General features: G+C 37.1%; 8 protein-coding genes and 3 pseudogenes across 12 annotated transcripts; 6 read left to right on the forward strand and 5 right to left on the reverse strand.

The window, feature by feature from the left end:
- The first annotated feature begins 10,675 nt into the window (after positions 1–10,675).
- Positions 10,676–14,804, forward strand: LOC104757306 (uncharacterized). Of its 2 annotated transcripts, none has more exons than XM_087456547.1 (4): positions 10,676–11,481; positions 13,735–13,834; positions 13,908–14,298; positions 14,391–14,804. In XM_087456547.1, the coding sequence occupies exons 2-4, from the start codon at positions 13,736–13,738 to the stop codon at positions 14,714–14,716; spliced, it is 816 nt and encodes a 271-aa protein (XP_087312673.1). In that variant the 5' UTR covers positions 10,676–11,481; position 13,735; the 3' UTR covers positions 14,717–14,804. The 2 variants fall into 2 exon arrangements, with proteins under 2 accessions (XP_087312673.1, XP_087312672.1); XM_087456546.1 differs by lacking the exon at positions 10,676–11,481 and adding an exon at positions 13,514–13,647 and having other exon boundaries at positions 14,391–14,731.
- LOC147940946 (uncharacterized) lies at positions 12,169–13,539 on the forward strand. The gene is made up of 2 exons (XM_087456545.1): positions 12,169–12,963; positions 13,056–13,539. The coding sequence occupies exons 1-2, from the start codon at positions 12,192–12,194 to the stop codon at positions 13,406–13,408; spliced, it is 1,125 nt and encodes a 374-aa protein (XP_087312671.1). The 5' UTR covers positions 12,169–12,191; the 3' UTR covers positions 13,409–13,539.
- Positions 14,805–14,814: 10 nt separating the features above from the next.
- Positions 14,815–17,582, forward strand: LOC104793748 (uncharacterized). Its single transcript, XM_087456544.1, has 5 exons — positions 14,815–15,882; positions 16,095–16,227; positions 16,317–16,604; positions 16,688–16,894; positions 16,982–17,582. The coding sequence occupies exons 1-5, from the start codon at positions 15,335–15,337 to the stop codon at positions 17,327–17,329; spliced, it is 1,524 nt and encodes a 507-aa protein (XP_087312670.1). The 5' UTR covers positions 14,815–15,334; the 3' UTR covers positions 17,330–17,582.
- Positions 17,583–18,454: 872 nt separating this feature from the next.
- Positions 18,455–20,236, reverse strand: LOC104704375 (UDP-glycosyltransferase 71D1 pseudogene; annotated as a pseudogene). Its single transcript, XR_015561028.1, has one exon. The product of XR_015561028.1 is annotated as a UDP-glycosyltransferase 71D1 pseudogene (transcript).
- A 4,379-nt stretch (positions 20,237–24,615) lies between these two features.
- On the reverse strand, positions 24,616–25,884 carry LOC147940947 (UDP-glycosyltransferase 71D2-like). Of its 2 annotated transcripts, XR_015562206.1 has the most exons (4): positions 25,704–25,884; positions 25,127–25,550; positions 24,788–24,936; positions 24,616–24,722 (listed from the first exon to the last, which is right to left on the reverse strand). XR_015562206.1 is itself a non-coding variant. In XM_087459115.1 (2 exons), exons 1-2 carry the CDS (start codon positions 25,882–25,884, stop codon positions 25,363–25,365), a joined length of 369 nt encoding a protein of 122 aa, XP_087315241.1. In that variant the 3' UTR covers positions 24,616–25,362. The 2 variants fall into 2 exon arrangements, 1 of the variants encoding a protein (XP_087315241.1); XM_087459115.1 differs by having other exon boundaries at positions 24,616–25,550.
- A 235-nt stretch (positions 25,885–26,119) lies between these two features.
- On the reverse strand, positions 26,120–26,909 carry LOC104700519 (pleckstrin homology domain-containing protein 1). Its single transcript, XM_010416041.3, has one exon. It carries the CDS (start codon positions 26,728–26,730, stop codon positions 26,293–26,295), a length of 438 nt encoding a protein of 145 aa, XP_010414343.1. The 5' UTR covers positions 26,731–26,909; the 3' UTR covers positions 26,120–26,292.
- Positions 26,910–31,100: 4,191 nt separating this feature from the next.
- LOC147940948 (uncharacterized) lies at positions 31,101–32,986 on the forward strand. Its single transcript, XM_087458327.1, has 4 exons — positions 31,101–31,443; positions 31,727–31,822; positions 31,965–32,471; positions 32,658–32,986. Exons 1-4 carry the CDS (start codon positions 31,101–31,103, stop codon positions 32,984–32,986), a joined length of 1,275 nt encoding a protein of 424 aa, XP_087314453.1.
- Positions 32,987–34,493: 1,507 nt separating this feature from the next.
- Positions 34,494–35,176, forward strand: LOC104700520 (pectinesterase inhibitor 12 pseudogene; annotated as a pseudogene).
- A 4,378-nt stretch (positions 35,177–39,554) lies between these two features.
- On the reverse strand, positions 39,555–41,117 carry LOC147940949 (uncharacterized). The gene is made up of 2 exons (XM_087458328.1): positions 40,343–41,117; positions 39,555–40,225 (listed from the first exon to the last, which is right to left on the reverse strand). The coding sequence occupies exons 1-2, from the start codon at positions 41,115–41,117 to the stop codon at positions 39,555–39,557; spliced, it is 1,446 nt and encodes a 481-aa protein (XP_087314454.1).
- A 1,636-nt stretch (positions 41,118–42,753) lies between these two features.
- On the reverse strand, positions 42,754–46,067 carry LOC104700521 (anthranilate synthase alpha subunit 2, chloroplastic). Of its 2 annotated transcripts, XM_087459170.1 has the most exons (11): positions 45,779–46,067; positions 45,504–45,697; positions 45,218–45,407; positions 44,926–45,077; positions 44,676–44,791; positions 44,350–44,596; positions 44,224–44,280; positions 43,961–44,113; positions 43,771–43,851; positions 43,423–43,509; positions 42,754–43,353 (listed from the first exon to the last, which is right to left on the reverse strand). In XM_087459170.1, the coding sequence occupies exons 1-11, from the start codon at positions 46,008–46,010 to the stop codon at positions 42,985–42,987; spliced, it is 1,878 nt and encodes a 625-aa protein (XP_087315296.1). In that variant the 5' UTR covers positions 46,011–46,067; the 3' UTR covers positions 42,754–42,984. The 2 variants fall into 2 exon arrangements, with proteins under 2 accessions (XP_087315296.1, XP_087315295.1); XM_087459169.1 differs by having other exon boundaries at positions 44,224–44,596; positions 45,779–46,055.
- Positions 46,068–51,117: 5,050 nt separating this feature from the next.
- On the forward strand, positions 51,118–51,924 carry LOC147940950 (secreted RxLR effector protein 161 pseudogene; annotated as a pseudogene).
- The last annotated feature ends 11,256 nt before the right edge of the window (positions 51,925–63,180 follow it).

Raw genomic sequence — 63,180 nt, forward strand, 5'->3', positions numbered from 1 at the left:
GTGCTACTCACCACATGACCTCTGATTTGGCGAATCTTTCTGTTCATGAGCCTTACACTGGTGGTGAGGATGTTATTGTCGCTAATGGCTCTTCGTTATCCATTTCCCATACTGGTTCTAAACTTCTTCCCTCTCGCTTACGTGATCTTCGCCTAAACAAAATTTTGTGTGTTCCTGACATCCACAAGAACTTGATCTCTGTTTACCGCTTATGCAATGCTAATAGTGTCTCCGTCACGTTTTATCTTGCCTTCTTTCATGTGAAGGATCTCAGTACGGGGGTTCTACTTCTTCAAGACCGAACCAAGGATGAATTGTATGAGTGGCCGATTTCGCCGCATCAAGTGACTACCTTGTCTACCTCTACTAGTTCTAAAGCTTCTCTTCCGGTGTGGCACTCTCGTCTTGGACATCCGTCTTCTTCTGTTTTAAACACTATGCTTTCAACTTTTGCAATTTCTGTTTTGGGTTCTCAAAAACATTTATCTTGCTCAGATTGTTCTCTTAATAAAAGTCATAAAATTCCCTTTTCCCAAAACACAATCCACACAACTCGACCCATTGAATGTTTATATTCAGATGTCTGGACGTCTCCTGTTTTGTCTACTGATAATTTCAAATATTACCTCCTCATCGTTGATCATTTTACACGCTACTCTTGGCTCTATCCGCTCAAACGCAAGTCTGATGTGAAGGATGTTTTCGTTGCGTTCAAATCACTGGTGGAAAATCGTTTTCAATAAAAGATTGGTACGTTATTTTCTGACAATGGAGGAGAATTTATTGGCTTGCGAGATGTTATACGTGCTCATGGTATCTCTCACCTCACGTCCCCGCCGCATACACCGGAACACAACGGTCTTGCTGAGCGGAAGCATCATCATGTGGTTGAGACCGGTCTCACGCTTCTCTCCACTGCCTCCATACCTCCCACGTACTGGCCGTATGCTTTCGCCACAACGATCTATCTTATTAATCACCTCTCTACGCCAGTTCTTGTGCACCGGTCGCCGTATCTCATGCTGTTTCAAACACAGCCCAATATTCACAAGTTAAAGGTTTTGGCTCTCTTTGCTTCCCGTGGTTGAAGCCGTGCACAACACACAAACTTCAAAGTCGGTCACTGCCGTGTGTGTTCCTTGGTTACTCTCTCACACAAAGTGCTTATCATTGTCTTCATGTTCCTACTGGTCGCATCTACACCTCGAGACATGTTCAATTTGATGAGACTCGGTTTTCGTTTGCGAATGGTTCACTACCGTCGTTGGTTCCTGCTACTACTCCATCGCCGCCTCACTTGTCGTCAGTAGTCACTCCGGTTCCATTTGTGTCTTCCTTGTCTTCACCGTCTAGTAAAACCCCCGGCTCCGTCCTTCACCCGGCTCCTCCACAACCGTCATCACACACAACTCCGCTGCCATCCCAGGTATCTCCTTCTCCTTCGCTATCTATGACTATTTCTTCTCCTACTGAGCCCACTGCTCCACTAAATGAGCCTCGACCCCAGGCTCGACAAGAAACTACTTCCCATGAGCCCACTGCTCCCACCAAAAATGAATCGAACCCCACGATTCAGCCACAAACTTCTTCTTCTACCTCCGCCACTCTTGCTCTTCTACTGAAAATTCCCCACAAGCTCAACCCCAACAACCACAAAATCCACAACCCGTTGAACCACCACAAAATGTCCACAATATGCGAACCCGAGCCAAAATTAACATAACCAAACCAAAAAACAAATTGAATCTACATGTTACAGGTCCACGCAAATACCGGGAACCGCGTACGGTGGCTCAAGCGTTAAAAGATGACTGATGGCGTCCTTCCATGTCCGATGAGTACAATGCTCAAATGGTCAACCATACATGGGATTTGGTTCCTCCAAATCCATCTCAGCATGTTATCGATTCTCGGTGGATTTTCACAACCAAATATCACCCAATGGTCAGCTCAATTGATACAAGTCTCGCTTGGTTGCGAAGGGATATCATCAACGTCATGGCATCAACTACGCTGATACCTTTAGTCCAGTTATCAAGACAACCACCATTCGATTGGTTTTAGATGTTGTTGTTGCTCATTCATGGCCGCTTAAACAACTGGATGTGAACAATGCTTTCTTGCAAGGTGAGTTAACTGAGGAGGTCTACATGGAGCAACCTCAAGGTTTTGTTGATCCCAATCGACCAGACTATGTGTGTCGTTTACGTAAGCCGATCTATGGTCTTAAACAGGCTCCCCTCGCTTGGTATCTGTCCCTTCAGCAACATCTTCTCCAAACCGGGTTTAGAAATTCACTTGCCGAAACATCTTTATTTATAAAGAAGAGTGGCTCGGTGTATGTTTATGTCTTGGTCTATGTCGATGATATTTTGGTCACTGGTAACAGCTCTGCACACATTGCTCAAACTCTAGATTCATTCGCTGCTCGTTTCTCCATCAAGGATCCAACCGACCTGAGCTACTTCCTTGGTGTCGAAGCAACTCGTACCAAATCTGGTCTCCACTTAATGCAACGTAAGTATATCGTCGATCTCTTGGCTAGACACAATATGCATGATGCGAAACCGGTTGCCACGCCTATGGCTACTTCTCCCAAGCTCACAAAGTCGGCTGGGTCTCTTCTTCCTGATCCCTCGCCATATTGCTCAGTGGTTGGTAGCCTTCAATATCTTGCCTTCACTCGACCGTATATATCTTATGCTGTTAATCGACTTTCATAGTTTATGCATCAGCCTACTGACCTGCATTAGCAAGCTGCTAAGAGGGTTTTACGTTATCTTGCGGAAACTCAAACCCATGGTATTTTTCTTCGTGCTCCTTCACCTCTCACACTTCGTGCCTTCTCGAATGCTGATTGGGCTGGTGATGTTGATGATTATGTCTCTACCAATGCTTATGTTATATATCTTGGTACAAATCCTATCTCTTGGAGTTCAAAGAAGCAACGGGGGGTTACACGGTCTTCTACTGAGGCAGAGTACCGGGAGGTTGCAAACACAGCCTCGAAGGTTCGTTGGCTTTGTTCGTTGCTCACCGAACTAGGTGTCACTCTTCGCTCACCGCCGATCATTTATTGTGACAATACTGGTATCACCTATCTTTGTGCAAATCCAGTTTTCCATTCAGGAATGAAACATATAACCCTAGACTATCATTTCACCAGGAACCATATTCAAGACGGTATGTTCCAAGTCTCTCATGTTTCGACGAAGGATCAATTAGCAGATGCGCTCATCAAGCCACTCTCTCGTCCGCAGTTTCAGATGGCGTGTTCCAAGATTGGTGTCACAGGAGCTCCTCCATCTTGCGGGGGTGTATAAAAGTTAGTAAATATAGGCCTCTCAATATAATTACTTTGTACTAGGTTTAAGTTGTGTCTTAGTATAAATATGTAAACTCTTACAATCAATAATATTACATTCCATTTTCTACAACAAGAATCTTCTAATGTTTGAGGTAACCAGGGACGTGGGAACGGTGGACGTGGCTAGTTGTCCTCTCATGCTGAGCTAATTGTCATATTGTCGGTGACCATGTGCTTTCTCGCTTTAAAAACTGTATTACTGATTTTGTATCAGTTTTCTATGAATAAAAATGTTTTAGAAACAAAAATAATAAAAATAAAAAACATAGGAATATTTTGGTTTTCCACATCGAATATATATATATATATATATATTTTTATTATTATTATAATTTCATTTTCACCAAGCGATCGACGATGATGGACCACCAAAACCCTAGATTCTCAAGAAGGATAAACATTACGGCGACCATCGTCTCCTCTGCTGAAACTGAGTGATCTGTCCAATGTCAAGAATCCAACCGTCATAGTTGTTATCCGCCGGAACATCCAAGCCACCGAACAACTGTTCTCTAGGAAAAATCTGGTGGTGGTGATAGTGGTAGTCTCTCACGGTGGCGGTGGCTGTTCCATTGGCTGTTTCGGGGAGTAAGTGGATGCCTAGACTCTGATGAGTGGCGGCGAGGATGCCGAGGCTTTAATACTTAGAGAGCTCTGACTTACCGCTTTCTATTAAATTTAGGGTTTTTGAATTTATTTTTTTGAAGAAGTTACAATGAAAAAAAGAATATTATGAAATCAAATTCTGAAATGATGTGATTTTGGAGATTTTTTTTTTTTTTTCTGTTTTTATAATCAAGTATGTATGAAATAAGTGTCTAGATAAAGAAAGAAATATAAATTAGAGAAGAGGTTTCAATCTCTAAATTCTAAAACAAGGAAAGCTTACCTGCGACAAAAAGTAAAGAAGACTTCTTTGAAGATATGGTTTCTGTTTCTCTGAAGAGAAATAAAAGGAGATCCTCTCTGCTTTTTCTTTAAGCCGCTATTTAGGGTTGCATACAAAAAGCTGTAAAATAAGAGGAACTTTGCAATTAGTATAGTATTAGTATTAGACCCGTACTATGTACAGGAAATTATTTTTCTAACTTGATTAAAATGTTTTATTTTTAACAACTAAATATATTTTAAATGTTATTATTGTCTTATCAAATACCTAAACAAATAAAATAATAAATGTTGTTCTCTAAAAAATCATCATAAATTGGAGGGGAAAAAACAAAAACCATTAATACGTGATGATGCATCTACTCATGTTTTAGTTTAGTGAGTTTTGTTAAATTATTTTAATTATTTGGAAAATAAGTAATTATCACGTGCATTAAAGAATCCCATATATATACACAATATTGTGCTCCTATAAATTTTAAAATTGGTAAATATTATTCAAAAGTTGATAAATATTATCTCCTACATATTTTTAAAATTAAATTAGTTTCACTATGTATTGTAATATAATAATATAAATATATTATGAGATATAAAAAATATATATATTTAAAATTATATCTTCAGAAACACTATAACTATATAGGGGATGTTATCTTTCTAATAATTTTATAAAGCTCTAATGGTGAAAAAATCAAATATTATTTGAAACTGGCTCAATGTTTATTCTTTTGTTAAAAACAATAATTATATTTACACAAAAAAACATATGATCACCAATTAAAATGACATGAATATATACTTTAATTTGGATAACTATATAGTTATTCATTATAAATGAATATGTAGTTATAGTGTTTTTACATAAATCATAAAATTTAGAAAATCCACTCCAATAAAAATGAAAACAAGTAATAATATTATACCAATAGCTGAGATATATAGGGATCTAATGACCAATTAAAATTTATAAAATCCAGTGATATAAAATCATAACTAAGACCAATTATATAAGAAATCTAATGACCAATTATAGTCTTCCTCCTAACGAAACAATTTTGTAATATTTTTTTCTCCAACAATTACGGACACATGTATTACTTAAAAAAACTAATAATATCCAAATTAATAGAATTCTCCTTAATAAAATATATTCTGGTATCTCCTATATCAAATACTCACGCTTTATATCCCATTTTATTATTTGTCCTTCTCTTACTATATTATTTACATTAAATTGTCATTAGTATAACTAAGAAATATTTCATTCAATAGTTGAAGGAAATCTATACTATTAATTGGAGAACACACTTAAGGGTTAAAAAAACAAATCATATCAAATATCCATGTTTCCAAACTGACCCAATTTACATATTAAGAAAAAAAAAATTAAACAACAGATTTATTATATTTTAGGAAATCGTTCAAATTAGTTTCATAGTAATCAGGTTATGAGAATTTTTGTGTTGGTATATTCATGTATGACAAAATATGGGACAAGAATTTTGGGAACAAGAATTCAAGCAGAACATATGCGGACATACTATTTACTCATATGAATTACGAGGAATGAGGTTATTTCAGGTCAAAAAATATTTGAACGTTGCAATCAGACATATTTGACTGGTTTGATCGCTTGACAATTATATATTTAAAAAAATTATGCAAAAATAACTCCGCACGGACGTGCGGGTCCGAACCTAGTATATATAGAAAAGGTTTGCATTAGTAACGTAGCCTTGTTTCACTTTTCCGTTCAAGGTATTGAACCTGTGAATCATCAAATCAGAGTCATCAAATGGTAAATAGAGGAAAAATCTAACCAAAGAATCAACGAAAGAGATGATTATGTTTAAGCAGTAGACCAGTAGTGCTTACCCCATTATTACGATTTAAGGCTTCAACGCAGCTGATACTAGGCTTTTTGTATGTCCTAGCAGATTCAGTTAACCTTATTCAGTTGTGATATTTAAGGTGTCAATCTAGTTGGACAACTTTACTAACAATTGAGATGCAATCAACGAATCAAAAGTCAAGCCAAGTCAAAGAGTGGTTTTATGTCTAACAATCCTAGAATGATCAGAATGCAAAACGGAAATGAGTTACAAAACTAGAAACAAAAATGTATGACAAGGAGTAAACGTGAGTAAAAACGAAATTGAGTCTAAACAAGAACTAAATAGCAAGATGAAAAACGGTCTCAGGAATGCAATATCAATCAAAAGATAGAAGTCCTAAGGATGATAGTCTACATAGTGTTTAACATGCCACAAGCAAACTATCCTTAAACAATGAACATCACGACTTAGATAATCCAATCTCTTGACAGAAGCTACTCAGACTCAACCACTTCCAAACCTAGCTCTCGCTAGAGAAACATGATCAAGTAGGCATGACAAACAAGTTCATTCACGTCAACAAACATCCTAGACAACTAATCTCTTAGGCTAGAAATATAAGTCTCTAGCACTAGTTGGTAAGACATTTCATCAAACACCTTTTGGGTGTGGAAAAGTCAGATTTGACAGCGGATATTAAAACGGCCGACATCCTCGTGAGCTCGTTGATTTTGAAGTGTTCCGATAACAGTTTCAATTTGAAGTGTGGGACTGTGGGAGAAGAATATACATAAGCAATGTTTCTAAACCGGAAAAGACCGGCGATCGGACCGACTTAGACCGTAAACCAAAGCATTTGTAGATTTGTTTGCCAAAAACCCGGTCAAGGATGGTTGAAAACACTATTTTTCTTCACTGCTTGAGATGCATGTCTGTTTTTTTTTTATAATTCGAATCACAACCAATGTTAAAAAAATTCAGAATTTAAATAATTTTATGTATTATATGATAATTCAATGTAACTAAAATAAATATTAAACAAAAATGATAGAAGAAGCATAAGTTCTGTCTTAACAAAATATTTTAAATATCTATAATATTAATGATGGAATATTATTTTTATTTGGATATTTTAGATTTTATTTAAAATTATATTGTGTTTAGTTATATGGATAATATCTTACAAAACAAAGGTTTTTCTCTAAAATGTACTTCAAAAATAGTTAATCATAACTAAAAGACCTTTAGGTTAAATATTTAACTATATATGTATAATAAACCTTTAGGTTAAATATAATTAGTATTGTAACAATTATTTTGATATATATATATATATATATATTAAAATATATATATTATGAGTAGCGACAATAGCTCATATTTTGATAGAAAGACCACTTTTAAGGTGGAGACTAGGTAACAACCCGGACATAGTGAGGTATAAAATAATTATTAAATATTTTTATTTACAAAATCTATTATATTTATCGGTAATTGAAATATCTAAAATTCGATTATGTAGTATACATCTATAAAAAAAATTATATAATAATTAAAATTTAACCCATGAGAATTATTATAATATCAATCTTATATTATTATATCATATGAACAAAGAGTTCTTAAAATTCATTTTAAATATTTTATGAAAATATAATTAAAGGATATAATTAAGTTTGAAAGATAATATAAGAATTTAATTTTGGGTGTTAATTGTATTTTTGGAAAAATACAATGGTAAATAAAGGTAAATATTATTTAAAGTTGATGACAGATAAAGAAAATAGTGTTCAGAGCTCTATGAATGCGACAAATCATCATTTTCTGTGGGAATGCTTCTCTTTTAATATATAAATAATTTAATCAGTTTCCTATTTTAATATGGCTACATCACTATACCAACATTAAAGATTTTTTGTTCCTAAAACACACACAAAGAAAAAAAAACTTCATCATCAAATTTGTTTAGACCTTTTCCAATTTCGTCAAAATTATATCATCATTGTTGTCTCCGTCGATAAAGTTGTTATAATTAATTAGAGTTTTTAAATTTTAAATAATTTTTGAAGGATTCCATAAAACTTAAGTTTTGAGAAGTTGTCACACATATCTCCCCAAAATTTGTGTTTCTGTGATTCTCTTTCAAATGTAATGTTTAAAATTAATTACCTTCATGTATACATTAATATTGTTCTTAATATACTAAAATTATTGAATGTAATAAACATATTGATTAGATTTTCTTTCTTCAATAATTTAGTAAACATATTGATTTATCTTTTGCATGAGGAAAATTTGAAAGTTTCAACTGATGCTTTAAAAACATTGTTCACAATCCATTATCCATATGATGGTGTTTGTTGATACAATATATGCTTATAAATATTTTTCGTGATGTTAAGTTAGATTTTTCACAATAATATAACTAATATATATATATATATATGTTGAATAATCAATTAATTAATTTCACTTACTATGCTGTTTTTATTTCTCAAATTATCTTTGTGTACATATTTTTCACATAATTCAACAATTACATGTCAAGGTTAGATTTTCACTTATAAAACTTGCATAGACATTTACGAGAGGATATTCACCAAATATTGGTTTCCAAAGTCCTAAATATGTAAGATTTGAACTTAGAATATGTTATCTTTTACACATTATGGCTGATTTGCATCAATTTGGACATGGTTAAGATCATGATGCTTGAATAAAAAAAAAATAGTATCTATCATGAATAAAGGATATTCTAGAAGCTAATGAGCTCATCTCTTGTTTGTTGAAATCAGAAAAAAAAAATCAATTTCTAATATCCTATTATTTTAGTAGTTTGTGTATAATAGTGTTTGAATAAATTGGTTTCTGGAGTGTCGTACTCATGGAAGTCTAAGATAGGCCAATATCTCCAAAGAAAGCCTGATAGTGAGAAGAACATTGACAAGTCCCATAAGGATTACAACTTCACAAGTGTTCGTGACTTACTAAGATTAGTCAGAAACTGTGTGAATCACTACAAAGAATTTCCCTATGATATAGGTTTTTCCTCTTCCGCATAAACAAGGCTTTGAAGTTGTGATTTAGTTGTTATATCTGACTCTTTTGAAATTTAAATAACTAAGTTTTATTGGTGATTTCTTGTCATGATGAGTACACTGCCGGTGTTGTGGTGACGAATTTGGATTTGGACAATTATGTGAAAAGTAATATAGTTAAATTGGTGCTTTGGACAGTTTTTAGAAATTTATTAAACTTAATAAAGTAATAGAAGTGGTCTAATAATCTTATTATATTAAACTTAGTTTTTAAAATTAATAATTCATATAATCACGACATTTGTCAAGTCTATTGATAATATTTTGACATGTGTGAAAAAAATTATTTAATAATTCTTAACAATTAAAAAATCCTAAAAATAATAGGATTACATTTAATATTTTTGAAAAGTATATAAAAGCAAAAGTAATCTATTATATCACTAATTCTAATATGAAAGTTATCAATTAAATTACTAATTTCAATAGGAAAATATGTGCAATTAATAAAGATAATATTTGCAATTTAATTGTAATTATTATTTATTATACTCATATTGTAAAAAAAATTATACGGAAACATTATTAAAGTATGCAAAGATTTAATGTATTAAAATTGGTGATTAACATAATAAGAAAAATAAGATAATTAAAATAATATAATTAAAATAATAAATTAATGTAAAATTATCTGTTTATGGCTTTGAATATGTATTTCTTAATATGTTTATGTCCTTTTGCCCAAAACGGTAGTGGTGAAAAATGACCGCTTACTTGCAACTGTAACGGTATGGTTAGTGATTTATATTCCATTTGACAAAATAATTCTATTATCCTTCCTTTTTTAATTTTATTCAAACAGAGAACAAAATTTTTAAAAGGAAATTTTGATGAATATCATTATTCTCTTTTTTTTTGTTAACGATGAATATTATTTCAATTTATTAAAATATATCCATCTATGCGAAGGAAGATTTATAATTTTACAAATACTCATGTAAGGTAATATATATATATATATATATATATATATATATATATATATAATTTTTAAAGGGGAAGATTTGGTAGACGGACGACATCTCCTACAAATCTTCCTTATCTATGTATAAATGTATATACCTCATTATTTCATCTTCCGTTTTTTTCTTCCTACGTTACTATTTTACAAATCTTCCTCATTTATTATGTACAGCAAAGTCTTTTATTTCACATATTCATTATTTCCTTTTCTTTCGTACATTGCTCTAGTATAAATATAAACCACATAAGAAATCATCACTTCACTATACCAAACAGCTTATAGATTTATTTTATTTTTTTAAGAGATGGCAAACATTTCGCCGTTGTTGTCGCTCATCGCAATCCTCCTATCATCCATCATGATCAACCACCTTCCCGTGGCAAGCTCAAAACAGTGGTGTGTGTCAAAGCAGACGGCAAGGATGATCAGCTAGAAGATAACATCAATTTTGCATGTAGTAATGGGATTGATCGTAGACCAATCCTACCGAGTGGAGCATGTTTTAAACCCAATACTCACTACAAGAAAACAGGCAATTTACGACTACGATTGGCGACTAAACTCGTAGTCGCCAAATTTAGTGACTATATACCGACTGTTTAACTACTACTTTACAACTGCTAAAACTTAGTCGTAAATTAGTCGTTTTTTACCGACTGAAATGAATAGTTGGTTCAGTAGTCGTTAATTAGCGACTATTTTACGACTGAAAGACAAGAAAGTAATTTTGTCAGCAAACAGTAGCTAAATTGGCGACTACATGGTGACTACTGCGGCGAGTCGTTAATTTGGCTACTAAAATACGACTAAATTAGTTAGTCGGATATTTGGCGACTACTAAGCGACTATTGAGGTGAGTCGCAAACATGTCGGCCAAAAAGAAACACGTTTTTTTCGTTTGTGGGGTTGGTAAGCTTTGTTTTGTTGCGACTGTTAGTTTGAGTCACATCAGAGTCGTTTTACAGTCGTTTTTCAGTCGCCAAATTTCTCTATATATACCACACCTTCCTTTCTTATTTCATTCACACCACAAGCAAGAGCATTAGCAAGAAAGAAATCGAGAGTAACAAAAAAAATTTTGAGAGTGAGAAAAAAAATAGAGTGAGAAAAAAAAAACAAGAGTGAGAAAAAAAATCAAAAGAGAAAAAAAAAACAAGAGTGAGAGATCTTTAATAATGGCGGGAAGTTCTAATTATAGTCATTTTCGGGAGTGGATGTATAAGAGGCTTGATGAAGTGACGGGAAATTTCACGGAAGAGTTCAGCACCGGGGTAGAGGAGTTCATGGCTTTTGCAAATAGTCAGCGTTTAGCACAAAATAATGGTGGTAAGTTTCACTGCCCTTGTGATAAGTGCAAAAACGGTAGGCGTCTTCCAGGGGGTACAATTTGGAATCATATTTTTTGCTATGGGTTTATGCCAGATTATTATGTTTGGTATAAACATGGGGAAGAAATTAATATGGGCATAGGAAAGAGTTATGTAGATCCGACGTTTGTAAGTGGGAATGAAGAAGTGGGTAATGTGGTAGGAGATAGATATGTGGATATGGTGAATGATGCATTTCGTTATAACATAAGTTTAGATGATAATTATCATCAAGATAATTATCATCAAGATAATTATCATCAAGATGGTAGTTATCAGAATGTCGAGGAACCGGTACTTAACCATTCCAAGAAATTCTACGACTTGTTAGAAGGTGCAAAAAATCCATTATATGATGGTTGCCATGAAGGTCACTCACAATTATCCCTAGCTGCTAGAGTCATGCAAAATAAGGCAGATTATAATATGAGTGAAAAGTTAGTGGATTCGGTTTGTGAAATATTGACTGATTATTTACCAGAAGGAAACCAAGCTACTGGTTCACATTATGAGACCGAAAAATTGATGCGCAATTTAGGCCTCCCATATCATACAATTGATGTTTGTATTAACAATTGTATGATATATTGGAAAGATGACGAAAAGGAAGATAAATGTCTGTTTTGTGGTGCACAAAGATGGACGATCAGCGATTTCCCGGCATATGGCATGTTATCTGGATGGACAACACATGGTAAGTTGTCTTGTCCAGTTTGCATGGACGATACAAAGTCTTTTTATCTACCTAATGGAAGGAAGACATGTTGGTTTGATTGTCACCGGAGATTTCTTCCCCATGGTCATCCTCTTAGGCGGAATAAAAAAGACTTCTTAAAAGGTAAAGACGCTATGAGAGAGTATCCACCTGAGTCTTTGACCGGTGAGCAAATTTACTCTGAGCGATTGAGTGGTGTGAATCCACCAAAAACGAAGGACGTCGGTGGAAATGGTCATGAAAAGAAGATGCCGGGATATGGGAAGCAACACAACTGGCACAAAGAAAGCATATTGTGGCAGCTGCCATACTGGAGGGACCTCAATCTACGACATAATATTGACGTGATGCATACAGAGAAGAATTTTTTGGACAACATCATGTATACTCTTATGCGTGTGAAGGGTAAATCAAAAGATACCATCATGTCAAGATTGGATTTAGTGAAGTTCTGTTCTCGGCCACACTTACATCTTGATAGTAGGGGTAAAGCACCTTTCCCGGCATATGCATTGACAGACGAAGCCAGAACAAGCTTATTGGAATGTGTGAAACACTCAATTAAATTCCCAGATGGTTATTCGTCAGACTTAGCTAATTGTGTTGATATGGAAAATGGAAAGTTTTCAGGCATGAAGAGCCATGATTGCCATGTTTTTATGGAACGGTTACTTCCATTTATTTTTGCAGAACTGCTTCACAAGAATGTCCACCTTGCTTTATCAGGTACTCGTTAATTAATAAATCAAAATTTTATTTGTTTATTAAGTACTTATATAATTCTTAATGTGATATTGAAGTTTGAATATATCTTGTAGGGGTTGGAGCATTTTTTCGGGACTTATGTTCTAGGACTTTGCATACAAGTCGCCTTCAAATTCTAAAACAGAATATAGTTCTCATCCTATGCAACTTGGAAAAGATCTTTCCACCATCCTTTTTTGATGTGATGGAGCACCTGCCTATACATCTCCCTTACGAAGCTGAATTAGGAGGTCCTGTCCAATATAGGTGGATGTATCCTTTTGAAAGATTTTTTAAAAAATTGAAAGGAAAAGCAAAGAACAAAAGGTATGCAGCAGGATCAATTGTTGAATCATATATCAATGACGAGATTGCATACTTCTCAGAGCACTATTTTGCCGAGAACATACAAACAAAATCAAGGTAAATGATCAAGATTTGAATTTATTGTGTGAATATATATTTAATTTTCAATCATTTGGTCAGGTTAACAAGATTTGATGAAGGTGAAAACCCTGTATATCATGTGCCTGGAGTGCCTTCTATATTTACTCACGTTGGCCGTCCAAGTGGGGAAATGCATGAAACATGGCTCTCAAGCCGAGACTATCAATGCGCCCACGCATATGTTTTAAGAAATTGTGACTATTTCAAGCCAATTGAGAGGTATATATATAATTAAGTAGGGATCACTCAAATTATATATAATTTGCTATGATCTCTCATATATTTTTGTTTGTCTTGTATACATAGTATGTTCGAGGATTTTCTTTCAGCAAAATATCCAGGACTTCCCGAGAAGGAACTCTCCGCCAAAAGAGCAGACGAATATCATTTATGGGTTAAAGAATATGTGTGTGACATTAATATTCCATATATAAATACTTATTAAAATTATTGAAAGTAACTTATACATATATATGCAGGTTACTTACTGGAACGCCACAAATCCATTTCCTACTTGGGTTCAAGAGATAGTGCATGGACCTTTGAACAAGGTCAAAACATGGCCAATGTATTTTACAAGAGGCTATTTGTTTCATACAGAGAATCACGGCGCTGGACGTAACACATGTAACTATGGGGTATGTGCTAAGGGTGAAAATTACACGGATGAATCTGATGCAGCGGATTTCTACGGAACCATAACTGATATCATAGAGCTTCAATATGAGGGGATGGTTAATTTGAGAATCACTCTTTTTAAGTGCAAGTGGTATGACCCTGTTATCGGTAGAGGCACTCGGATCAGCAATGGTGGTGTCGTAGACGTACTTTCAACAAGAAAGTACAATAAATACGAACCATTTATTCTAGGTAAGTATATATATATATATGTGTATTTATTTATCTATAAATAAAACATTATGTTGATATGCTAATGTAACTTTCATAATTTGCAAATGCAGCCTCTCAAGCAGAACAAGTGTGTTATATTCCGTATCCATACGTTAAAAAACCGAAGCAAATATGGTTCAATGTTCTAAAGGTGAATCCGAGGGGAAACATTTCTGGAGAATATGTCAACAGTTCAGAGACAACTCTTTTGCAAACCGAAAATGATGATGCTGTATTGATGACTACAATTGAAGATATTGTACTTGACAATTTGGAAGAGGAAGTTAACCCAATAAATCTAGATTACGGCGTTGAGGATGTGGAACCTGAAGATGAATTCTTGTGTAATTTATCATCTTCGGATGATGAAGAACCAGATGATGAAGAATCCTCCTAATTATGTCTATGTCAAATTTGTGGAATAAATAATATGTAATATATCTTGAATTGTGTTCTAAATAATACGTAATATATATTAAATGTTATGTTTAAAAATATATAAGCTAAGCCAAATATATAAATTAAGCCAAATATATTTAATGTTATGTTTAAAAATATATAAATTAAGCCAAATATATAAATTAAGCCAAATATATTAAATGTTATGTTTAAAAATATATAAATTAAATTATATGAATTTAAAAGGATTAAGTTAAGCCACTGATTAGCGACTATTAAGTGACTAAGTTCAAAATACTTGGGTTTAATTACCTCAATCCGTTAATGGACCTGATTATAGACTTCTTAAACAAGCCCAGCCTTATAAAAAAATTAGTCTTTACAAATACCAACTACTTAGAGACTGATAGGCGACTAATTTGAAGCTTATTGGGTTAATTAAACACGAAGTCCATTAACGGCCCATCACACACGACCTAACCCTAATCGTTAACCTAATCTCTATTCATTCTAACATTTCTTCTTCTTTGTGTTCGTCGCCGTTTTCTCTCTACATCGAAACCCTAATCTTTCCCGTTCTTCCCCGTAAATCGCCGTTTTCTCTCTAACGACGAAGATGCCTCTAGTCAAGAAGCCTGGACGCAAGAGAAATGTTGCCCCCAACGCTTCTCTCAGACCCGGTGGCTCTAATCCATCATCTAAGGTGAGAAGACTCAATCCTCTACCGAGTCAATACAACTTCACTCCGGCGGCTGAAAATCCTACGCCTCCGACGCCTCCGACGCCTCAAGAACAAGTCCGCGTTTCTCCCCAGATATCGACATCCGCGGCACCGCAAGTCAGAAACTATCCACCACCGCAAATCCTTTTTCAAAGCTCCGTGAATCGAGTTGGTGTAGAGCATCCATCTCGGTCATCAACCGAAGTGATGAACAATCCACCGGTTCAATCGAATCCGTTGGAAGATTCTGCGAGATCTCCAAATGCAGCCTCTCACGCTCAAAGTCATCCTTCTTCTCAAGGTCACAACTTCGCAGAGTCAGATCCAGTCTTGCCGGAACTCCAGGAGGACACGTTGAGGGCTCTAAACGCGATACTTATGGTGCCGGACCGTCATACGTTCACCACCGTCCTCTCTCCGGAACCGAAGCCTAACACGACTTGGTATGTCTACGTTTTCATAATTTTACAACCGTGTTCTAGTTAGTTGGTTGATTTTTGTTGTCTGTTATTGGTTGGCTTCAGATTGTAGTAAACGAGTGAATGTGTTTAATGTCTGTTTCAGTGTGTAGTAAACGATTTTAACTAACTGTTATGTGACTTGATTCTTTTGTTATGTCTGTCAAAGAACTGACTTGATTCTTTTGTTATTTGAGGTTTACTCGTGATGCAAAATCAGCACTGGTTCGGAAGATTACTAGAGTTTTTACAAACAAATTTGATGGTCCATTCTACAATTGGTCATGTGTGCCTCCGGATAGACGAGAAAGATACTTTCTTGAGTTTGCGGTATAGTTTTATGTTCTGAGTTTCATTCATAGATAGGTTTTGATTAAGTTGTTGTTCACTAATGTAATTTTATTTTCCTTTTTTCATAGAAAACACACACTTGGGATCCTTTAATAACAGGAACAGTGCAACAGTATTTCTATGACATATGCCAACGACGGATGAAAAACATGGTTAGCGACGTTAGGACTAGTCGAGTGCAACCTAAATGGATCGAGGGTGACCTGTGGAAAGTAATGGTTGCTCAGTGGGAGACTGAAGAAGCACAAGAAAGGAGTCGAATCTATTCCAAAGCTCGCATGTCAGACCGTAATGGTCTCGGTCCTCACATGCACTTATCTGGGCCAACATCTTATCAACAAGTCAAACAAGGCTTGGTGAGTAACTTTGTTTTTTTTCTTACACCTTTGCAACTTAAACTTATATCTTAACCCTTTTCTTTGTTTTTGTAACATTCCAGGAAGAAAAACTTGGGAGACCAGTGAGTCTCGGTGAGGTTTTCAAAGAAACTCATACAAAGCCAGATGGTACATATGTGGATCGCAAGGCTGAGAAGATCTTTACAACTTATGAGAAAAACTTACAAGCTAAGCTATCTGAGATTGAGTCAGATCCTTCACAAGTTCATGAGCTCACAGCAGAAGATTATACTGCCATCTTTCTTCAGGTAAAGTTACATTTCTCACAATCTATATTTAAAGAATCTTTAACTTTCATATTCTCTATTTACAGTTTCACCTTTTTTTTTTCTCAGTCCACCGAGAAGGATTCACGAGGTAATATTTTTGGGCTCGGTAGCCTCAAGGATCATCTTCAGGGTCTTCTCAATGGCAGCAGCTATCATCAACAAGGACAGTCATCATCGTTTGTAGCATTGCAAGAGCAAATGAAGGAAGCTCAAAGGATCATTGAAGAACAAGTTGCTTATGCGACAAAACGTGATGCTGAGTTTGCTGCTCGTGAAGCAGAACATTCCAAAGTTGTGGCTGAGCAACAGAAGAAGATAGATCGCTTGGAAAAGTTCATGCAGAAACTTGATCCGGCCTTTCTCGAGTTCCATGAGTCTGAATCAAGTGATGCACCCATCGACCCTCCTACATAAAGTGCATCTCCTCCTTAGGTTAATTCTTAGGCTACTTATCTCTCTCTATTTCTTACTCTAATGAACTTGACAATTTGGGATGATGTGTTCTTCCTTATCACTTAAGAGAATCATAGTGTTAGGTTCTCTCTTTTGGTTGTGACAAAAATATGGTTCTCTCTTTTTGTAATGGCTTATGTGGTGTACTAATTACAATTATGGTTAACTTTTGGTAATTAAAAATGCAAATTTTAAGGCTTTCTTTGATTATAAATTTGAGTTATAAGCAAAACAAAAAAAAAAAAGATTCTGGTTTTTAATCCCTATAGTCTTCAAATAGTCATTAAATCTAGATTAACATAGTCGCAACACAGTCGTCAAATAGTCGTCTCGTAGTAGCCAAGTAGTCGCTACATTTGACGACTATATCACAACTATTCTCAAACTAATCTCCTTCACATCGCATTAATCGTTAAACTGTCAGCAAATAGTCGTAAATGTTTACTGACTACTTTACGACTATCTGTACACAACGACTGTTCACATTTTAATTAATCGTAACTTAGTCACAAAACAGTCGTAAACGTTTACGACTATCTTACGACTACTTTTACGACTACGTGGATTAGTCGTAACGTAGTCGCTATTTACCGACTAAATTACGACTGAATTTCCTACCGACTAACGTTTTACGACAACAGTGATTAGTCGTAAAATAGTCGTAATTTATGAAATAGCGACTACGAAACGACTACAAATGCAGTCGTAAATGGCCTGTTTTCTTGTAGTGACTACAATAAGCCATGCATCATATTTGATGAACGATTATTACCAAAGCCATGGCCGAACCAACGAGGCATGTCTGTTCTATTTCCCAAATAGTGGCATGCTCACTTCCACGGACCCTAGTTACAATCAATGTATCTATAAATAGGTGATCCGCGAAATACATGAAGGATGAATAATTCGGCAGTTCTGATGTCCTTTTTCTTACATATATGTTAGGTTACACAAACTCCAGATTTCTTTTGCTGTTTCTTGTTCGTTAATTGATAAAGTCTTCCTTTGCTATGTTGTTCTCGAAGATATTGCAATAAAACGTTTTATAAAAATAAATTTGTCATATTTGTTACTCGCATGACTCAATGATCGTTAAAAGACGCACGTATCATACAAACACCAAATTTTCCAAAGGCGAGTGTCCCTGGCCTTACTTTGGCCAGAAGATTAGTACTTTAACAACAATAAAAGAAGGTCAATTCAACAATCAAAACAAGATTCATTTGCAGCGGATTCAAAAACTAAGTTTGAGTGTAAAATAACAAATTTATATAGCTTATGGATAAGAAAAGGCTAAGGCTTTGTTCCTATCACGTCCTGTATGAATTTCTCAATAGCCAAATACGAAGATCCACCGTTCATCGTAGCTTCCCGTGCCATCTTGGAGATATCCATCACTCTCTTCCTCACAACATTATTTTCCTTGTTCATTACACAACGAACCACTGTCTCGATCTCTGTTGCACTGACTAGTTCATCGCTATGTACCCTGTAATCAAGCCTCATCTCCACTGCGAGGTTTAGTTCCTTCACCATTAGAAACGCGTTGAGCTGTTGTTCTGCATACATTGGCCATGTCACTATTGGCACACCAAACCATAAACTCTCTACTATTGAGTTCCATCCACAATGAGACACAAAACCTCCCACTGCCTTATGGGCCAATATCTCCACCTGAGGAGACCAACCGCATATCATTCCCCGTCCAGTGACACGGTCAAGGAATCCCTCAGGCAACAAAAGTTCAACGTTTGTCACCTCTTCTGTGCGTAGTGACCAGAGGAATCTGTACTGACATAGCTCAAGTCCATGTGCTATTTCCTTCACTAGATGACCTTTCAACTTGCCCATACTCCCAAAACAAAGGAATACAACCGATGCCTCGGGCTGGTCATCAAGCCATTTCATCAACTCGTCACGACGGGCGAGGTCTTGATCCGGATGAGGATGGGACTTCGGGTTAAATATGGGGCCAACAGCATAAACAGAAGGGTAGTTTTGCTCCTGATGAAAGTGATCTACAGAGTAAGGCTCAATATCAAAGGAGGTATTCACTAGGACTCCCTTAGCCTTGGTAAACAATATGGCCAGCGTCACGTAAGCGTCATAACCATCTTCAAGAAACAGAGCTGACGGCAGAACTTTAGCTGGAACAGGGTTTACAAAGCCAGGAATCGACAACATTTCTCCAGAATCCTTTACAAAAAGCGAGGTATCTTTACAATGTCGATCTGCTAGATACTTCATCATAGCTAGGAATCCAGAATTTGTAGTCAAGAACACATGAAAAGGGAGACTTGCATCTTTTGCAACGTGAACCATGGGGAGACAGAAAAAATCAGCAACCACTCCCTTGACGTTAACTCCATCCAATGCAACAGAAGTTAATAAATCCATGACTATGTTTCTCACAAGAGGGATATTTCTCACAATAACATCGTATATATAAGCTACCACAGACTGTGTAGTTCCAAGTGTAGGGTTCTCCTCTAACTCGGGGACGTCAATGAATCTAACAAACGGAAGAGAGGAGGCAATTGACTTAACATAAGTGTCTAAATGAGACTGACCTTGCAGCTTCATCAAGAGAATTGTGATACGGATCCTATCATCTTGCTCAATGAGACGCCTAGCCAATTCAAGAAACGGAACAAGATGACCAACGCTAGGTGTTGGTATGAAGATGAGCTCTGCATTCTTCATATCTTAACAAACACAAACAGGTACAGCTTTTTGATCTTTCCTCTAATCTCACATATCAAAGAAGAGAATTAGTTATTTTGACGACTTGGTGACATGTGATGACTCCTTCCTACCTAACTTTGAGGTGGCCATTGGCAAGCTGGAGAGAAAAATTCTTTTTTAGTAATGGCGTGGGAACCACGACCAAAGAAAACTACTTTCTTGCATTCTGGTTGGTCTGTCCTCTGAAAGTTTGAGTTATTTCCAAACTACTCCCCTGACTTGATCACATATCATTATCCTGTCCTCATAATTTTAGTCCATTCAATAGCCTCCAGATCTCAAGCTACAAATTGTGTGGATGTTACTATTATTCTACTAGATTAGATTCCCCACATACACAAAATTTATAAAATGAACAATTTACCATCTGCGGAAAAAGCGAATCAATTGTAAAATAAATATAATTATATTAAAAATGCATCATCCACACACAAAAAAAAGCAGTCTAAAAGAGGAACATTATTTATTTTGGTTTTTTTCCTATAATATATAGAATAGAAAAAATTATAGTATATACATATATAACTAATAAATTTTTACATTATAAAGCTTGAGTTTTCAAAGTTTGTAATTTAGAGTTTGTAATTTAATATTTTACAATACGTGAAAAAAAATCAAATCACCCATAAAAGTAAATAAAATAAAATTTACATAAGCAACTGTGAAGCTACAATGCTAATACAAAATCACCCACTAGTACAGAAGCTACAATGTAAATACGAGGCAACATCCTAAACAAATGTGAAGAAGAACCAATCTCAAAGAGAATATACATTAGCAAGATATTTGGAAGCACCTGTTTCATTTCTGCTCTACACATATCCCTTTCGACATCATTCCATGCTACATGCAACAAAACCCATCGCAGGACATCACTAGAAACCTTTGAGAAAATTTTAAAACATGCAGCTCTCTTACAAAACTGACTGACTCGTAGGGCCAGTTTTACAAGAAATGAGCAAACTTAGGACCAACTACTGGAAGTGAAAGCACTTCTTCCAAAAGAGCTCTTGGAATGTCACCGTCATATCTCATGAGACAAAATTTTAGCAGCTTTTCTAGTATAGAATCCGAACTAAAAAAGTAAAGGACTCGTGAGTTTTCATATCAATATTGAACTGACAACAACATTTTCCTTTCATAGTCTTTCTCTCATTACTTTACCTTCATTATAACTTGGAAAGAGAGAGGATGGGTGTTAGTTGCGGATGACGATAGCGATTAGCTATGCTCTTTTCTTTTTTAAATGGCGGCAATTAATCACTAAATTAAGAAAAGTTCAACGATCATTGACATGCTTCAGAATTTGGTGTTTTAGATACTCAAATCGCAAGGTCAAAACCAGAGGACAAAACAATTAGAATAAGGCCGCACTAACTACAGTTACGACCAATTGGATACCAGCAGGTCCAGCACTGAATTGTAATTAGGAACACTAAAAATGTATTCACACGTATAACAACAAACCAAAAAAAAAAAAATAACAAGTAGTCTTCTGGAACAAGTGTTGTTGAGCTCGTCAAAACTTTTGTCTCTTTGGCTCTGGTTCCTCATGTACACGAGGAGACATTCCAGGCATAGACGGTGCAGGTTGCATCATCCCCGCTGAAGGCGGTACAAGCTGATGATTACAAGGCCGACGATGACCAGGCTGCATATGTGTTAGCCGGTTCATCATCACTGAAAAGTTTTCAGGTGGTGGCAAGTAAGCAGTATACTCTTCATCCTCCATGTCAGCAAAACAGTCAACACCACCCACAAATGCATGCAAATTAATCACAGCTTTTTCATCTCCTTCCTCTAGCTTGTCCAATTGAAGAAGTTGCAAAAAAATCTCAATAAAGGTCTCCGCTATAGAGGCATCACTCACCAGATCAGAAGTTCTCAATACTCTGGAATATGCCCTCACAAGCATATTAAACCAAATATATGAACTGCTACCAGTTGGCTTCAAAAACTCAAATTGAGGGTTCTTACGCTCTCTCTTAATCAACGCCAGTAAAAAATGGTACCCATACCGTGCCACAAACTGCGCTGTGAACTTGATAACACCATGCTCCTTGAGTGGGGTATCCATTTCAATGAATCCAAATGCCAGATCCCTGAAAGGAGGGGGCGGCCTAAGGCCGAGTTGTTGTGCATGAAATACACTAGCTGGAATACCCTGATCTCCATCTTGGTTCTGATCAGCAAGGTATCCAATAAGCCGAGATCCCAGTGGAGGCTGCATTTGTGTTAGTCGGTTCATTCTCACTGAAAGGGGTTCAGGTGGTGGGAATTTAGAAGAATACTCTTCATTCTCCATGTAGGCAAAACAGTCAACACCACCCACAAAAGCATGAAAATCATCAATAGCCATCTCCACTCCCTCCTCCAGCAACCCCAGTTGAAGATGGTGGAAAAAACGTTCAAGAACGGTCCCCGTAGGAGCATCACTATTCACAAGCTTTTTGGACCGCCTTAATACAGTGGCGTACGCACCAGCAAGCCCATTATAAAAATCAAAATTCGTACCATGTGGATGCATGACCTTAAACTGAGAGTTCTTGTCCACTGTCTTCAACAAATCCCGACAAAAAAAAGGCCCATACCGTGCCGCAAACTGCGCTGTGAGCTTAATAATAACAATCTCCTTGAGTGTAAGCTCTTTTATAAGGGGTCCACATATTACAAGATTGGTACGTCTTAGAGGCGGATCCCATATAGGATGATCAAGAACTGGTTGCACGACGTCACACTCATGAATATCCTCAACTCCACCTTGATTCTCAGTAAGCTGGGATCCAAGTGGACGCTGAGCATTACAAAGCCGAATTCGTTCTAGTACTAGACGAGGAAGTGAGCTATGAGAATGGTCAAACTCTTCATCCTCATCCTCCTCAATGCCAGCAAGACAGTCAAAACCACCCAAAAAAGCATGCAAATCAATCATAGCAGTTTCGTCTCCCTCCTCCAGCTTCTCCAATTGAAGACGTTGGAAAAAAACCTCAAGAACCGTTGCCGCCGTAACATAATTCCTCCTCCTCCCACCCAGCCTCGTCAAACGCATGAATACTTTGGAATACGCATTAACACGACCACTATAAAAACTATAGAGGATATCAGTTGGATTCATAAACAAAAACTGAGGCTTCTTATCCACTGCCTTCTTCAACTCACGACAAAAATACGGCCCATACCGTGCCACAAATTGTGCTGTGAGGTTAATAATACAAATCTCCATGGCTGCCTTCGACGTTTCAAAAAGACGGTCAAGTGTATACCCGCTGAACGGAGTATCAGATACAAGTGGAGGCTGCTCATCTTTAAGTCGATCAACAACCATTGAAAGGCGTTCAGGTCGTGGCATGACAATAGAATAGTCTCGATCCTCCATGTAGGCTAAACAGTCGACACCACCCACAAAAGCATGCAACGAAACCGTAGACAACTCCACTTTCTGGAAGAAAAGGTTGAGAACGACGGCCATAGAAGGCTTTTCAGAACTGTGTAACATTTTGTGGTAGATACCAACAAGCCCACGGAAAAAGGATAACATTTTACCACTAGTTACCCTAAGAAACTCAAACTGAGGGTTCGTCTCCACTCTCTTCGACAAAGCCCGCCAAAAATACGGCCCCCACCGCGCCATAAACAGGGCTGTGAGCTTAATGATAGCCAAATCTTTGGGTGTCGTCTCTGGGGGGAATGCAAAGTCAGGACGTTCGAAAATAGGTGAAGGAAAAAACCCAAGATCGAAAGGTGCATCCGGTACAGACTCATGATCATCAGGTTGATCTACAGTGCAGACTCATGATCATCAGGTTGATCTACAAGTGCAGACTCATGATCATCAGGTTGATCTCCACCATCTTGATCTTGATTTTGAGATCGGTGTTGAGCAAGACTTCGCTGGTAATATGCGTGTAAAGGGTCTAAGCTCCACAAAAAGCTGTATTTTGGATTGCCCTCTTCATAGGCCTTCATCCTACTCTCAAGGATTGACCCCGCTTTGGAAACAACAAATGCCACTCCATCGACAAAATCTCTGATTTCTGGAGCCGGCTCCATGATCGCTGCATCGATCTGCGTCGAACTGGACATGTTTTTTCTCTACCAAAAAGAAACTAAAATCAGATTCTCGAGTTTTAGTTAGGGTTTTTTCTTCTTCTTCTTCAGTGTTTTGTGACCTAAATCGTTGGTTTAATGAATCGAATATATATGAGACAAATTATTTGTTTAGATAGACATGATTATTTACAATTCTTTTTCTTTACTAATTGAATTATAACTTTCATAATTATGGTATTGTATTAATCAATTGTATAATTTCCTTTATCTTTTTCTATTTTTAAGGAAAATTAATCCTTTTTCTTTTTGGAATTAGTAAATAAATAAATAAAAAGCCAGCAAAAGAATCAAGAAGAAAATTCCTAAACCTCACATGAATCGAACAAGAGGGTAACGACAAAATTGTCAAAGGGAAGATAAGAGGAACTCACTAAATCGAATAAAGAGAAAGATCATAACAAGTGGACATTTGATCTAGAAGTGGAGGCTTAAAGACATCACGTCAAGGTACAATAACATCATAATTAAGCAGGGAAGAGTGTTACACTCCACGAAAACCCTGAGGAGAGTGGCAGAAAATCAAACATTGCATAGAATAGGAAGAAGAAACTCCAGATTCTGTACCTTTTGTACAAGTAGACAAGACCACAGCCATTGTCGCATGACATGCCTTAATGTGCTCTGACTCCTTCTTAAACAGCTCCAAAACCGTATCTAGAAAGCTCTTTTGCACAAACCTTGTAATCGAATTACACGAGAACAACCGTCCTTTCCTGGATGGAAAGTAAACACTTTACAAGCTAAATCTGAATATCCGCAACAGAACATAACAATGTATCAAAGAATTTGCAATGAAATTGTCTCATCCAACTGTTTAAATTATCTGCTTGCTAAGAGATCTACCCAATGTTGAACAAAATCCATAACAGAAGAATTGCAGCATTGGCTAACAAAGAAACTCACAGCTTGCCAGCTTGGTATATAAGGAACCAATACAGACATAATTAGAAGCAAAGCTGATGACAGAACAAAAGAGCATCAAGTCATTTGATTGACTGGTCACAACGGGCGGGGTCCTGATATTGATGAGGATGGGACTTCGGGTTATATATGGGGCCAACAGCATAAATAGAAGGGAAAATTCTGTTCTTTAAGAAAATGATTCAGAGACGTAGGCTCAATATCAAAGGAGGTATTCACTAGGATTCCATTGGCCTTTGTAAAAATATAGCGTCAGCATCATAACCTTCTTCAATAAACAGAGCTGACGGCAGAACTCTGGCTGGGACAGGGTTTCCAAATCCAGGAATCAACAACATTTCTTCAGAGTTTCTTGCAACAACTGAGGTATCTTTCTTATGTCTATCTCCCAGATACTGCATCATAGCTAGGAACCCAGAATTTGAAGTCAAGAACACATAAAAAAGGGAGACTTGCATCTATCTTTTGCAACATCAATCATTGGGAGAGTAGAAAAAAATCAGCAACGAATCCCTCGACAATAACTCCATCAAATGCAGGAGAAGATGATGAGACTGACCTTGTTGCTTCATCAAGAGGATGGTGATACGGATTCTATCATCCTGCTCAATGAAACGCCTGGCAAATTCAAGAAACGGAACAAGATGACCAACAGTTGGTGTATGGATGAAGATGAGCTCTGCATTGCTCAAACCTACTGTCCTGCATCTCTCTCTCTCTCTCTCTCTCTCTTTCTTCATTTCAATACATCAATCTCACATCTCGGAAGGGCGTTTCTTGTCCTGAGAATGTTACCTTACTCAGAAACCCCAAAAAAGCTTCTACTTTTTGACTCTCAAACAAAAACAAAAAATACATCAATCACTTGTTGAATCAATCAAATTTGAGCAAAAAGAGATCATGACCGTTCCGTATATAAAGAGAAACTCACTGATTCGATCAAACAAGAGAAATCACAAACAAAGAGAGAAACGATTTTGAAACTTGAGAGACATATATAGATACATCACGATCAAAAGGTACAATAACATCATAATTTAAAAGCCATAAGAGAGTGTTACATCCCAGGAAAACCCCCGAAGGCAAGCCCAGAGAGTGAGACGTCAACAGAATCACACATATAGTAGTAGTAAAAAAAAAAAAAAAAATCACCGCCTGTGATCGTAATCGAGGACCTCAGAATCAGTCACAGACCTTGAGTGCTGCACAATCGACCTTCCAATCGAATTAATCCACTCTTCTTTCTCCTTCTCGTTATCAGCGATGAAGAACATGGTATAGCCACCACTAGACAGCTCAAACGCGAAAGGCTTGTTGACAACATCCTCAGCTCCTTTCACGGTGAGACAATCACCGACGGAGATCACACCACGCGGCGTAGATCCGCGAATTCCAGCAGCGGCTTGATCTTTGAACCAGAGAAGCTTCCCTCGTTTGAGAACGAACCAACGGCGGCGCCAGGTTTTGATGTAATCGCCTTGCTTCGTCAGCCAACCAGAACGCTCCGGGTTTGACCAGAACTCGATCCCTTCGTAATCTTCACGGCTCGGATCTTGGCCCGTCGCGATTCGCCAGATACTCTCCATCTTCTTCGTCTTCTTCTCCTAAAATCTTCTCAGACACGACTTGTTCGTCTCTCTCTCTCTCTCTAACTGACCCCAATCGCGCGATTCCCTTTATTGCTTTTAATTGTCTATCTGTATTATTGATTGATTCGGTATCTGTAATGTATCCACTATCAAAACGCTGCGTTTTTGGTCGCTCTTTCAATGAAGTCGGTCGCGCTTATGCTGGCTCCCTGCGTTTTCTCGGGTCACGCAAGAAGTGTTTTGGGGGGTCCAAAACTCTATAATAGGTAAAAGATTAAACCGGTAACATTTTTGCGGTTAAACAATTTTAAAATTTTTCAATTTTCCCAAACGCTTATATTTCACAGCTACAGATTGAATTTGCGTTTTAACCGCTCAAAATAATATGTGTCGCGTTTTAATCGCTGAAGTAGTTAAATCAGTAGATCAACTATATTTGTTCCACCATATGAAATAATTTTGTAAATATTTGCTAGAAGGTGTAATCTATCTTAACATTTTTGGAGTACATTTTTGTGTCATTTTTTTTTATCTTTGTATCCAAACAAGTCCCAACTAAATTCTTTACAATCCTTAGAACCAAACACAATCATTTCCTTATTTGATAATATTAATTTCAAATTTCCTAAAATCTATCTACCTAATTTAAAGCAATATGTTTGATTAAAATATAATTCCTTTTTCAATTTTATTTAATCTTATATTTAAGTATTTGAATTACTATTTAATACATAAAGTTAATAAATTTTAGATTTTTTTTCAGCATATGATGTGATTTGAATTTTGATAAACGGATATATATTTTAAAAATTGTTTTAGGATTTTTGTAAATAAAACAAGTATATCCGGATATAGATTATTTTACATTCGAGTTATTTTACATTTGAGTTATGAATAAAAAGAATAAAATCTATTTTAATACTTTTGGAGTATATTTTTGGTGTAATCCTAATTGTTGGGTCAGTTTTAGTTAAAAAACCCGATTACACTAATTTGATCTTCATTCATTATTATCTTAGTAGAAATCAAAAATTTTCCTATTATTTGATAACAAATATTCATTTTTAATGAAATCTATTTATTAGTATCAAATACAGATTTTTTATATTTATTATAGTTAAAAATAGAGGAACTAATTTATTAATTCGAAATTATAATGACATATTCGAATTTATAATGAAATATTCGAATTAATTTCTTCAGAATGCATGGGATTATTGATTTATAAAACAAACAAACAAATAAAAGAAATGGACCCGTGGTGTACAACGGGGTAAATCCTAGTTATATACATAAAAGTAAGGTTTCACTCTCTCCTTATTGGTCTACTTGGCGATGCAATTAATAAAATTATTTATTTTAATCCACAAATAAAAAAATATTTAATCATGACATTTAACTCACATTTCATGTAAAATTGAAATTATATAAATTATGCATTAACTATATTTCTCCACTCAATTGTATTAAAACATATAATAAATTAGAATTGTAACTCCTAACTATATTTCTCCACTTAATTGTATTAGAACCTTTGTATTCACCCCCTTCCCTCTTAACCAATTAGAATATTCTATCTAATATTTCATTAAAAAAAACAAGTCAAAATTAATTTTAAAAGCAAAACAAATTAAGTATATTTTTATTTAAGGAAAATTTAATCTTGGTTTGTTTAGATTTTACAATTAAATGAGGTTATATATCAGTTTGGGTTTATAAATGAGAATTATGGTTTAGATTTTACAATTAAAACGAAATTATATGTCGGTTTGGGTTTACAAATGAGGTGGTTAGGTTTAGATTTTACAATTAGAACAAAATTATATGCCGGTTTTGGTTTACAAATGAGGTGGTTAGGGTTTAGATTTTACAATTAGAACGAAATTATATGTCGGTTTGGATTTACAAATGAGATGGTTAGGGTTTAGATTTTACAATTAGAATGAAATTATATGTCGATTTGAGTTTACAAATGAGATGGTTAGAGTTTAGATTTTACAATTATAACGAAATTATATGTCGATTTGGGTTTACAAATAAGATGTTTAGGAACTCAATTTTATAATTAGAATGAAATTATATATCGGCTTGAGTTTATAAAAGAAATTATTTTTTAAAGAATGAGAGAATCAATATTGTTCTTATTTTAGAGAATGAGAGAATTAGTATTGTTGTTAAAACACATAGTAAATTAGAATTTTACATCACTTCTATTCCTAAAAATACTCATTCTCTCATTCTTCCATTCTCTTTTTCTCTCATGCTCTTCAACTATATCTCAAATTTTGTTGTTGTTGTTGTTGTTAATACATAGTTTCTGATGTTTAAAAAGGTTTATCTTCATAGTTTTTGATATTTTTTAAAAGGTTTATCTTCATTGTCTATTTTAGATTATCATCTTGTAAGTAATTATTTTTTATACTCTTTTACTATATTCACCCCACAAGGTCATGAAATTGAAAAGATCCATGTCTAATTCTATATTCTCTTCTAACACTCAAATTTAAATGGAGTAAAATATAGAAAAAGAATATAATGAAAACACATAATAATGTAGAATTGTAACTCCTATTTTTTTAACTATAATTCTACATCACTTCTATTACTATAAATACTCATTCTCTTATTCTCTCATTTATTCATTCTCTCATCCTCTTTTACTACACCTCAAATCTTTTTGTTTTGTGTTTTTTGTTGTTGTTGTTGTATGGGTTAAAAAATCAATTCAAATATTATTGTAAAAGCTTAATTCTAAATTATATTTTTGGAGTTCGTAAGGTATATATATATATATATATTATATTACATTGTTTTTTATGTTTTTAAAGGTTTATCTCCATTGTCTATTTTAGATTATCATCTTATAAGTAATAATTTTTTTAATATTCTTCTACTATATTCATCCCACAAAGTCATGTGGTTGAAAATGTCCATGTCTAATTCTCTATTCACTTCTAGCACTCAAATTTAAATGGAGTAATATATAGAAAAAGAATATAATTTTTAAAATATACCATCTAATTTAAATCCTCTAAAGATGAGACCATTAGTATGAAATTTAGCAATAGAAATTAAATTGGTGAGTGAAAATTTAAAAAAAGAAACCAAAAAGATAGAAGTTTTCCTAGGAAATTTTTAAAGAGATTTAGATTGAAATTCATATGATGTTATACGAAAACTAATTTAGTTTGTCGCTTACAAAATAATATAAATTTGAATTTGTATGAGTTTATATCAACAAAAAAACAAATTATGTGTAAGTTTAAAATTTCATTGTACCACTTGGTATTCCTTTTATAAAAAACAAAACAAATTAAAAAAATTATTTCTAATTAACTCACATTTAATGTCATTTGTAATTCTACATTTAGCTCAAATGTAACTCCTATCCAATAATTATTATAAATTTCATTCTCCCACTAATTTGTTTATCTTTCAAGATAAAATGTCTTTGGTTAGTTTTCATATTTTTATTTTTATTAGCTATTTTTTTAGTTATATCATATATATCAAATTTCGAGTTTGAGATATTTATTTTGGAACCAATTGGAAACTATAAACTCAACTCGTAATGGACCATGGATACTAGTCGGAGATTTCAATGAGATTATTGATAATACAGAGAAGATTGGAGGACCTGCAAGAGATGAACGCACATTCAGGGATTTCAGGCATATGTTATTTGTTTGTGATATATCTGATTTAAAGTCCAAAAGGTATCGCTTCTCGTGGGTGGGGGAGAGAAGGGACTACACGGTCAAATGTTGCCTTGATTGAGTGATGAAAAACTCAGAATGGGCATCCCTATTCCCAGCTGCAGAGGCTGCATTTTTGGAATTTGATGGTTCTGACCATAAACCAATCCTAACAACGATCCAACCTCGAGTTTCTTATACAACAAAGGCCTTTCGTTTTTATAAACGACTTACTGAAATAGAGAATTTCGATAAAATAGTTGCAAAAGGATGGAACTCCTGTAAAGAAATGCAACATTACTCGATTTGTGATCAGATCAACAACTGTCGCAGAGAAATGGCAAAAGGAAAACACAGAGCTAATTTAAACTCAGCAAAACATATTGATCACTTTCAACATCTTCTAAACAGAGCAATGGAGAGCACGAACAGGAATAATCGACGCCATATCCCATATTTGCAAAGAGAACTCAGTAAGGCGTATAGGGATGAAGAGTACTATTGGCAAAATAAAAGTAGAAATCGTTGGCTAAATCTTGGTGACCGTAACACAAGTTTCTACAATGCTAGTAATAAGACTAGATATGCTAGAAATCACATCTCTAGTATACGAGACTCATGTAACATCTGTTACTCTGGAGATCAGCTCATGCTCAAGAATATTTTTCTAAAATGTATACATCAAGCAGAGTCCCTGTCTCACCTATTGATTTTGGCGATTTCCCTCCTACTGTATCAAACACTATAAATGAAGACCTTGTGAGGGAGTTCACTGAAGAAGAAATTTTCGAGGCAATCTCTTCCATTGGAGATGATAGAGCACCTGGCCCGGATGGCTTAACTGCACGTTTTTATAAACATTACTGGAACATTATAGGCCGTGATATAATCGCAGAAGTTCGAGAGTTCTCTGACACCTCGCACATGAAGTCGGGTATGAATCACACTAACATTTGTATGATCCCTAAGATAGAGAAACCTCAGACGCTATCCGATTATAGACCTATAGCTTTATGTAATGTTTTATACAAAATCATCTCAAAATGCATGGTAGCTATGCTGAAAAAAACATTTGGATCATATAGTTTCGGACTCCCAAGCTGCTTTTATCCTCGGAAGACAAATTTCAGACAATGTTATGATTGCCCATGAAGTGATGCACTCTCTCAAATCTCGGAAACGTGTATCAACAAACTATATGACAATCAAAACAGATGTCACTAAAGCATATGACAGGGTAGAATGGAATTTTTTGGAAGTTACAATGCATCTCTTTGGTTTTTCAAAAAAATGGATAGATTGGGTTATGGCATCAGTGCGGTCTGTAAGTTACTCAGTCTTGATCAATGGTACACCATATGGAAATATTGTTCCTCAAAGGGGTATACGGCAAGGTGACCCTCTATCACCATATCTTTTCATACTATGTGCTGATATTATGAGCCACTTAATTAAAACAAGAGTTTGTTCGGGAGATATCAGAGGTATACATATAGGAAATGGGGTACCTCCAATCACTCTTTTGCAATTTTGCAGATGACTCTTTGTTTTTCTGTCAAGCGAATGCTCAAAACTGCAAAGCAATCAAGAAAGCTTTTGAAGTGTATGAGTATTACTCAGGACAACAGATTAACACAAGTAAATCTCTAATCACTTTTGGTTCTCGTATTAACGGCCAGCTTCAGAATAGATTGAAAAAGATTCTTGCAATACCAAACAATGGGGGTGGTGGTAAATATCTTGGTTTACCAGAGCAGTTCGGTAAAAAGAAGTGTGAAATGTTCCATTACATAATCGAGAAGGTGAAACAACGAACTGCTTCATGGAGGGGACGTCATCTCTCACCTGCAGGAAAAGAAATTCTTATCAAGTCAGTTGCTCTTGCCATGCCAGTGTACTCAATGTCCTGTTTTAAAATTCCACTTGGAGTCATCTCTGAAATAGAGTCAGTCATTCAAAAATTCTGGTGGGAGAAGAGTAATCATGACAGAGGCATATCTTGGATTGCATGGAAACGGTTACAATATTCTAAGGCTGATGGAGGTATGGGATTTAAAAATCGAGAGCGTTTTAATGATGCTCTACTTGCAAAACAAGTTTAGAGATTAATCCATTTCCCGAATACTTTATTTACTAGAGTCTTTAAGGATAGATATTACAAGGATGAATGTGTTTTAGATCTTAAACAGAGAGTTAATCAATCATACGGATGGTCATCTATTTTAGCAGGCCTTGAGTTAATCAAAAATGGTTCACGTTACATTATTGGAAACGGTGAGTCAGTCCGAGTAAATATAGATAACATCACAACACCTAACCCCCCAAAACCAGTTCGAAGTGTTGTACCAGATGAGCCTATCACAATATCGAACCTCATCTCCTCAAATCCGGCATATCAGTATTGGGACAACAATATGATTATACAACATATTTCACCTGCAGATCACAACAAGATTTTAAAATGTATCTCCTGCAGAAACAAAGTCTGGATAGGCTTATTTGGCATTACACTAAATCAGGGGAATACACAGCCCGATCTGGCTACTGATTCTCAATGAATAATCCGGACAACCCATGTGACTTGCCACCAAAACCTCATGGTTCGGTTCAGTTAAAAACACAAATATTGAAACTAAACATTTTACCAAAGGTAAAACACTTTTTATGGAGGTTGCTCTCTAGATCTTTACCCACAGTTACTCGTCTCATATCTAGGGGAATGAATATAGACCCTGTCTGTTCGAGATGTTTACGAAATGATGAGACAATTGATCACATACTATTTTTATGTCCCTATGCTGAATCCATTTGGGAATTAGCAAATATTCCTATCCATGCCCTGTATTTGCCCTCTATCACTTGTGAAATTTTTTTGGAAGCCGTTTTTGCACTCCAAAATTATAACGAAATTCCATTAGAGACAAAATTATTACCATTTTGGATCCTTTGGCATATATGGAAGACAAGAAATAAATTTATCTTTGAAGAAAATTCAGAATATCCAACACACATAGTATGGCGTGCTAAAGCGGATGTACGAGAATGGTGTCGAAGTGTTTAAAACCAAGTCGACTCTTCGTCTTTAATATCAAAACCAACTCATTGGACCAGACCACCTTCATCTATGCTCAAGTGCAATTTTGATGCAAGCTATGATCCTCTTTCACAAGAGACACGGAGCGGGTGGATTTTGCGTGATAATAGAGGCATTTCCAATGGCTGGGGGTCTGCAAATTTGGGGTATGCATCATCACCGTTGGAAGCTGAAGGAAAAGCTCTGTTAAATGCGATGCAACAAACGTGGATACGGGAATAAGAAAGGTAGTCTTTGAAGGAGATTGCGAGAGTTTAATCAAGATGCTGAACAAGTCGACTTACATTGCTTCGATTGAAGGTGTTTATCAGGATATATTATACTGGTCACAATCTTTTGACATAATACAATTTGTTTACACTCCAAGAAATTGTAATAGTACAGCTCATGTTTTAGCAAAATTCGGTTGTACAACTCAACTCTTTTATTCAGCATGTTTCCATCCCCCTCTATGGTTAACAGAAACTCTTTGTAACGATTACCATTTATCATATATATAAATTCCTTTTTGACGAAAAAAATATATATATATATATATATATCTTCTATATATATTTCTTTAAACTTTGAAATGAGGAATATTTATACATAATATTTTTATATATAGTTAATAATTTTGTTTGATACAATTTTACTATAATACAATCTTAAGAAAAAATCTATTATTTGATTATGTTATTGTTACCAGAAAAAAAAACAATATTATTTTTATAAATATTCAGAAATATAATAATGCACCATGTGTCCTGGTCCCAATTTTTGTTTATTCAAAATAGTTTAGTCCCAACTTTTTTTCATTTTTCATTTTTCACTTCATTTATGAATTTTAACTATTGAATTAATGATTCAACAAATCTATTGTACATAGTCAAAGAGTCTTTTTTTTTTTTTTTTGGTCAAAAAGAGTCTTACCATAAACATCTATGTTCACTTTTACTATAAATTGCAACACAAAGTGAACATATTCTTCATCAATCAATTCTTATTTTCTCTACTTCCTCCAAAGAAAAAAAATAAAAAGAGATGAAGTTTTTGGTTTCATTGGTTATGTTCTCTCTTCTCTTGAACGGTTTCGCATTTGCTCAAACTCTCCTTCAAGATTCTTGCAAGAAAGCAACCGTGATAGAACCGGGCTTGATATACAATTTCTGCGTCGATTCTCTTACACAAGATCCACAAAGCAAAACCGCAACCACCCTCGAAGGTTTGATCCTACCGTCGACGAAGAACGCTGAAGCAAAAGCTATGAACATTAAAGAAATCGTTGAACATATCCTCAAGGGCAAGAAATATGAAAGTATTGAAGCAGAGCTACGCGATTGCGTTGAGTTTTATGACGATGCTAATGATTCGTTAAACACTGCTTTAGCGAGCGTTCGATCGCACGATTATAAAACCGCTAATGAAAATTTTAGTATTGCTTTGGATGTACCAGGCAACTGCGAGGATGGTATCAAGGAAAGAAATAAACAGCATTCTCCCGTTAGTAACGAGAACAATGATTTGTTTCAGAAGATTTTGATTCCTCTTGTTTTTAATTATATGCTAATATGAATTTGTCAAAGTGCTTTACCAATTAAACATCGATTAATGATTACCATGTAAAGTTGAGAGCAAAGAGACTTTATCTTAATGGAAATAAAATTTCGCTTTACATGTCTGGGTTTTTTCTTGCCGGCAACATTGACATATTGATTTTTGTTTTTGGTAAGACATTGACATATTGATTTGGAAACGTAAAAAAAAAAGCGATTTTCTTAAAATTAAACTTTTTTTTTTTGGTAGAGGACAAGGAGGAAACCTTCTTGCTATTTATTCATGAAAAAGAGAAAAATTACAAACAGACTTGACGCGGGACCGTGGCCCCGAAAATGTCCTCCTGAACCAACGACTCCACCGTAGATGGAGCTATTACAAACCAATGAAAACCTAATGATAAGAAAAAAGCATAGTTGGCTAACCCATCAGCTAGACGGTTAGCTTCCCTATAGATGTGAGATATGCGGACTATCCAGTCCCTTGAAAGGAAGCCATGGCACAGCCGTACCAGGAACGACAGGGGGTGCGAATCTGCAATCCCTGTGGTTAAGAATCCAACAACTAATTTCGAGTCAATCTCCAGCTCAAGTCTTGTTATGCGTTGTTCCCAAGCAATATGTAAACCATAATACACTCCCCCTAACTCCGCTAAAGGGGCCGAACAGATACCGATGTTCAACGCAAAACCTCCGCACCATTGCCCCATCGTGTCCTGCAGTATCCCCCCGCTGTAGCCAGACCCGGGTTTCCGCGGGATGCCCCATCAGTATTCAACTTTACCCACCCTCCCGCGGTGGCTACCAACAGATCATCCGCTCAACTGGGTCACTCACCCGATTCTGGGCCGCCATGTGTGCAGAGACCACCTCCTTGGCCATTGCTTTAACAAACTTCACTTTATCCCTGCATTTACTCACTTCACCAAACACATGCCCACACCTCCACTTCCAAGCCCACCACACAACAACGGCGAATAACGTTGCCCAGGAGAACTCTGTCCCATCTTCTATCTGACCCAAGTTACCATACATCCATTCAAATAGCGTACCCGTAAAGAAAGCCTCTCGTCGCCGTGGAGGTAGCAACTTAATCCAAAGACCCACAATAACCGGACAATCTCTTAAAACATGCATAATGGTTTCATCTCCCCATTTACAAACCTGACAAACACTCGTGTCTCCCAAATGTCGTCGAGTTCGCTCCACGTTTTTCATGATAACCTGATGACTGACCAACCACAAAAAAGTACGAACCCTCTCGGGTGCTCTGACTTGCCAAAGTTGCTGAAAAAAGTTGGACATATTAGGGCGAGGTTCCCTGGTGTCAGTAATCAAAGAGTGTGCAGACAACACCGTAAACCTCCCATCTGATGTACCCCCCCCCCCCAAGCAAGTCTATCTCTCGCACCTGTCACCTTCTCAAGAACAACTGTTGATAAAACTAAACGCGTATGTACTGGAACATATGGCAAAATATTCGCCCAATCCCAGCCTTCACCATCACGCCAGACATCTTTGGCCTGTAAAGTTTCAAAACCACTTGGAAGAACCCGTTGCACCGTCTCCAACAATGATTCATTCAGCACCCACTTATCTGTCCAGAAGCGAATTGTTCCACCATCCCCACTTACCCATCTGGTACCATGTAACACCACTTCTTTCAAACCAAGCACAATGCTTCGCCAAGTAGAAGAACTTGGTCTCTTAGAAGCTAACCAACCCTGATCCTAAACTCCACCAACTCTGTATTTGCAACGTACCACCCGCACCCATAGACTCGTGTGATCATGTAGAACCCGCCAACCAACTTTGGCCAATAACGCTTTGTTCATGTCATGAGACTTCCTAATACCAAGTCCACCTTTCACCTTAGATTTACAAACCTTATCCCAAGCTACCAGATGTTGCTTCCTCTGTTCCGAAGTAGAGCCCCAAAGGAAAGGTCAAGAGATCTTATCAAGCTCATGCAGTGTGGACTTTGGGAGACTGATAGTACTCATGGTATGCACGGGGATAGAGGCTAAAACATACTTAGTCAGTGTTAATCTCCCCGCAAAACTCAGATAGCGGCCACGCCATCCTGACAGTCGTGAACTAACCCTACCCAGTATTTCACCAAAAGTTTCTTTGTTAACTCGCTTTTGGAGGATTGGCATGCCAATGTATTTTCCTAAGTCCGTTGTTACTTTGATGCCACTTTCATCACTGATCTGTTTTCCCAAGTCTCGTGAAACATTGCCAGAAAAGTATATCTTTGACTTCTCCAAACTTACTTTCTGATCCGACGACATACAAAACCTCTCCAAAACCCGACGAATAATTCTAATATGATATACTGAAGCCTCAGCGAACAGAATCAAATCATCCGCAAAACAAATGTGAGACAAACTTGGACCCCTTTGTGACAGACATATTGGTTTCCACTCTTTCGCTGCAATAGACCTATCCACCATTTGACAAAGCCGGTCAAGACACAAGACAAAAAGACAAGGAGAGAGGGGATCTCCCTGACGCAGACCACGTGATGGTTTAAACGCCTCTGTCTTTTCCCCATTCCACAAAATAGACATTGACGGATCCACCACACAAGTCAGAGTCCACTGAACCCATCTATCATCAAAACCGGCTGCTCTTAAGGTATCCTCCAGAAAATCCCACCGTATCCTGTCATATGCTTTCTCCAAATCTAACTTTAAAAGCATCCACCCTTTCCTACCTTTCTTTCTTCTCATTGAATGCACCGCTTCTTGCACAATGATGATGTTATCGATACTCAACCGGCCAGGGATGAAGCTCGACTGCGCCGGACCAACAAGATTGCCAATCACCTGCTTTAACCTCAACATCATCACCTTCGTTATGATTTTAAATAGAACATTGCAAAGGCTTATTGGGCGGAACTGATTCATGCGCTCAGGCCGGGAAACCTTTGCGATAACTACCACTAAAACATTGTTAGTGTCCTGCGGTAGCTCACTAGTTTCAAAAAAGCGTAGAACAAAAGGATCACAGAGCCTCCCACGACCTCCCAGCAATCCTGATAGAACACATGCTGGTATCCATCCGGACCTGGAGCTTTAAACTTCCCCATGCTCCTAACTGCCTCCTCCACCTCCATTGGCACAAACGGTCTTGCTAACTTCAGTTTCTCATTGCTTGTCAAAGACGCAAAACCCTCCCGCGACAATCTCTCCACCTCCTGCGGCACATCAATCATCGAGTATAGTCTTGTATAATAAGACACCGCAAGTTGCTCCAACTCTGCTTGACTCGATACCCAAACATCATCCTCATTGCGCAACATATCAATCCGGTTATGACGCCTGCGTATAACAGTCGAGGTGTGAAAGTACTTAGTGTTGCGATCACCTAAAGCAACCCATTTCTCACGAGACTTTTGAAACCATAATATTTCCTCTTGTTCCAAAACCTCTTCAAGCTTTTTAATGAGCTCCTCTTCTTGCTGCAACATAACATCCGTCGGAGATAGATCAAGAACATCTTGTACGACTTTAATCTTACTCAACAAGTCATCTTTCTTCATTTGGATGTGACCAAAAACTTCTTGGTTCCACTTCCGAAGCTCCACTCTTAACAAATCCAACGCTTCAGGCTTAGACATGTTTCCATTCCATGAGGCTGTAAGAAGTTCCTTGAAACTAGGATGCCCCAGCCAAGCTGCTTCGAATCGAAATGGTCTCCGCAAAGGATTCAAGGCAAACTCCGGAGACAACTGGAGGTACAAAGGAGCGTGGTCCGAGGCTAGAAACGGCAAATGTCTAACACACGCCTCCTGCCATTTAAGTCTCGCGTGAGCACAACATAGAATTCTGTCCAACCATTTGGCCACATAAGTCTCTGCCACCTTCCCACGTCTCCAAGTAAACTGACCACCACTAAATCCCATATCTATCAAAGATAATGAGTTGATCCAATTACTGAAAGCTAAGGAGTCTAGAGACAAACCCCCGCATCCATCTGTCCTTTCGTCAACACGCACAATCATATTGAAGTCTCCTCCGATAATTAGAGGCCCATCAAAACGAGATATCACCGATGCTAACTGCTCCCACAAACCACTCCGACGACTCACTGATGGAGCCGCATAGACAAAAACAAGATTTAGGACATCAGTACTTGATCTTAGTGTCGCAGCAATGAATTGTTCTGCTGACTCTACAATCTCCAAATCGCCAATCCCAGATCGCCATAGCAGCCACAAACCCCCCACCGAATCCACACAAAACGAGTTCTCGAATCCTAATCCCTGACAGATGCGCATATCACGATCTCCACCTGCGTGAGTTTCAAACAGAGCCAAAACATCTGTCTTGAATTTCTTCAGCAAATAACGAACAACACGCCTGAAATTGGGTTAATTCGCCCCCGGTAGTTCCATAAGATACAATTCATGATGAATCGAAGATGCCTCCAAACTACCGGGGCGTATCGTTAAGCCAACGACGACCCGCTGTCCATATCACTCCCATCACGCTAGGAATTAACCCCAGTCGCCAGACCATTCTCCGCAAGAGGTACCGAACTCGTAGGCAGTGATGGCACATTTGGAACCACTGCACCGGTAGCTCGATGCTCCACCTGCGCAGGTACAAAAACACCACCGAGTCTGTACACCGCCACCGTTTCCCCCCTTTGTCTCTTCCCATTCGCCGATAAAGCTCTCTCACCCTTAGTTGGACCGAACACCAATCCCCTAGTGGGCCTGGACTGTGGGCACTTGTTAGATTTCATCCCACTCGCTTCCACATTCTTAAAACCCCTAGTTCGCGTCGACTTCGGCCCAATTCGTGGCCCACTCATTTCCTTATCTGACTGGGCCTTGAAGATCTTTGTCTTCTCTTGCCCTCCACGACTTTTCGAAAGAGGGTCTGGTACATTTTCCTTATTTGTTGCCCTAGACATGGAAACATCCCGTATCTCAGGAGATACCGTATCCGAATCAAGATTGCAGAAACGATTCGAGATTTGTAATCCCTGATTTCCCGTGATATCCCAAAGATTACGGTCCATAAGACCATCGAGGTGAACCACCGCAGTTGTCACCCCAGTCGACTTCTTTGACGGAGGACGCTTATTCCGGCTGACCATAGTAAAACCATCCGTGTTCACCAATTGACCAATCGGTTGGGTCTGCCGCACAGCCCCTACCTCCAGCGTCACCACCGTGTTAGCTCCAACAGGAACATCCTATGTCCCTCTCGTCGGACAATTGTGAATTTGATGTCCATAAAGCCCACATGATGAACAAATTATGTCTAAACCTTCATACGCCACAAAATAACGTTCGCCATTGATCAAGACCGTGCCTTTCAAAGGTCTCGACAAGTTAACTTCGACACAGACCCTGGCAAAACGAGCTCGTGTGAATTGCAGCGTTGTTGTATCTACTTTCAAAGGTCTCCCTAGTCCACTGGCAATCTCCATAAGGATAGATTGATGGTAGTAGGAAACTGGAATGTTCATTAACCTTACCCAAACTGGCGTGGTCGCCATCTCATCCTTCAGCGGATCAAAGTCTGGAGTCCAATTTTGCACCATCAAGTAGTTGCCGAAGATCCTCCACGGACCACCGGTCACGGCCCCCATATACTCATCCTCTTGTGCAAAACGGATCATAAAGAATTGACGTGGAAGATCCATGACATACATCTCCCCCTTTGGCTTCCACAGCTCCCGTAACTTGCGACTCAAGACTGCAATTGGAAGCGGTCTTCCCAGCATCTTCACTACCATACAATTCTTCCACAAACCATGCATCACTTGCAGCACCTCGTCCCCAATCGTGGTCTCAGGTTCTCCATCCTCCCCGTGTGGGAACGCCACGGGGAGTCTTGCTGAGACAAAAGCATCATCCATGACACTTTCCGGCGTCTGCATGCCACCAACCGAGCCCCCATTCACTTTGTCCACCCACGTCCTCCGGTCGTCAGGCGGCTCTCTCGGTGGACGCCCTGTTTCCCCTACATCCAGCATAGTCGCATCCTGTAAACCAGATCTCGTCGCCACCCTAGGGTTTTCGTCGCTCTCACTCGCCATTTTTAAAAAACAATATACGCGATTTTAATTATGTAAGAAAATATTCAAATATATTATATAATCTTATTTAATATATTGAAGGCTGCAAATTTATATGTCATTCAATTCACTAATTTTAAAGGCATTATTAATTTCAATTAACAATTTTAGTTAAACTGCTTTATTGATCTGTTCATTTATAAACCAGTTTTAGTTAAAAAAAACATTCTTTACTAATATTTTCAACAATAATAATAATATTATATATATCCCCTATATATTAATAGAGAAGCACTCTCACAAAAAAAGCTGAGGTGTTGAGCTCACAGAGCTCCTGTACATTTTTAATAAATGCCCTTACTTCTCATTGTTATTTACATATATATGCCACTGAAATATTATGAGCCAATATTTTTTCTATTAGTCTTAAAAAATGAAAGATTTGATCAACTATTAAATCCAAAAATATATTTAATTATCATTTTCATAATCTATTTACTTATTAGAAGTAAATTACATTTCAAAAACAAGAAAAAAACTATTCATTTATTTATTACTTTTATCATTTTTCTCATTGCATTTTTAAACTTAAGATTAGTTTAAATTAAATCAACTAGTTTAAAAATATTGCTTTATCTATTTAATGGTATAGTGATATAGATAATAATGTGAAACATAAAATATGTGAATTTGATTTTTAGAAACACAAAAAAGACATCAAAACTTTCTACATCACCTTGAAATTCTTTTCTAAGTTCAAATATTTCACGGGTGAATTACAGAATATAAATGCAAATTTGAATAAACAAAAAAAAATTTACTTACATATTTTCTTTTGTACAAACAAATCTTAAATCTCAAATAATATTTTTTTATTCATATTATTTTATTTAAATTGATTTATCCCGCATTTAACGGTATAGTGATATAGATAATAATGTGAAACATAAAATATGTCAATTTGATTTTTAGAAACACAAAAAGACCTCAAAACTCTCTACACCACCTTGAAATTCTTTTCCAAGTTCAAATATTTCACGGGTGAATTATAGAATATAAATGCAAATTTGAATAAACGAAAAAAACTTTACTTACATATTTTATTTTATACAAACAAATCTTAAATCTAAAATAATAATTTTATTCATATTATTTAATTTAAATTGATTTATCCCGCATTTAATGGTATAGTGATATAGATAATAATGTGAAACATAAAATATGTGAATTTGATTTTTAGAAACACAAAAGACATCAAAACTTTCTACACCACCTTGAAATTCTTTTCCAAATTCAAATATTTCACGGGTGAATTACAGAATATAAATGCAAATTTGAATAAACGAAAAAAACTTTAGTTACATATTTTATTTTATACAAACAAATATTAAAACTAAAATAATAATTTTATTCATATTATTTTATTGAAATTGATTTATCCCGCATTTAATGGTATAGTGATATAAATAAGAATGTGAAACATAAAATATGTGAATTTGATTTTTAGAAACACAAAAGACATCAAAACTTTCTACACCACTTTGAAATTCTTTTCCAAGTTCAAATATTTCACGAGTGAATTACATAATATAAATGCAAATTTGAATAAACGAAAAAAACTTTAGTTACATATTTCGTTTTATACAAACAAATCGTAAATCTTAAATAATAATTTTATTCATATTATTTTATTTAAATCGATTTATCTCACACATAGTGCGGATTGGTACATAGCACCAATAAATCTAGCAGCTTTTGGTCCTGACAGATCTCAAAACCTCAGACAAAGTCCTAAATTCTAATACTCAAAAGAACCAATCTCACAAATCAAATAGCTGTTCGAGTGTGTGAAACTGAAATCAAAAGTGAAAAACAAGAATGCTTATACTCAGACATTGTTGATGTGAGGAGGTGTGATAGTGGTAACCTCCTCAGGTGACTCAAGAAAGGAAGACTCAGCAAGATCGATGGCTCGTGCTAAAGCCGCTGCTTTATTCTCACACTCTCTGTGTTCATCATCGGGGTTACTGTCTGCAACAACCCCAGCTCCAGCCTGAATATGAGCAATCCACTCTCGACGTCTCTGAGGATGCTTGTAAGAGTACAATGTGTCATAACGGGTGTTTGTTGGGAAGACCATTGTTCTAAGAGCCAAGGCAATGTCCATGTCTCCATTAAACGAAATGCCTCCAAAGCCTCCACTGTAAGGACCACGCCTTGTTACTTCAAGTTTATCTATCAGCTCCATGGCTTTTACCTGTATCAAATGATTTTTTGAGTATGGGGAAACGTGCAAGAAGTTTGTGGGTTTTGTGATAGAGAGAACCTTTGGGGCTCCACTGACGGTTCCAACTGGAAGTGCAGCTCTAAGAGCGTCCCAGCTTGTTAGATTATCTAGTAATTCGCCTTTTACCTGCGAAGAAGGAGATGTATTGTAAGACAAACAGATATTGGACAGCATATTGTTAAGCTCATGTCATAACAAGTGAAGTTAAATTTCCTGCGTTCTCTAGTCTAGACAGAACTAGGCTTCAACACCACTTCTATTCTAAAATTTCATTATTCGACTGTGATATCTAACAAACTTACTAGAGTGAAGACAAAACTTATGCAAAAATCCTTTGAGGCAAGACTTTAGAATTAAAAAGTTTCTAAAATTGCAATAGGAGTATACCGTGGAGCTAATGTGCATGACATGTGAATACCGTTCTATATTCATGAGCTTCTCAACCTCCACAGAACCGGGCTTTGAAACCTGAGTTCACGAGAATATCCAACAAGTTAGATTACCGCTTAAAAACTGCATGTTAGCTTCCAAAAGACTGAAAATGACAGAAGAGTTGAGCAGTGGTCAAGTGATGAACCTTGCCAACATCGTTCCTTCCCAAATCAACAAGCATAATATGCTCTGCGCATTGTTTTTCATCGCTTAAGAGCTCTTTTTCCAGCATTAGATCTTCTTTAGGTGTCTTTCCTCTTCTGACAGTTCCAGCAAGGGGGCGATTGGTAATTTTCCTCTGTAGCAGAAAAAATCCACACATTAAGCCATCCATTCAGTTGTAAATGAAGATGATGGGGTTCAGGGATGAAGGGAACCAAAGGTTTTTGGAGAGTAGGTAACACTTACATTTTTTGAACGTAACAATATTTCTGGACTTGAAGCAACTAATATGCATCCTCTAGCCTGTAACCACAGATAAGTAATATTAACTTTCATGAAAAATGTAAGGAAAAGAGGAACAAAGGAGTATACCTGTAAATAGGCCATGTAGGGACTTGGATTTACAATCCTAAGAGCTCTATATATCTCAAATGGGTCCGCAAACGTCCGCCTTTCAAATCTCTGACTAAGAACTATCTGAAAGATGTCCCCAGCCAAGATATGTTCTTTGGCTTCCACCACTGCCTCCTTGTACGCCTCTCTCGTCATAGTTGATTTCTCCAATTTAGGACCGAAGAGCTGAGTGCGTAGTTTTATGAAACCAGTAGGCATCTTGGGGCTGCAATTCAAAAGAAACACATGAGCATAAATAAGAGACAAAAATTATAATCTAAAGACTGGTCAAACGATCTACTCACGGTCTTTGGTCTTGAATTCTAGAGGTTAGAGACTCCAACCGATTCATTCCATCAGTAAAATTATCTTCAACAGAACGATCCTTATCTGTCCGCACCCAGTGGATCACATATGCTTTCTATGATCAACAGGAATTCAGCAGAGTTAATTACTCTACCAAGGATGGTATCACAATCAAGACAAACTATATAAATTCTACTATTCACAATCCGCAGGAAGATGCAAATACACTAAGAACAAACAACAATATACCTTCTCGACATGATCAAAAACGATCACATCATCATAAAGGCCCAAATGAACATCAGGAAGACTCCTATCATCCTCTGGAGCATTTGAAAAAGGAAGCTTCTTCTTCTCAACATACCGTACAGTGTCATATGAGAAGTATCCAACCCAACCACCTGGTTAACAAAGGAGAAAACCTTCAGAGTTGAGAGTATCAATCAAATCAACCATCCAAAAATATCAGCAATGCTAAACAAACATCATCACTCTATTTAAAGAAAGCAAAAACTTAGCTATAACAGATTTGGTAACTCACCGCAGAAAGCTTCAGGCAATTCATCAATGCGTTGTGGTCTCCATTCATCCATGATTTTTTGAGGAACCATCATTGGATCTTCCACTTCCTCCTCAGTCCTAAGACCAGCTCCATGGTCCATCACAGTAACTACATTCCCCTTTGCCACGATTTCTATTGTGGGCTGAGCTCCAACTACACTATACCTCCCCTAAGAAAATCAAATCCTCCAGGAATGAGTTCTTCAACCACCAAACAAAATTGCATAAAAAACTGAGAAGATCAATAAAAAAAAAAAAAGGCTTACGATGTTGGAGGATTGCAAACCAGGCTCCACAGACTCAAACAAGAAGCTAGGAGCATCTCTATCGTCTTCTTTCACCAAACATCGGTAAGCAAGTATCGGAGTCAAATGATCCGAGAATACACATCGGTATAGAGGAACTAAGTTCCCCTTTTCCGATGCTTGTTTAAATTTTATAAACTGTTCCTCCGATAAATCTGCGAGGAGAAGAAGTTTAATTTCGATCGAAATAGGGAGGCGCTAATGGGGGGAGAGGGGGGAGAGAGAGAAGAGTTTACCTAACGGCGGAGTAAATGAAGAAGATGAGCATTTTATACAAGTAAGACGCGAGGCGTGGAGGAGTTTTGATCCACCGTCAAGGTTAAGAGAAGTAGCCGGCCGGGACTTGAGCGATAGTGGAAACCGGAGCGAAGGAAAATTTTGTAGCGGCGGCGTCCGATGGTGTGTAACGGCTATTGCTTCGACCGTGGAAAAGTCAGATTTGACGGCGGAGACTGAAACGGCCGACATCCTCGTGAGCTCGTTGATTTTGAAGTGTTCCGATAACAGTTTCAATTTGAAGTGTGGGACTGTAGGAGAAGAAAATACATAAGCAATGTTTCTAAACCGGACCAGACCGGCGATCGGACCGAGTTAGACCGTAAACCAAAGCATATCTCGATTTGTTTGCCAAAAACCCGGTCAAGGATGGTTGAACACACTATTTTTCTCCATTGCTTGAGATGCATGACTGTTTTTTTTTTTAAATTCGAATCACAAGAAGAAATGTAAAAAAAAACATCTAGAATTTTAATAATTTTATGAAATTACTCCCTCCGTTTTATAATATAGGATATTTAGAGAAGTATTTTTGTTTCATAATATAGGATGTTTCCAATTTTCTATGTAACTTTTACATTAAATTTATATTTTATATTATGCAGACTTGTTTATGATTGGTTAAACTTTTTAAAAGTAACTATTTCTTAATATGCGTGTTTTACTAAAATATCCTATATTTTGAAACGGAGGGAGTATATGATAATTCAATGTAACTAAAATAAAATATTAAACAAAAATGATGGAAAAATCATAAGTTCAGTCTTAACAAAATATTTAAAATATCTATAATATTAATGATGGTGTTGTAAAATGTGTGTATCCATCACAATATGTGTCCCTCTTTATGCCATAACACTTGGAACACTTGTTCACCACTTGTTCTCAACCTCTCTTTGTCTCCTCCCTCTATAAATAAGAGTCATGTAGACGAGAAAAATGTAGTTGTGAGAAATCTAATTATCTCTCTAAGTTTCTCTCTAGTTCTTCTCTAGCTTCTCTCTAGATTTCTTTTTGTTTTGATTCTTCTCTCAACAAATATCTTGTTACCTCCAAACTTATGATATAGTTCACAACACGTTATCAGCACGAACGACTCTCTATCCGTTACAAGTTTGAGCATAAGCGATTTGTGATCCATCATCAATTTGAGGTAAGATTTAAGTTTTGTTAAAGTTGTTTGAATTTAATTATTTTACATGCATATTACTATATGTATTATATATAGAGTAAAAGACTATATATATACTTCTTGATCATAATGGTAGGCTCTGCCTCCTTGATCATTTAAATCTACAGTCTTGATCATTATGGTAGGCTCTGCCTCCTTGATCATATGTTCAGATCTGTATATTTTAATTATATGGAAGGCTATGCCTCCTTAATTGATTGTTTCAATTTATGAATATATTATGTAGCTTATAATTTTTTTATATAGTCTATATTTATTGTTAAAACAAGATTTTACAAAAAGTGTTTCATAAAAATTTATTTTTAACAAATTGTTTTATTATTTTTATAGTAATCATGTCAAACTTGGCAAAGCTTGAATTCGCCGCCCGTGATGTCTCTGGGAAAAATTATATGACATGGGCATTAGATGTAAAATTCTATCTGAAAGGGGGTTAGAAGAGGAAAAAACAAGAATCATGATGTTCTTGCGTCACCATCTCCACGATGGTTTAAAAAATGAATACATCACGAGAGAAAATCCTGCAGATCTCTGGATCGCGCTCAAGGATCGGTTTGATCACAAAAAGTATGTGATCTTACCAAAAGCCAAACATGAATGGCTAAACCTGAGGTTTCAGGATTACAAAAGTGTAAGTGAGTCCAATTCGCTTTGTTTGGAATCACTTCAAGGATGGCTCTCTGCGGAGAAGAAGTTTCCGATTATGATATGATCAAGAAAACATTCCAAACTTTCCATCCTTCAAATGTACTCCTGCAGCAACAATATCGAGAAAGAGGGTATACTCGATATTCTGAATTAATGCAAGTTCTGCATGTTGCTAAACAAAATAATGAGCTCGTGATGATAAATCATCAAACCCGTCCAACTGGATCAGCTCCACTTTCAGAAGTGAATGTTGCTACATCCAGCTATAATAATTGGCAAGGACGAGGACGGGGACGCGGACGCGGACACGGTCGAGGCTGAGGTCATGGTCGTGGAAGAGGAAAAGGAAGGGGTCTCTCTCATAATGACTTCAACGCAAGAAAAACCAACAAAAATCTTCAAATCAATAATGTTGGTCGCGTTTTAAAGAAACAAGGTGAAAGTACTTGTTACAGATGCGGCATGAAAGGACATTGGTATCAGACATGTCGTATTCCAAAACATTTGGCTGATCTGTACCAAGCATCCCAAAAGGCAAAAGAAAGGGATGTTGAGACCAACCTCATCTATGATAAAGCTGGACCTTCTTTCCATGGCCTAAACGATGAACCCCATCTTGATAAAGCAGATTTTCTCGTTGATAATGAAAACGTAAAATCATGCGAATAAGGCCCATATGCCATAATATGCTTTGTCATAGTTTGATATGTATTTTATGTTTTAATATATGTCTTTTTGGATAATAGTTTTATTGTAATATATAATAAGCCTTTTTGTAAGACTTTATGTTATGTTATTAATGTTTATTTTATAAATATTTTATCTCAGAAAATGTCAAATTTTGAGATTGAGGATGGAGATATGTGTCTAGCAGACAGTGCTACAACGCACTCAATACTTAAAGAGAAAAAATATTTCTCCTCTCTCAAAATAAACGCCTCCGCTAGAAGCGTGAGCACTATATGTAGTAATGCAAAGATTATTATTGGCTTTGGAAAAGCCAGTTTTTCAATGCCAAGGGGAACAAAATTTGATATTGATTCATTATATTGCCCTAAGTCTAATAGAAATTTGATTAGTTTCAGAGATATCCGAAGAAATGGATATCATATAGAGACTCTGAATAAGAATGGCATTGAATATCTTTGTATAACATCTGAGGAGAAACATATATTGGAAGAATTGCCAATGTTATCCTCTGAATTGTATTGCAAAAATATAAATAATTTTGCGTTTTATGTTACAGTAAACTCTAAGTTTACTAGTACATTTAAGATATGGCATGAAAGACTTGGACATCTTGGTTCAGTCATGATGCGAAAAATTGTGCAAAATTGTAATGGCCATCCATTAAAGAACCAAAAGATTTTTAGATCTGATGAGTTTTCATGTGATGCATGTTCTCAAGGAAAACTCATAATTCGGCCATCGCCAGCCAAAATTGGGAATGAATCACCATTGTTCTTAGAGAGAATACATGGTGATATATGTGGACCTATCCACCCTTCATGCGAGCCGTTTCGTTATTTTATGGTAATGATTGACGCATCTAGTAGATGGTCAAATGTGTGTCTATTGACAACACGAAACACGGCCTTCGCAAAATTCATTGCCCAAATAATCAGGTTGAAAGTTCAATTCCCTGATTATGTCACAAAGAAAGTCAGGCTTAATAACGATGGTGAATTCATTTCACAAGCTTTCAATGACTATTATATGTCTATAGGAATCGATGTGGAACATTCGGTTCCTCATGTTCATACACAAAATGGCATGGCTGAATCTTTGATTAAACGGCTACAACTCATTGCCAGACCGTTAATATTGAAAACAAAGCTCCCAATTTCTATATGGGGTCATGCTATATTGCATGCTGCAGCATTGGTCCAAATACGACCAAGCGCATATAATTACTATTCCCCTTTACAATTAGCATCTAGCCAAGAGCCAAACATATCCTATCTCCGTATTTTTGGATGTGCGATTTATGTTCCTATAGCCCCACCGCAAAGAACAAAAATGGGGCCACAAAGGAGATTGGACATATATGTCGGTTATGCATCACCAAGTATAATTCGATATCTTGAACCGCAAACTGGTGATATGTTTACGGCACGTTTTGCCGATTGCCATTTTAATGAAGATGAATTTCCAGCATTAGGGGGAGGAATTAAACAAGTACCAAAAGATATTACATGGTATACACCATCTTTGATATATCTTGATTCCCCTACAAATCAACGTGAACTGGAAGTTCAGAAAATTGTACATTTACAAAGTTTGGCAAATCAATTACCAGATGCGTTCATAGATACAAAAAAGGTGACAAAGTCATACATCCCCACTGCAAATGCACCATCAAGAGTTGAAATTCCTAGAGAGTAACTTGATGGAAGCAAAGCTAATGAACCTAAGGTTCAATTGAAAAGGGGGAGGCCAATGGGCTCTAAAGATAAAAGTCCCCGAAAGAAAAAGAAAATGGGAGATAAAAAGGTTCAAGAAGAACCAAAGGAAGAAAAAAGTCCTCAGGATGATACAGAAAAATATGAGGTTTCTATTAACTATGCTCAAGATGGAATGTTATGGGCTAGAGATGAAATCGATGATGATAATGGAATATTCTCTTTTTCTGTATCCAAAGAGATCGATCATGAAAAACATGATCCAGATCCAAGGTCCGTATCAGGATGCCAACATAGGCATGATTGGGAGAAATGGAAAAAGGCTATGCAACTTGAGTTGCTCTCCCTCAATTAAGAAATTTCTTTGGACCTCTTGGGAGATATAAAACCTGTTGGTTGTAAGTGGGTATTTGTGCAAAAAAGAAATGAGAAAGATGAAATAACACGATATAAAGCCCGACTTGTTTCACAAGGTTTTTCTCAAAGACATGGAGTTGATTATGAAGAAACATATTCTCCAGTCATGGATGCAATTACATTCAAGTACTTAATGAGTCTAGCAACTTCTAAGAATTTAGAAATGTACCTTATGGATGTAGTGACAGCATATTTATATGGATCATTGGATAACGATATATACATGAAAATCCTAGAAGGATTTAAGATTCCTGAGGCATTAGACTCTAAGTCTAATGAATTTTGTGCAATCAAATTACATCGATCACTTAACGGGTTAAAACAATCCAGGCGCATGTGGTATAATCGCTTAAGCGAATACCTATTGAAGAAAGGGTATGTTAATAATGAAATATGCCCATGCATCTTTATAAAGAAATCTCCATCGGGATTTGTGATCATTGTTGTATATGTTGATGATCTGAATATAATTGGAACTCAAAAAGAGATTGATGATGCAAGAATTCATATGAAAGAAGAGTTTGAAATGAAAGATCTTGGAAAGAAAAAATTCTGTCTCGGGCTTCAAATAGAGCATTTCCAAGATGGAATATTTGTGCATCAATCAAATTATACGAAAAAGATTTTAAAGCGCTTTAATATGGATAAAGCAACTCCTTTGAGTACTCTAATGGTCAATAGATCTCTGAATGTCGATAGTGATCCATTCAGACCTTGTGAAAACAACGAGAAAATACTTGGTCCCGAAGTACCTTATATGAGTGCTATCGGTGGACTCATGTATCTTGCAAATTGCACTAGACCGGACATTGCATTTGCTACAAATCTACTTGCAAGATACAAGTCATCCCCTACTCGCAGGCATTGGAATGGGATAAAACATATTCTCTGTTATCTTCAAGGTACGATTGACTTGGGATTATTCTATCCTAGAAACTCTTCGGTTGGTCTAGTTGGTTTTGCAAATGCAGGATATTTGTCAGATCCACATAAATCTCGATCCCAAACTGGATATTTTTTCACAATTGGAGGAACTGCAATCTCATGGCGCTCACAGAAACAGACTTTGGTAGCCACTTCCTCAAATCATGCAGTAATAATTGCTCTTCATGAAGCATCGAGGGAATGTGTATGGCTCAGATCAATGACTAACCACATACAAGAATCAAATGGAATAATCACCAGTAAAGAGCAAACAACATTATTTGAAGACAATGCTGCTTGTGTCGCTCAAATCAAAGAAGATTACATCAAGAGCGACAGAATAAAACATATACCTCCAAGATTTTTCTCCTACACTCAAGAACTCGAGCAAAAGAAGGAAGTTGATACCCAACATATCCGCTCATGTGACAATCCAGCAGATCTATTCACAAAGGCGCTTCCTACTAGCACATTCAGAAAGCATATTCATAATATTGGAATGTGGCATCTACGAGATCTGTGAAGTTTTTTCGAGGGGGAGTTTATACTACTGTACTCTTTTTCCCTTGTCATGGTTTTTATCCTAATGGGTTTTTCCATGATGAGGTTTTTAATGAGGCAATGTGTAACTCATCACTAGTGATGGATACTCAAGGGGGAGTGTTGTAAAATGTGTGTGTATCCATCACAACATGTGTCCCTCTTTATGCCATAACACTTGGAACACTTGTTCACCACTTGTTCTCAACCTCTCTTTGTTTCCTCTCTCTATAAATAAGAGTCATGTAGAAGAGAAAAATGTAGTTGTGGGAAATCTAATTATCTCTCTAGTTCTTCTACATGATTCTTCTCTAGCTTCTCTCTAGATTTCTTTTTGTTTTGATTCTTCTCTCAACAAATATCTTGTTACCTCCAAACTTATGATATAGTTCACAACAGATGGAATATTATTTCTATTTGGATATGTTAGATTTTATTTAAAATTATATTGTGTTTAATTATACGGATAATAGAGAATGTTTGTACCTTTCATGGGAGAGTCTCTGCGAGATCATGCAGGAATTGCCAGCTTCTGTGTAAAGAGAAGCATTGGCTCCTCCTTTAGTGATGGCTTTTTCGTTCTAAACTTAATATTACAACAGCTTTAAGTCAGAGATGGAAATTACAACTGAGGTAAAGGGTGAAATTAGTTAAAGCACAGAAGAGTAAGAGGTAACTATTAACTTTCAGCCTGAAGCTCTTCTTCATATTTTGAGTGAGAGTACTGAGAGTAACATTTCTCGGTGATGATGATAGTTTGCGGGAATGATCCACAAAATTTTAAGAAGAGCAACACTGTTCTGAATCAGAATCTGAAGTCTCTAACCAATTAACTTACATGATGCAAATGACTAATGAAAAGAAATTAAACGCAACCAAAGAACACAAACACATCCAAATCATCACAGAAACATGTCTAACGAACAATGACAGGTTCTGAATCTTTAAAACACCGAGAGATTAAAAAGGATTGAAGATATTGAATGAAAGAACAATCACCAACAATGTATTAAGAGTTAAGCAATTTCAGTGTATGCAAATCAGACATTGATAACAGAGAAGACGATTCTTACAATTTGGTTAACCATACGATTCTCAGAATACACATACCAAGCACTCACTCGGTGACTCAATCAGGCATCATCAGTGTGAAACTGCTTCTCCACGTCCGCGACTGTCTTCTTTGCATCTTCAATTTCCGGACCTTCCTTCTCATCCATCTCTGCCAATTCCGCCAACAAATACAGTCTTTCTCACAGAGAGTGAAGCTCTTCCACAATCCTTTTTACACATTGATCAATGTTCTTATCTTCAAGTTTCTTACCGTCGCCATTTAATTATGCGTGAGTGCAAATCACAAAGATTAGGGTTGATGTTTCTACATCACCACCAAACAACTCAGAGACGCAATGATTCCTATGTTGTGATTGCTTAAAATTGGTGTGTAAAAAAAAAAGAGAAAACACGTATTTGTATTAGAACTCGAAGATTTCAAATCCAATCAGTAAACCAGATTGGCGAACACCTACAAACCAAAATCGGAACTCACACAGAAAAATCTCGGTATTACTACGAGAATCAATCACATTTACTCTTTCACTAAAGGGCAAATTAGAAGAAAAAAAAATTATGAAGAAAACACTTCACAAAACCAGAAATGGGTGCGAAGAAAACTCAATTCGAAATTTCAAATAAAATCTGACAAATTGGAACTGAGACGCTGAGACGCAAAGCCGAGAAGATATCGACAAGGATATCAAACCTGGTAAGCAAGACGAACCTGGATTAATCGAAAAGCACAACCAAGGATTCCATTCCTTACAACATGATAACGAAAGTCAATACTCAACACAAATAGAAAAGATTCAAAGATAAAAGATGATAAACGATACAACATTCAAAACAAAAGCAACAATGTCATCTCACCAGCAAGAATCTCTGAGAGAGAAACCGGCTAAACGATGAGGAAAGTTCTAGAAAGTTCCAACAAATCCATATAATTTTGCATAAAAATAGAAATGAGCTAACAATTGCTCTTATACTACTAAGTTCCGTTAAGAGAGTTAACGTTTATTTGCGATGTCACGTTGACATTCTCTTAACCGACTTCACAGCTCATCACTTACAGCTCACACCTTCGCATGTGCCTCCTTTGTATCTTATCCTCTTCACACGTGCCAAGTGCCAGCTCCCAAATGCTATATCAAAGCTCCCCTGTTCGAAGAACCTTGACCACAAGGTTCAAAAGATGGAAATTTCCTCTGCAAGTCAAAGAGATACTCCCATGTAGCTTCAGCTTCAGTTTCGTTGGACCATTGGATCAATACCATTGTTGCTGCCTGACCTTGTCGCTTCACCATCTTGCGGTCCAAAACAGCCACTGGTTCTTTCAACAAGACATCCACAATAACCGAAGGTAACTGAGTTGAAGTGAGCACATTACCCACTACTGCTTTGAGTTGAGAGACGTGAAACACAGGGTGTATGAGAGAGCCCTCCGGAAGCAGTAGCTTTTATGCGACCTTACCACAACGATCAAGTATCTTATAGGGACCAAAATACTTGGGAGAAAGATTCTGATTTGCACGAACCACCACTGAACCCTGCCTGTAAGGTTGTAACTTGACAAAGACCGAGTCACCCACAGCAAATTCTCTCTCGGTATGGTGAGTATCTACAAACTGCTTCAGTCTATGCTGAGCCCGGAGTAGATGAAACTTCAGAATTAGCAGCATTTGTTCCCGTTCCTGTAAACTTCTTGCCACCACTGCTACCTTAGACTCGCCTGGTAAATAGGGTAGATGTATCGGAGGTGCTTGTCCATACACTGCTTCAAAAGGACTGAGTTGGGTTGCTGAGTGAAAATTAGTGTTATACCAGAATTCAGCGAGTGGCAACCATTGACTCCATAAGTGAGGACGGTCACTACACATACAGCGCAGATAAGTCTCCAAACAACAATTTACCACCTCTGTTTGACCATCACTCTGAGGATGATAAGCACTCGAGAACTTCAAATCAACACCTTGCAAAGAGAACAACTCATGCCAAAATGAGCTAAGAAACACTGTATCACGATCACTCACAATTGAACGAGGACATCCATGAAGTTTATCGACAATATCCATAAATGCTTGAGCGACTGACATCGACGAATAAGGATGAGCTAAGGCCACAAAATGAGCCGCCTTTGTCAATCTGTCCACCACCACAAAGATAACGGTCTTACCTGCGGATTCTGGAAGTCTGTCAATGAAGTCCATGGATAAGTCAATCCAAATTGCTTCAGGGATGGCTAAAGGTTGCAGCAGACCAGGATAAGCTGCATTATCATACTTGCACTGCTGGCAAAGGGCACAACTTCGAATATAGGTTTGAATATATACTGCCATTCCTCGCCAATAAAATAAGCCTTTGACCTTTTGATGCGTTGCGTCCCTACCAGAATGTCCCCCCGTACCCGAACAGTGCATCCATTGAAGAATGGAGTTACGCAATTGAGTGTCATTAGGGACCACAATCTTACTCTTCCGCCTCAGTACCGACTGTACCCACGAGTAGTGTTTCTTAGCATTTGAATTTGAAGAGAGCTCAACAATGAGTTGTTTTAACTCAATATCTGTTTCATAATGAGGCTGAATGTTTTTCATCAAGTCACAATCTAACACCGAGATCGCCATGTGGAGTACCTCTGCAGCTTCCACTCTAGACAAGGCGTCTGCAGCTACATTTTCTTTCCCTTGTCGATACTGAATTTCATAAGCTAACTCCAACGATTTGGGAAGCCATTGTTGTTGAATTGGCGTATTCAAATGTTGTTCCAGCAAGTACTTTAGGCTCCTCTGGTCAGTATTAATGACAAAATGATTAGGCAAGAGGTAATGTCGCCACTTCTGGACAGCAAACACCACCGCTAAAAGCTCCTTCTCATATATAGACAGGTTCAGCTGTTTGCCTTTCAAGTGTCGGCTAATGAATGCCAAAGGATGTCCGTCTTGCATGAGTACTGCTCTGATTCCTTTAGTACTCGCATCTGTTTCCACCAAGAAGGTTTTGTCAAATTCCGGGAGAGCTAATACCGGAACCTGACTCAACGCTTGCTTAAGCTTGGTAAAAGCCTCCAATGCATCTAACGACCACACAAAAGAATCCTTCTTTGTTAACATAGCCAAGCGTCGAGCAATTGTATCAAATTTTTTTAGAAACTGCCTGTAATAGCCTGCAAGCCCCTAGAATCCATGTAACTGCTTCAAATTAACGGGTACTGGCCACTCTGCAACATCGTTGACCTTGGCAGGGTCCGTAGACATTCCACCAGCAGCAATAAAATGTCCCAAATACTCAACTTTAGCTGTTGCAAAGCGCACTTACTCCTTTTAGCGTACAAATGATTTTGTCGCATTGTGTGAAACACTTGCTGTAAGTGAGTGATATGATCATCCATCGTAGCACTGTAGATCAAAATGTCATCAAAGAAGACAAGGACGAATTTGCGTAGAAACTCCTTGAACACCGAATTCATTAGTCCCTGAAACATTGCAGGTGGATTGGTTAAGCCGAAAGGCATGACCAAGTATTTGAAGTGTCCACTGTGGGTTTTGAATGTCATTTGGTGAACATCTTTGGGTTCCATCCGAACCTGATGATAGCCTGCACGCAGATCTATCTTAGAAAAGACTGCAGATCCTCCCAATTCATCCAATAAGTCTTCAATCAAGCGAATGGGGAACCTATTCTTGATTGTCAACCCATTCAACCCCCTATAATCCACACAAAGTCTCCAAGATCCATCTTTTTTCTTTACCAACACCACCAGAGAAGAGAAAGGGCTTGAACTTACACGAATGGTACCAGCTTTCAACAAGTCCTGCACAATCTTATCAATCTCATCCTTCTGGTAAACTGCATATCGATATGGACGTTGATTGACTGGATCTGAACCTTCTTTTAGCACAATCTTGTGGTTATGTTTTTCCCTGAAAGGAGGAAGGGTTGTAGGTTCTTCAAATATATCTGAATAGGTTTGTGTCAGCTGTAGAACGGCAGCATTTGTAGCATTCTCCTTGTGACTCGTTTTGACAGCAAATATCATCATATCCTCCTGCTCCACTACCTCCTGAGCACTTATCATCGATATTTGAACTGCTTCCTCCTGAGCTTTGTTAAACTTGGTAGCTTTAACCGTTCGTATTGCACCCATTTTGATTCCATGAAGCAGAATCCTCTGTTTTTTCCACCAAAATCCCATTTCGAGTTTTTGCAAGTTCCATGTCATGTCACCTAGTGGAGCTAACCACTGTACTCCTAGCACCATATCACAACCGCCTAATGGTATCAACATGAAATCGTCCTTGAAAGGTGTACCCTGAAACGACCAATCAAACTATGACACTCTTCCCTGTACCCCAAATCTGCTTCCATCTGCGACAGTTACGTTAGTGAATCCTGCAGATTGGACTGTAACTCCAAGTGCTTTAGCTGTACGAGGATCCATGAAATTATGAGTCGACCCTGTGTCCAAGAGAATAAACATGACTTTCTTCTCATGAATGCCTCTAACCTTCAGAGTACGATAATCTTGAACTCCCGACACCGCACTGATTGACACTCTAGGTGAGTCTTTCTCCACTTCTTCTGCAGAATGAGTAACAGTCTCTTCCCACTCACCAGATTCCTCCTCCACTTCAATCATATAAACCTGCATCTTCTTATGCTTTAAATAGTGATCAGGGGTATACTTCTCATCGCAAATGTAACATAACCCTTTAGCTCGCCTTTCACTCATTTCCTCTTGGGATAAAAACTTCCTATTCTTCGGTGCCTAAAAGCTAGTGTCACCGTTAGCAGTCTGGCTTGCTTGCTTCCCAGATACTTGACTCTTCACTGTTGGATTCACATTGGTCGACCTTGACGACGACCAGTTACCTGCACTACCTTTCTGATGTGGATGTGCTTTCTCGTATAACCGTCCCAACACCAGACATTGACGTACTGACTGCGGTTCAAACATGCGAATATGCATATGTGTGTCTAACCTGAGTCCTGCCAAATAAGCTCGCATAAGATAATCCTCAGAGAGAGTCACCCTGTTTCGAATCAGCTCAAATCGTTGATGGTAATCCACGATACCATTCGTCTCCTGCAACTGCTTGAGCTCTGCAATAGGGTCATCCAACACATCCTCGAAAAGCTCCTACAACAACAGTTGATAAGATGGCCAATCACGCAAAACATTCCTTCCCAACGGTGTTTGAACCAAGGACTGATGCCATCTTAACCTTGAAATCTCCAGGGGTGAAATCAAGAGAGAAAAAGTCCTCCACCTTAAAAAACCACTCCGATATATGTTCACCATTGAATCTTTGAAAATCAACCTTCCCAACCCGAGTTAAACCTGAGTAATGGTTCTGATATCCCATACCATCACATCTGTTTTGACAACCCGAACCATCACCTCTGTTTTGATAACCCGAACCATCTCCTCTGTGTTGATAACCCGATCTGTCACTTCTGCTTTGGTATCCTGATCCCTCTCCTCTGCTATGATCAGAACTCTCCACCAAGTGCTTTGGTGTCGTCGATACTACCGGTGCTCCGCCATCACAGATCTGTTTTCCGTTCCACGATGGTTGTTGTCATGGCTTCATCTTCGCCATTTCAAACATATCGGCAATGTTTGCATCAAGTTTTTTATTTTGTTCAGCAAGCGCAACCTCTAAAGCTGAAGTTCGATCTAATACCTGAGCGATCTGAGAACCTAGTGTGTTTTCCGTCACTGGAACCACCGTTCCACTTGTTCCCACCACCTCGTCAGCTCGTGTAAGCTGAGATCTCGTTTCCACCGCCATCGTTCCAAAGAATCGCTTAGCTCTGATACCAGTGATAACGAAAGTCAATACTTAACACAAATAGAACAGATTCAAAGATAAAAGATGATAAACGATACAACGTTCAAAATAAACGCAGCAACGTTATCTCACCAGCAAGAATCTCTAAGAGAGAAACCGGCTAAACGATGAGGAAAGTTCTAGAAAGTTCCAACAAATCCAGGTAATTTTGCAGAAAAATAGAAATGAGCTAACAACTGCTCTTATACTACTAAGTTCTGTTAACAGAGTTAACATTTATTTATGACGTCACGTTGACGTTTTCTTAACCGACTTCACAGCTCATCATTTACAGCTCACACCTTCGCACGTGCCTCCTTTGTATCTTATCCTCTTCACACGTGCCAAGTGCCAGCTCCCAAATGCTATATCACAACACCAACATAACGAAACCCAAAAAGAGTGATGATTTTTTCCCCAAAATCGAAAAGAAGAATAAAAGATAAAAACATCTTACGTTGTAAACAAGGAATAAACCCTTTCGTAAACCGACATCGTATTGATAAAAATAAAATAAATAAATAAAATAAAATAAGAAGCAGACGATGTTTGTATTGCTTGTGAGCGTGTTTTGTTCCAGTCACACTAATAAACAATTTGTTCAAAATTTTGAGTAATTTACTGTCAAGCAGCAAACTTGAGGTTCTGAAAAAAGTCCAAAAATTCGTATGCAATAAAAGTAATTTTGCATATGTTTAGATTAGATGCATTTTTTGTGATTGTTATCAACACTGGCGGATCCATGTTACAGCTACAGGATATTTTACTTATATGTCATTTGTATAAAACAATTAAATTAGAACTAGGTTCGGACCCGCACGCACGTGCGGGTTAATTTCAAAACTAAGTTTGCGATCAAGTTTAATTACAAAATATTATGTACTTGTTAGATTATATTGTAAGCACATTTTTATGAATATTATTAACATTCATAACCCAAACTCGTCGATTTGTTTCTAATTCGGTATAGAGAAAAAATGATCTGATTGTTTTTATTATTATCAGTGGCACATTAAAAAATAGTAAGAAAAAGGTTATATGTTTAAAGTTTAAACCCGTCTCTTCCCTTCCTCTGGACTATCAAACTGTCTCGTTCCAAACCGGAACTAACCAAAAACTTGTCCCGCAGCGGAACTAACAGAAAACCCGTCCCAAACCGGAACTAACAAAAAACTTGTCCCGTCTCATCCCGTGAACTATCAAACCAGAAAAAATCCGCCAAAAAGATTAATTAAAACTTATCAAATAGAATGATCTAAATTGTCTAGCTAGAGAAATCTTTCTCGTTAGGCCTGTTTTGTAATGGTTTTGCTATTTTTTACCCGTAAAAAACGTATCCTGCGAAACACATAAGAGAAGTGTGTCCCACTCATCTTGTTTGATTTTGCAAAATCTATGCAAGGATAATATATGTTTCAATAAAAAAAGTTATAATTTAGAAATGATTTTAAGATTGTATAATATAGAATAGGCTTGGGCATAAAAACCGTATCTTAATACCAACCCGCAACCCGACCTGAAAACCAGGTTCGGGTTGGGTACGGGTTTACCTATAAAACTCTATTATGTTCTATTTTCTAATATCCGTGAGTTCGGGTTAGGATCAGATAATAGCCGGTACCCGTTCGGATACCTATCATAACCCGAACATAAATATATAAAACATTTATAATATTTAGCATTAGTATAATTCAATTACCCAAAATTTTAATTATAATTTTGCATATTTCTATTAGTTTTTAAACTAAATATCAAAAAATAATCAAAATATTTAAAATTATTTGTTAAATAAGTCAAAATTTAGCTAAATTTATTTAAATTTAATTAATTTTAAAGATATTTTTCAGATACCTTAACCCGATAGTACCTGAACCGAACCGAACCCATATATCAAAAAATACCCAATGAATTCTATTTTTCTAAACCCGTTTATCTAAATACGATCAGGTAATATCCGAATCCGATCGGGTAATACCCTAGCCCGAATGTCCAGACTCCAGGCCTTTATAGAAATTAAACTATTTCATATTTATTACAAACTATTTCACATATATTATTACTATATAATAGATAATTTATAACTGAAAATTATTTCTGTAATTAAATTACTATTGGACTTTATATGGCTTATTTTGTTTGATATGTGTAATAAAGTATTCTTAGTTTCTTACTATTGAGAAAGGAAAATAACAAAGTGTCAACAACTTGGTTTAAAAAAAGAAAAATACAATGTGGACAACTTCACCAAAAATTAGAAACTGAAAGTTTTTGAAAAGAAGAGGTGAAGATGTGATTCTTCAGTCTTCATCTGTTAATCAATCTCCCAAGAGAACGCCACGCTTGAAAAATATAAGAATTATTTGTAACCATTGATTTCAGATTCTAAGCTATTTATATTTTTACTGTTTATTTGATTAGGTTACGGGATTTCTTTTAGGTCAATATTCTTGTTTTATATATAGATAGTTTAAGTCCTTGTATTTAAAAAACTTTTACATACCGGTGTAAAAAAAGAATTCTCTCTGACCCGAATATTGAGACGCTCTATCTGACCCTCCCCTCCGGCGCCGGCAAAGTCTCTGCTTGCCGGCGTCGGGGATTTAAATCCTCTGTCTGCTATTGCTATACTTCGATCTATTTTTCTTTTTCGTTTTGGCTGTCTACTCAATCTTTCCAACCTTATTTCCCTGTACCTTTAACCGACGGTAGAAATTCTTGGATGTGCTCTGAGAAGCTCGCCGGAATTCGCAGCCGGCTATTCCCATCACTGCCTCTGTTTCCCCTGTCCCATATGAACCCTAAGGAGCTTTCCTTTACCAGCGGAACCTCATCTAACGAACCTGGGAGTGACTTTTGCGGTACACCCAGATCTCATGAAACTGGTAAGCTCCCAACCGCATATGAAGGACCCCACCACCGGATCTCGCCGCCGGCGTTGCAAACCGTTTCATCTAAGCCCCAAGCGTATCTCTCCAGATCTTTCAACAAGTTCTTGAGTTGTCTCCAACCGGGGAAAATCCAGCGTCTAATGGCTCCGACGAAGCCAAAGAGAATCCGACAAACGACTGCTCCGACAAAGCCAAAGAGGAGAAGTGGTGGCGCTAACCTAATTGTTTGGGATGTCCCTCGTTTGGACCCTCATTTATGCCATATGGGCCTAGGCCCAATTTCCTCTCCATGGTGGCCCATCTCCTTAAGGTATCCCACACGTAATACGCTCAAGGATTCCAGGTTTGGTCTGGATTTTCTTATGTCCCATCCTAGCGAACCATTGTCTCGACTTCTAGAACTAGCTGATAGAAGACGTCGATTAGAACCTAGTCAAACAATGTTCCTTTGTTGGTACAAACTGCTTATGAGAACCTGGCTTTTAGAATTATCTAAGGATAGCATCCTCTTCAGGAACCTTACCCTTGAAATCCCCAATCCCATCTATCATCAATTCAACCTAGAGTTTGTTCTTCGGCTTCTTGGCAACTCCGGCTACAAGCTTTGTGTGGAATTCCTTAACCTCCATTGCCATTGGCTTCATGCGAGGGAGGAACCACCTGCTCTGTTACGGTGTTGCATCTATCTATGTAACTACACTCTTGTTGAGACCCCCACTACCTTTTTTAACCAACTGCCAAAAGGATGTAAGCTCGGGCTGCTTTCTCCCTCCCAAGGTTCAACCGACTACAAGCTTTGTGTGGATCTTCTTAACCTCCATGGCCAATGGCTTCATGCGAGGGAGGACTCACCTGCTATGTTACGGTTTTGCACCTCTTACTTATGTTTCCCGAAGTTAGCTTCATCTAATGCCAAGAGTTATGAGCCCACAAGTTTGAAGATCCTTGGTTTCTTGGTTATGATCCTTATCATATTGGCTGGCACCCAAATCCTTGTCTCCCTCATGGAGCACCCTTCTAAAAGCTTGGTCGCATATTTTGCGCATAACAATTATGATCACAAGCTGATCAAGGAAGTCGTGAAGTTATTCTTCATGGTCGACTCCACAATGGTCTCAAAAGATTTTTCAAACTGTACCACTTTGGAAAACTCATGTAACCATTATTTTTATCCCTCTTGTTATGTTTTAATCTTTGATTGTATGAACTTCCCTCTCTTGAGGCTTTAAGTAATGAAAGTTCTTGTTTGCACAAAAAAAAAAATATAGTTTAGGTCCATGCATAGAATCAACAAAACAATGGATTCAAAGTCGGATCAAAGCTCATGATCTACACCCAAAGCAAGGCTCGCGATTCAATTGTAGGAACTTTTCTATCACCATCGTTGATTAGGTTTTTCCAGTATCCAGAATTTCTAATGGCTTTGATACTATATCTGTTGAAGCAGAAAATAACATCAAAGAT

The sequence above is a fragment of the Camelina sativa genome, chromosome 7 (genome assembly GCF_030686135.1).
Source record: "Camelina sativa cultivar CO46 ecotype springtype chromosome 7, ASM3068613v1".
In the NCBI taxonomy this organism is placed as follows: domain Eukaryota; kingdom Viridiplantae; phylum Streptophyta; class Magnoliopsida; order Brassicales; family Brassicaceae; genus Camelina; species Camelina sativa.

Excerpts from the sequence above, each read along its gene's own strand:
- LOC147940946 (XM_087456545.1), top strand. The coding sequence starts at position 12,192 with ATGTTATCTGGATGGACAACACATGGTAAGTTGTCTTGTCCAGTTTGC. Across the intron at positions 12,964-13,055 it reads TGTCCACCTTGCTTTATCAG|GGGTTGGAGCATTTTTTCGG; the intron begins GTACTCGTTAAT and ends TATATCTTGTAG.
- LOC104757306 (XM_087456546.1), top strand. The coding sequence starts at position 13,559 with ATGCATGAAACATGGCTCTCAAGCCGAGACTATCAATGCGCCCACGCA. Across the intron at positions 13,648-13,734 it reads TATTTCAAGCCAATTGAGAG|TATGTTCGAGGATTTTCTTT; the intron begins GTATATATATAA and ends TTGTATACATAG. Across the intron at positions 13,835-13,907 it reads ATTTATGGGTTAAAGAATAT|GTTACTTACTGGAACGCCAC; the intron begins GTGTGTGACATT and ends ATATATATGCAG.
- LOC104793748 (XM_087456544.1), top strand. The coding sequence starts at position 15,335 with ATGCCTCTAGTCAAGAAGCCTGGACGCAAGAGAAATGTTGCCCCCAAC. Across the intron at positions 15,883-16,094 it reads CCGAAGCCTAACACGACTTG|GTTTACTCGTGATGCAAAAT; the intron begins GTATGTCTACGT and ends TTGTTATTTGAG. Across the intron at positions 16,605-16,687 it reads AACAAGTCAAACAAGGCTTG|GAAGAAAAACTTGGGAGACC; the intron begins GTGAGTAACTTT and ends GTAACATTCCAG.
- LOC147940947 (XM_087459115.1), bottom strand. The coding sequence starts at position 25,884 with ATGAAGAAAGAGAGAGAGAGAGAGAGAGAGAGATGCAGGACAGTAGGT. Across the intron at positions 25,551-25,703 it reads CCTCTTGATGAAGCAACAAG|CTATGATGCAGTATCTGGGA; the intron begins GTCAGTCTCATC and ends CTGGGTTCCTAG.
- LOC104700519 (XM_010416041.3), bottom strand. The coding sequence starts at position 26,730 with ATGGAGAGTATCTGGCGAATCGCGACGGGCCAAGATCCGAGCCGTGAA.
- LOC147940948 (XM_087458327.1), top strand. The coding sequence starts at position 31,101 with ATGTATACATCAAGCAGAGTCCCTGTCTCACCTATTGATTTTGGCGAT. Across the intron at positions 31,444-31,726 it reads TTATAGACCTATAGCTTTAT|ATTGGGTTATGGCATCAGTG; the intron begins GTAATGTTTTAT and ends AAAAATGGATAG. Across the intron at positions 32,472-32,657 it reads ATATTCTAAGGCTGATGGAG|GCCTTGAGTTAATCAAAAAT; the intron begins GTATGGGATTTA and ends CTATTTTAGCAG.
- LOC147940949 (XM_087458328.1), bottom strand. The coding sequence starts at position 41,117 with ATGGCGAGTGAGAGCGACGAAAACCCTAGGGTGGCGACGAGATCTGGT. Across the intron at positions 40,226-40,342 it reads TTATTTTGTGGCGTATGAAG|GGGCTGTGCGGCAGACCCAA; the intron begins GTTTAGACATAA and ends CGCTGGAGGTAG.
- LOC104700521 (XM_087459169.1), bottom strand. The coding sequence starts at position 46,010 with ATGTCGGCCGTTTCAGTCTCCGCCGTCAAATCTGACTTTTCCACGGTC. Across the intron at positions 45,078-45,217 it reads ATTGCCTGAAGCTTTCTGCG|GTGGTTGGGTTGGATACTTC; the intron begins GTGAGTTACCAA and ends TTTGTTAACCAG. Across the intron at positions 43,354-43,422 it reads CCGTCAGTGGAGCCCCAAAG|GTAAAAGCCATGGAGCTGAT; the intron begins GTTCTCTCTATC and ends CATTTGATACAG.